The 72,089-nt window shown below is 41.2% G+C and overlaps 2 protein-coding genes across 2 annotated transcripts; both read right to left on the bottom strand.

Moving 5' to 3' along the window:
• Nucleotides 1-16,701: 16,701 nt before the first annotated feature.
• Htatsf1 (HIV-1 Tat specific factor 1) lies at nucleotides 16,702-28,650 on the bottom strand. Its single transcript, XM_041637393.1, has 9 exons — nucleotides 28,353-28,650; nucleotides 26,636-26,816; nucleotides 26,067-26,114; nucleotides 25,499-25,653; nucleotides 23,138-23,301; nucleotides 21,600-21,699; nucleotides 19,439-19,528; nucleotides 18,496-18,633; nucleotides 16,702-18,008 (listed from the first exon to the last, which is right to left on the bottom strand). The coding sequence occupies exons 1-9, from the start codon at nucleotides 28,536-28,538 to the stop codon at nucleotides 16,806-16,808; spliced, it is 2,265 nt and encodes a 754-aa protein (XP_041493327.1). The 5' UTR covers nucleotides 28,539-28,650; the 3' UTR covers nucleotides 16,702-16,805.
• Nucleotides 28,651-34,548: 5,898 nt separating this feature from the next.
• Nucleotides 34,549-38,666, bottom strand: Brs3 (bombesin receptor subtype 3). Its single transcript, XM_041637427.1, has 3 exons — nucleotides 38,233-38,666; nucleotides 36,350-36,701; nucleotides 34,549-35,003 (listed from the first exon to the last, which is right to left on the bottom strand). The coding sequence occupies exons 1-3, from the start codon at nucleotides 38,664-38,666 to the stop codon at nucleotides 34,590-34,592; spliced, it is 1,200 nt and encodes a 399-aa protein (XP_041493361.1). The 3' UTR covers nucleotides 34,549-34,589.
• Between the last annotated feature and the right edge of the window lie 33,423 nt (nucleotides 38,667-72,089).

Below are 72,089 nucleotides of genomic sequence, written 5' to 3' on the forward strand. Positions count from 1 at the left end.
TTACAAGATAAACGGCCAAGAGAAAGAAATTCTTGTGGTACCTGCTCACTTGCTCATAACGGTTGCAAGCACGCACATCTCTCTCTCTCTCTCTCTCTCTCTCTCTCTCTCTCTCTCTCTCTGTGTGTGTGTGTGTGTGTGTGTGTGTGTGTGTGTGTGTATACACAGAACTACAAACCATGAAGAGCAGGCAAACAAATCAATGGAAAACTCAGCCTACAATAAGAGCAGGCAAATCAGAGGAAGAAACGTTGAGTCAACAAACATCTGACTTAACCTAAGTTCACTGATTGTTAGCAAAGTACAAATTAAAATATTTCCAACATTCAGCTTGGCCTAAGTTTGAAAGAACAGAGATTGCTAGTATTAGGAAAAGATAGGACCTGATTATTCTCTTGATTGTTGATGTAAATCAGCTCAGCATGTCCTGGTGGTAACTTGGCAGAACCTAGCGAAGTTTAAAATGTATGATATAGGATGCAGCAAAACACTCTGAAGTCTAGACATTCTACTTCTCTAAATATATTAAGGCATTTAAAAATAAATATGCTTTGAACCAAAACATCTTTCTAATTTATAACGAGATAGCTCCAACTAACTACGAAGTATCAGCATGTTCATCTGTGCAAACTTCCAGGGAGACTGCTGGGCTACCACTGCTGGGCTCTGCTCAATCTAAAAATTCAAGCAAAGAATGTTGGCCAACAGGGAGGCATGCTATGAAGCTTCTTCATCACTTGGGTAGAGTCTGATGCTATTAACTCAGTGACAGTTTCTCAGAGACTACAGAATGGCTATCTTTCTGGAATGTTGATTAATAATCCATCCTATTTAATGGTAGGAAATGAAAACCACCTGTGATCCCCTTTCCTCCGTTGTAAATGATGTAGAAGTCATAGAATCTAAATTCATAGCACAGAAATAACTGTCATTCAAACTTTCCCCATCATGTTTATCTGACAAAACATGGGCATTCCTTAAGATTGTCCTACCAAAAATTGACATTTCTTAGGGATGGTCGGTAAAAGAATGGATGTGTTCCTTATCATTTTGTTAGCAATTAAAGTGGATCATCATATGATCAATTTACCTTCAGATGCCATCTGAAGAAACAGAGAAGGACCTTTTTGAACCTTCCATCGATGGTCTCAGTCACATCCATTTTCTATGAAGGTTTTTTTGGTATCAACTGCCAAGATGGGATTGATTCCTTCCTTCCTTCTGTCAGTAGTTCTCCAAATGTGGTTTCTCACTCAGTATCAATACCTCCTTAGAGAATATGAGAAATGAGGAATTGTGGGCTTTTCTCCAGCCCTCTAAAGTCCACTAAGGGTAGGCGTCTTTTGAGATTTGTAAACTAAATCACAGGAATCCCTGACTTAAGGGCACTTTGCCCAAGCTCCATTAACCTCTGGGCACGAATAAGGTCATCATTATCTGTGTCTAGATACACTAACTCCTTTGGTCACCTACATTTGTAGGACTCCAAATCTTTTCGATGCATATTCTGTAAGTATTTCCAGAAGCACCTAAGTCCCAGAAGGGATGGTCTCCATTTCTTCTGTGTATGATGTCTACTGATATTCAACAGTTGACTTTGAGAGAACAGTTAAAAAGTAAATCTTCCAACTGAACAAAAGAACAGCATATAATGATACGGAAGAGAAGTTGAAAACACTGGGCACAGTGCAAGGCTAGATGATGTTAGCTGCCCTGCAAGATGTCCTGATAAATGTAATTGCTCAGCCAAAGGCTATTTGATTACATCTCTCAATTGAAATAGCTTACTTCGGGGCTTGAACAACCTGGGTGCTCTCTCTCTCTCTCTCTCTCTCTCTCTCTCTCTCTCCTCTCTCCCCTTCCCTCCCTCCCCCTCTGTGTATGGTGGGTGTGTGTGTGTGTGTGTGTGTGTGTGTGTGTGTGTGTGTGTGGAGAGAGAGAGAGAGAGAGAGAGAGAGAGAGAGAGAGGCCTTTTGTAGTTGCTCTCTACCTTATCTCTTTGTGACACCATGTCTTCCTGAACCTTGAGCCCTCCGATTGGGTAGACTTGCCACTCTCCATCCTCCAGTGAGTTCTGGGATTACAAGTGTGTGCCACCATACTTGGCCTTTTCTTTCGGTTCTAGGAATCCAAACTCAAAGATTCATGTTTGCACACGAGGCACTTTACAAACTGGAGCACCTCACAAGGCCATTGTCCTCTCTTCTTGCACACCTGCTTCTTCCATCTACTGTATCCCATTATCATGCAACATAGTTGAATAAATTCTCACATTCTCCTCTAGAATTGACACCAGTCTGTATTCTCCTGCACAACAAAAACCTCCTCAAAACAGTTGCCTATAATTCTTTCCTCTATATTCTTGTCTCCCATTTCCTTCTCAACCTCTCTTTTGGATTTCTTCTCCAGTACTCTATTGAAATGGGTCTTCACAAAGCTCTCCAACAACTTCCTACTTGATAGATAAGTTGACTAACATTCTGCCTCATCTCATCTTCCATCAATGATTTGTACAATTTGCCACTTCTTTCTTTAGGAAATATTTTCTTCTTTAGTTTCCATATTCTTCTCTTTTACCTCCTATACCGCTGATTGGTTCTCACTCACCTTTTCTGGCCTTCCTCCTCTGTCTCACCTTCAAATGCTCAAGAGCCTAAGAGGTAGTCATTCTCTATTCTGTGCATAGCGGTGACTCATTTGGTTCTCAGGTCAAAAACCTAGAGGGTCATTTTAAATCACCTTTTCTTAATCTTTGCCTTCTTCTCATTCCCTTAATCGCCACATCCAATCCTCAGGAAATACTATTGTCTCTACCCACAAAAATGCATCCAGAATGAATCCAATCACAACTCTGATATTAGCACCCTCACGTCTCACTCACTTGAACTATTGCCATGATCCCTTATGACCAGTTGTTTCCACTAACCTTTCCTCTCTTGTCTGTCATCTCTGTCGTCAGAATCATCTCCCTGAAGCATAAATCTTACCACATCACTCCTGTACTGAAAACTCCCAAGTCATCCTTTGACATAGTTGTTTGCTGTAATTTACGTTTGTTGGCTGTTACTTACGCAATGGGAGACTAACATCGGTATAGCAAAGAAGTGCTAGTTGTCATGGAAATATTTTAGGATAACATTTTCAACTTTCCCACCAGAAGCCTTTTTTAATATATGAAGACCCTAAGCCCAAAAGCAAGAAATATACGCATAGACTTTCCTTTGGCCAGTTGAGTGGTTTCAATATCTGTGATGCACTTTTTTTTCCTTTTGTTAAGGCATCTGACAAAGCTGGGGCACAGGCGAAAATGATACCAAAGAGTAAACGTTAAATAATGTCACCATATTTAACATATACCAAATGGAAAAGCTTAACTGGCCCCGTTACAGGGCACAATTGCCCACTGGAGTTTTGGGAAACTCCGCTGTGACTGTCCTTAGAATTGTGTATTGTTCTTCTGAATGTTCTAATTACAAAGTTTGATGAGTTTTGAGTGGTTTGCCCTGACCCCGCCTTTCCCATTAGCTCTCTTACTTTTAGTGGTCTGTAAAGTTTGCCTGAAGATTCATTAAAAACCCAAACTTCTTAATACCTCCTCCCATTTTAGCCATTACCAAAATATGTCCTGAATCCAATCCTAGCCTGTAGCTTCTACCCTAACCCCAAACACCGTCTTTTGCTTGCTTGGGTTATTGAAACAACTTCTTTTCTAACCTTCTAGTTCTTTTTTCACATTGAAGGTTTAAAAAAAAGAAAAAAACTGGAATCTTCTTGGTGGGGAGTGAGAGGACAATGGCATGAAAACAGAAAGGGAAACATTTGAGTAGAGAAGAGGCCAGTGGGAGAAGGGATGGGAGGGTGTGAAAATCCTATAATAAAACCCATTGCTTTATATTTTAATTACAACATAATTTTGATTTTTTAAGATTTATTATATATACATATAAATAAATAATGTTTTGCCTATATGTCTGCCTGCAGACCTAAAGAGGGCACCAGATCTCATTACAGATGGTTGTGAGCCACCATGTGGTTGCTGGGAATTGAACTCAGGACCTCTGAAGATCAGCCAGTGGTCTTTAACCACTGATCCATCTCTCCAGGCCTCAAAACAGTTTTTTTAAAAAGAAAAAAAATCTAAATACACAGACTAAAAATTTTCTCTTTAAGTAAAAATCACACAGCGTTACTAATTGTTTGCTTTAAATTTATTTAGTTGTATTATATGTGCATTGGTGTTTTGCGGTGGGTGTCATGTCCACAGAAACTGGAGTTACAGACAGTTGTGAGATGCCATGTGGTTGCTGGGAATTGAACGCAGGACCTCTGGATGTGCAGTCAGTGCTCTTAACCACTGAGTCATGTCCCCAGCCTCAGCATCACTAATTGTTTAAAAATATCAACTCTCTAGGGATTTTCTGTGGCAAACTAAATATAAACCATTCTTGGAAATTTACAAGCCCCTCCCAGCCAGGCCCCCAGCACCTCCCTGTTGCAAGGGGCTGCTAGTTCATTTCCCTTCTGCCCAGCATTTCAGTCCAGAAATAACCACACAGAAACTATATTATTTAAAACACTGCTTGGCCCATTAGATCTAGCTTCTTATTGGCTAACTCTTACATCTTAATTTAACCCATCTCCATTAATCTGTGTATCACCATAAGGTTGTGACCTACCAGCAAAGTTTCAGCATGTCTGTCTCCAGCAGCAGCTCCGTGGCTTCTCTCTACTCTGCCTTCCTTCTCCCAGTATTCAGTTTAGTTTTCCCCGCCTACCTAAGTTCTGCCCTATCAACAGACCAAGGCAGTTTCTTTATTAACCAATGGTATTCACAGCACACAGAGAGGAATCCCACAGCACCTCCTGATCTCATCTTCTCCCACACTCATCCCTTGCTCACTGCACTTCAACAACACTGACTTTTTTTTAAAAAAATTGTTTCTGTCTTTTTTTTCCCTTCTTCTCTAGGTGGAAGAGTCTTTCCCTAGCTCTTCACCTGGTAGTTGCTTTCTTTTCATGTGGACGTGTGCCTCAAATTGCCTTCTACTGCATCTTTCAATCCTTATTACCCCAGTTAAAACATTGCCTTCTCTGACCAAGTCATGTCTAGCATTTCGCCCTGATTGCATTTGCTCCCAGTAACTATCATCAGAGTGTGTCTTCTTAATATCTTTTAAAACATACAATCCTTCTTTCCTTAATTCTTCTTCATTAACACTTTTATTCTCAGATCAATAACAGTGTCTGGTCCATAGTATATATTCACTGAATGAATGATTTGGTCTAGCTAGCATTATCACTTTGGGTATGGGAGGGTTTTTGTTGTTGTTTTGTTGGTTGATTTGGAAGGGATGGATTTTTTTTTTAATTTTGTTTTGGTTTTACCAGTACCAGAGATTGAACCTGAAACTAAGACCTCATGGGTGCTGGTCAAATTGTTTACCACTGAACAACATCTTTAAGTGGTCTGAAATTATAATAAGTAAACTTCTACACCATGAGATTTGGAGATAAGAAAAGGCTAATGTCTAAGATTTGTCGGCCTATTTTATTTTTGTTGCTCTTGAGACAGGGTGTCTTGAATTACTGTATATCCAAGGATGAACTTAAATGCTTACTGCTTCTGCCCGCCATTGCCAAGAACTGGGATTAGAAGTGTGTGCCACCACACCCAGTGTATAGATCTGTTAATGCAGTCCATAGTTATACTCATTCATTTTTGCTCATTCGTTGTAAGCTTCACCATGATCTCCAATCATTTTTGGTGATTTTAACATAAAGAGGAGCTGAGAACAAAGCTCAGTGCCATGGTTTTGAGAAGACCGGGTTAGGCACAGAAAGATTGGTACCAATATAAATGTAATATAGTTGGGATCCATGCACTGTCCCAGCAATACCAATATCTGCACTTGAGTTGGATTCTCATTTCATTTTAATCAAAGATGGAAATGTTTCTAAGGGTTACAAATACTTTATGTTAAGAAAGCCAAAGAAATTTGTAAATACATAAGAATTTTCTTTTTTAATTATTTTTATTGAGCTCTATATTTTTCTCTGCTCCCCTCCCTACCTCTCCCCTCCCCTTCAACCCTCTCCCAAGGTCCCCATGCTCCCAATTTACTCAGGAGATCTTGTTTTTTTTTTACTACCCATGCAGATTAGATCTATGTAAGTCTCTCTTAGGGTCCTCATTGTTGTCTAGGTTCTCTGGGATTGTGATTTGTGGGCTCATTTTCTTTGCTTTATGTTTAAAAGCCACTTATGGGTAAGTACATGTGATAATTGTCTTTCTGTATCACAGGGTTACCTCACTGAAAATAATGTTTTCTAGCTCCATCTATTTGCCTAGAAAATTCAAGATGTTATTTTTTTCTATTGTGTAGTACTCCATTGTATAAATATACCACATTTTTCTTATCCATTCTTCAGTTGAATTTTCATCCCATTCCTGTCTGCAGAGCAGGTAGAGAGAGGAAAAAAACCTGGCAGTAGGACGCAGGTAATCAGAGAGGAGTCATTTAGAGGCCCAACCAAAGTACTATTCTGCAGCAAAGTTTACAAGTTCCTTTGGAAAGATCTTCCGTATCTAGTAAGATTTCCAGAAATGAGGATTCTCAAAGGTCCCCACCAGAGGCCCTTGAGATGTTTATCAAAAAGCTTAACATATCTCACCAAGACCTCCCTGTAATTGAAATTCCATTCCCATGAAAAAGAAGAGAAAGAATGTAGCAAAATTATAATAATATAATGCTAATGTCCACAAACAATGATAATTTTTACATGAGCTTTGTGTCTTTGAATTTTATCTCACTGTTTTTGTTACAAATAACTTGTTTTCCTTCCCGTGACCTGGTGAAATTTTTTTACAGCCTTCTTAAAACACCAAGTGCCTAACAATGGAACACATTTCTGGTCATTGTGCCCAGTTCTCAAAGATTTTGGTCTCTTTTGGATCAGTGACTGTATAAGTTATCTAGGCGTGAGATATAGGTTACAACGGAAGCGAAGACAAAGCAGTGGCTGGTAGGAAGCATGATGCGACTAGCTGGGGAGGGGAAAGGACAGGGAAGAACAAAGGACAAAGGTAATCAGAAAGTGTGACTTCTCTGAAGAAACTTCATTATTAGTGCCATTTGGGTCGGGAGAAGAGATGGGTTACCATAGAAACGGTAGCCAGGCTCTGTAAGCAGATAATGCTTAAGCGGACTGAAGGCAGAGGCATGTGCAAGGGTCCTGAAGCAGGCAAGAGAAATGCAAATAACGCCTGTATGATTGGACAGTGGTGGCTAATAGCAAGTTCTGAGGCGAATCTGGGCAAGAGTCAAGGATAGGAGCACGAGGGCCTCCTGGGGAAGGCATGTGAGGATTCTGGAACATTTAAATGAAAAGTCCTCAGGGCACGTGAGGAAGTGGTTTTAAGTTTTTCAGGCATGACACATGCAATGTAGCAGAGACCAGAACAAAGCTGAGGTTGGTAGAGAGCTTATATGCTGCTATGCTGACGCAAGGGGGCAGGGGATTGACAAGCATGAGATTCAGAAGGTGTCGTTCACCTTTCTTTATCGGGTGTATGTGGGGGTCAGAAGACAACTTGTTGGAATCGAGTCTCTCCTTGTACCATGTGTGTTCAGAGGTTCTAACTTGGGTTGTCAGGCTTGGTGAAAGGTGTCTTGACCCAATGAGTCATCTCACCCAGCCAAGCTTTTGTTGTTTATTTTAAATTATCATAGCTGTTGTGCAAAAAAATTCCTTGGACAAGGACAAGAACGCAGGTGAGGAGCTAAACATAGTGGTACCAGGCTTGTGAGAGGAGAGATAGTCACATACATCTCGATCCTAGTACAATTCACTTTGGAGTTAGAGCCAACAATACTTTGATGTAAAAGATGAAGGAGAAATAAAAGAGAATCCTTAGATTTTTCTATTGTTTTTAATTGAGCTCTACATTTTTCCCGCTTCCCTCCCTTCCTCGCCTCTCCCCTTCTACCCTCTGCCGTGATTTGAAGTGCTGAGGAAGAACAAGATTATACACTTTGATGTTGACTTCACCAAGAGCAAGAATGAGTTAGTTGTAAAGTAACAAACCACTTAAAGTGAACTAGGGAGTGTGCACGCATGTGCAACAAATAGAATCATCCACTGAACACATAACTACTGAACCCTGACTGTGGGCCAGGCACTGTTCTAGTCTCTAAAAGAGCCGTACTCCATATAGACCCACACCCAACATAACACCTACACCACCCCATCTAACATATTGGGCAGACTCCAGTCCAATACATACTTGCTTTTTGACTCAACCCAAATTGTAGTTCAGATTCTGTAAGGCTGAATACATAGCTCAATGGTAGAGCACTTGCCCAGCGTGTTTGAGGTTGTGGGATCAGCCTACAGTAACCATGGAGGGAAAAAAAAAAGATATATTAGGTGTGACTATATTAAACCAATAGTTTGACATTACTAGTGTCTTATCATAAAAAAAAATCACATATCCCCAGTATAAGATGGTATCAAAAGAGCCAAAATGCAGTGCAAAGTCTGGTGACATCATCTGCAATTTCTTTAGAGTCACCGAAAAAAAAAAAAAACAAATACTATGTTAGTTTAAAAATAGTATAAATCTCTTTGGTAATAAGAAAAAAAAAATCCAAACTTGAACGTCAGAAATTCAGCTGAATTCAGACATTTTCACATTAAGAGGCTGCAGCTTTATTGTTCTTTAAATCTAATCGTCATGGTCAAACTGAAAAGAGTAAATCAATGGACATCTTATTCTTAGACTCGACTCTTCCGAAATCGTTAGTTACTTCGGTAGAATATTTGGAGGTGATGCAAACAGTAAGATGAGGGCAGGTAGCAGTATTTACCCCAACTGGAATAAGAGCTTTACACATGCCCAAGACGGGAAGTTAAGCCCACCTACTCATACTTTCCAAAGGAGGCTGAGGTGTCAGACAGAAGGCGCCCTCACCCATGCTTTCAAAGGGAACGTAGAAGTGACTCAGAGCGCCTAGCACTCAGACCATTTCACACAGTGAGCTGCGCTGCTTTGCCCTTAAGCACACGTTTCTGTGACTGATGGAATCCAGGAGAGGTTGCTTGGATAAGCAATTAGAGATGTAAGGAATGGTTGGGACAAAGAAATGACTCAGAGGTTAAAGAACACTTACTGCTCTTCCAGAGGCCACAGGTTCAACAGCCAGCACCCACCCAAGAGCTCACAACTGCCTGTAACTCTGGTCCCTGGGAATCCAACATCCGCTTCTGGCCTCCTTGGGCAATAAGCATGCATATGTTAAAAGACAGACATGTACACGGGTGAAAAACACAGTAAAATAAATAAATAAATGTTTGTTTTTTAAAGGAAGAAATGGTGTTAATGTTTTTTTGTTTTGTGTGTGTGCATGTGTGTTTGTACCAGGGAAACTTTACTCTAAGATATAAACTAAGCCAAGTCAGGTAATTGAGGTGTGGTGAGGAAAATCATTTGATGCGGGGAGGGGGGGGTAAAAGGAATGGGAAGAGGAGAGGGAGTGGAAACTGGGTTTGGAGTGTTAAATGAAAAAAAATAGTTTTCTTTTTAAAAAAATAAAATAAAAAAGTAATTTTTTCTCTTTAAAATTATGTCTTTTTTCTTTTTTTAAATTTATTTTTCCATTCAAAAAATTTACACTTCCTCCCCTCGCTCCCCCACTCACCCTCCTCCCTCCCCCTCCCTCCTTAAGAGAGGGCAGGGAACCCTGCCCTGTGGGAAGTCCACCCCACCCCCCATCCAGTCCTAGGAAGCTTTGCATCCAAATAGACAAATAGACTAGGGTCCCAAAAAGCCAGTACGTGCAGTAGAAACAAGTCCTAGTGCCTTTATCATTGGCTTCTCAGTCAGACCCCATTTACAGCCACATTCAGAGAGTCTGGTTTGATCACATGTTCATTCAGTCTAGGTCCAGCTGGATTTGGTGAGCTCCCATTAGAACAGTCACACTGTCTCACTGGGTGGACCAACCCCTCGCAGTCCAGATTTCCTTGCTCATCTTCTCCCTCCTTCTGCTCTTCATCTGGACCTTGGGGGCTCAGTCCATTGCTATGATGAGGGACTTCGTCGCTGGACGAAGACTCTATGGTGATATTCAAGATAATCATCAGTGTGATAGTGGGGCAAGGCCAGTTCAAGCACCCTCTACTCTGCTGCCCAAGGACCTAGCTGGGGACATCCCCGTGGACACCTGGGATCCCCTCTAGAGCCAAGTCTCTTGCCAACCCTAAAATGGCTCCCTTAATGTAGATATCTTCTTCCCTGCTCCTATATCTGTCCTTCCTCCATCTCCACCCTCCCACTCCCCCACTCTCCAGTCTTTCCCTTTTCCCTTCTCTTTCCCCCTCTCCCCTTCCCCCACCCAACCTCTACACCCACCCCCATGCTCCCAACTTTTGCCAGGCAATTTTGTTTGCTTCCAATTTCCAAGAGGATCTATATATGTTTTTCTTTGGGTTGGTCTTTTTATTTGGCTTCTCTAGGCTTGTCAACTATAGACTTAATGTCCTTTGTTTATGGCTAGAGTCCACTAATGAATGAGTACATTTCATATTCATCTTTTTGGGCCTGGGTTATCTCACTCAGGATAGTGTTTTCTATTTCCATCCATTTGCATGCAAAATTCAAAATGTCATTGGTTTTTACCGCTGAGTAGTACTCTAATGTGTATATGTTCCACACTTTCTTTATCCATTCTTGTAGTAATAGGAGCGGCGGGCTGTGTCCCGCCACCCTGAAGGCCACCAGGCTAGCTTTACACCCGAAATAATTACACGGAAACTGTATTCATTTAAACACTGCTTGGCCCATTAACTCTAGCCCTTACAGGCTAATTCTCATATTCCGATCAACCCATCTCTAATAAACTGTGTAGCATCAGTCTTACTGGGGAAGATTCAGCATGTCTGACCTGGCAGCTTGCTTCATGGCGTCTGCCTCAGAGAGCAGAGTTATGCGTCTGCCCGGGAGAGGGGAGCATGTCGTCTCTGAGCTCACTTCCTCTTCCTCCCAGCATTCTGTTCTGTTTACTCCTCCCACCTATGTTTTAACCTATGGGGCCAAGAAGTTTCTTTATTACTTAACCAATGACCCTCCTCCATCACATTCTTCCATTGAGGGGCATGTAGGTTGTTTCCAGGATCTGGCAATTATGATTTCTCCCTTCCCCCTCCTTTCTCTAAGATGTCCCATGCACCCCTCCTTGCTCTTTTCCAAATTCAGCACTCCTCTGGTCAGCCTGAAACTAAGCATACAAGTATCATTACACAGACTGCGCACGCTCTACTTAAGTATTTGTACATACACACATATACATATTACATGATGTTCTTTCTTTTCCTTAGGACGTAGTATCTGAAAGAGAGAGAGAGAGTCAGTAGAGGGAAAAGAACCCAAAAGAACACAGAGAAACGTTCACAAAGGGCTAAGGGATCAGATAGGTGTGGTGATTCACACAACCCAGCACGTCAGAGGTAGAGGCAGGAGACTCAGGACTCATACTTACACAGTGAGTTAGAGGTCAAAGCTACATACGAGAACAATGAATGTAATCCAAAGGCCAAACATATGGAGTACTGCTCTCAGAGAGACTAGAACAGCTCCTCAAACCATGCTACTGTTCAAACTAACAAGAATCAGTATTTTGTATTACATGGAAATGTTTGGTTTAGTTTTAAACACTTATTTGTGTGTGTGTGTGTGTGTGTGTGTGTGACTGTGTGTGACTCCATGTGTGACTCCGTGTGTGACTCTGTGTGTGTGTGTGTGTGTGTGTGTGTGTGTGTGTGTGTGTGTGTGTAGACCAGACGACACCTGGGAAGAACTGGTTCTCTCTTTCCACCATGAGTGAACTGAGGCTTGAACTTGGGTCCCTAGGCTTGGCAGCGAGCACCTTTTGGTTCTCTTTCCACCATGTGGGAACTGAGGCTTGAACTTGGGTCACTAGGCTTGGCAGCGGGCACCTTTTCTCACTGAGCCACCTCACCAAGCTTGTTTCCTTTTAAAAGGCAAGATGTTCATTATTTAAGAAAGGCAGAATAAGACTGAGAGCTAATTCTGATTTTCTCTCCAATCTTTGGGAGTTGGCAGGTAATTACGTGAGGAAAATAGATTGCATTAAGGACTGGAAAAGGCAACAGCTTCAAATACACTGGATTTGGTCCTCGGGACTCCAGAAAGACCGATTATTAACTACTTCTTGACAAGGAAGTAAAGGAGAAGAGTACTCAGAACAAATTAACCAAATTTCCCATTATCGGACTTCTCATGTAGACAGCCATGATTTCAGTATTTCATTCAAACTGCCTGTTGTAGAACTCAGTCCTCTGAACACAACAGCTGCCATCTTCAGCAGTGCCACTATAGTTTCTTGCAAGAGATTGTCACTAGCAGGCCTGTTGACCATGCTGAGTCCTCAATGAAGGCAATGCAGCTGCTCACTAGACCCTCAGCGCTGACGCCAGCCACTCCGCCCAGACTTTTGTATTCACTTCTGCCCTAATGCCCTAACTGCATGTGACTTCAGGGGGGGGTGTTAAGGGGATGACTAACTGGGGGGAGGGATTACATATACACGACTATGGAGAAGCTGCCATTCATTTCACGTGAAGACTTTTCAGGCAGCAGCATTGGGAGGTCACTCATGCCATAAGCAAGCCTTCACCCGTGCTCCGTAAGCACACCCAATAAATTTATCACTTCTCCAGGTTAGCTAACTTTGATGGACTTCTACTTGGTTGTAAAGACCTTAAAAGGAGATAGACATTGTTTTCATCTCTCCAGGGAAGATATTCCTGAAATAGTGCCAAAGAAGATACTATCATCTTCTAAAATAGTTTGAGGTTTGTTCTTCTGTGTGTGTGGGGGGGGGTTGTTACATCCATGTATATGTGGATACACATATATGCCAAAGGTCTATGTTGGGGTCTTCCTTTATTGCTCTCCACATTCATTTCTGAGACAAGGTCTCTCATTGAACCTGGAACTCAACCTATTTGGCAAGTCTAACTGTCCAGTGAGCTTCAGGGGTCCTGCTGTTTCCACCTCTCCAGAGAGAGGATCATAGGCGAGCACTGTTCCGGCTCACTTTTTCCATGGGTACTGGGTATCTGAACTCTCACTTCTTACATGGGTACTGGGTATCTGAACTCAAACTCTTATGTTTGTAAGGCAAGTATTTTACTTACTGAGCCATCTCTGTACCACCTGAATTTTTTTAATGGTTTATTCTTTATATCCCTACCAAAGTTTCCCCTTCCTCCTCTCTTCCCAGCCCACTCCACCTTCCCTCTTGATATAATGAGAACAGGAGAATTCTGGGAAGGAGGAAGTTGATTCCTCCCACTCCTGCCCAGACCACTGAAGCAGCAGAATGTGATCTGCCTCACTGAAAAAAGGTACTGAGCCACGTGGCTAACATAGACCAGAAAAATGGGTTAATCAAGATGTGAGAGTTAGCCAGTGAGAGGCTAGAGCTAATGGGCCAATCAGCTGATAATTTATGGAGACCTATGTGTCATTTTCTTTGGTAATAAATAGTTGTGGGGTACTGGGCGGGACAAAAACAACAACAAACAAACAGCCTGGCCCCCTCCATGTTACAGAATGGCGCCCACGTGGATAACTGCACCCACAGAAAGCCTGAGAAAGCTTGGGAAATACTAGAGTAAAGCATTTTGGTTTTCAGCTGTAGCAGGTAAAAAGCTGAGCTGTTTTAAAATGCAGGCTTTCTGGGCCTTCCTGCCAGGGAAAACTCTGACTCTTTCAAGCAGGTGGCCAAGACTATGGAGCTATGGATACAATGTTGCAGTTTGCTTCCTGGCAAGGACCTTGAAATGACATACGAGCTTTTCAGTGTTGTTTATACACTGTTGCAGCTTGTTTCCTGGCAAGGACCTTAAAACGCCAGAGTTGTGGCAAAAACCTTCTCCGTATTCCTTAGCAAATTAAAGACCCATGTGGTCAGAAAAAGAGAGATATACAGTAAAGAGAAATTCAAAGAGTAAGAAAACCTCTAAATGGTTTATAGTGTGTTAAAAAATATATACAGGCTAAAGATTAAAGTTCTAGAAAGAAGAAAGAAAGAAAGAAAGAAAGAAAGAAAGAAAGAAAGCCAGGCGGTGGTGGCGCACGCCTTTAATCCCAGCACTCGGGAGGCAGAGGCAGGCGGATCTCTGTGAGTTCGAGACCAGCCTGGTCTACAAGAGCTAGTTCCAGGACAGGCTCCAAAGCCACAGAGAAACCCTGTCTCGAAAAACCAAAAAAAAAAAAAAAAAAGAAAGAAAGAAAAGAAAAAGAATGAATGAATCCTGAGAGGCAGAGACAGACAGATCTCCATGTTACACCCTCCATGTTACACCCCCCATGTTACACCCTCTGCCCCCTACCCCTCCTCCATTCCTATTCTGAAAAAAGGCAAGAGTCTCCCATGGGTTATTAACCAAATATGGCATATCAAGTTGCAATAAGACTAGGCACCTCTTCTCATATTAATGCTGGACAAGTCAACCAAAAAGGAGGCAAGACTCAGAGGCAGCCCCTGCTCCCACTGTTAGGAGTCCCACATGAACACAAAGCTACACAACCGTGTAAAGTTCTAGGTGAGCCCCTTGCAGGCTCCCTGGTTGTTGATTCAGTCTCTGTGAGCCCCTATGAGCCCAGGTTAGTTGACTCTGTGGGTTTTATTGTGGTGTTCTTGACCCCTCTGGCTCCTACAATCCTTCCTTCCCTCTTCAGCAGGATTCCCTGAGCTTTGCCTAATGTTTGGCTGTGGCTCTCTGCATCTGTCTGATATTTCTTAGTCCAGAGTACACATGGACTAGAGAGCAGGGTGTTCAAGCCATTCAAAAGTATGCCTACAGAAACTTTTTTTCATAAACTATGGGTTGAAATCCATGTGATATATTTGAAAATCTTGTGAGTAGTCCTAAAAAAACTGTTTAAAATTTTCTTGTTGAGTGTTTTGCCTGCATGCATGTACATGCACTATGTGCATGTCTGATGTCTGTGAAGGTCAGAAGAGGGCTTTGGATCCCCGGGGCTGGAGTTACAGGTGCTTGTGAGTCCCCACGTGGCTGTTGGGAATTGAAGCCAGGTCCACTGCAAAACCAACAAGTACTCTTAACTTCTGAGCCAATCCTCCAGCCTTTAAGGAGCATTAAAGGCAGGAACAGAATTATTGAGCAAGTACTGTATGGTTTTAAATAGGTAGTCCCATTATTTGACAATTTCATACATGTATATAATTTATTTTCATTATTTTTACCCATTAGACTTTGCTAATTCATTTATACCACTGCACAAATTATTAACCATTTCATGGCTGTTGTGACTTCTAGTGTTCACATGAAAAAAGTATGAATACTTTTGTTTTTTACCAACTATAAGAACTTAAAAAATTTGAACAGGTTATAAGAACAGCATACCCTAATTGAAACACACACAGTAAGCTGCTGTGGTTGACAAGGCTTTGACAATCAAGTCCAAAACATAGTATTACTGTCATATTTCTCAACTGCAAATGGTAAGGGGTCTTTGCCAAGCAGTGTTAATCCTTCTTAATCCCCCAAACAACTGATCAGATGCACTGTTTAATGGCAGAGTCTGGATTTTCAAATTATGCTTTTCTTCCTGAGACAGGGTTTCACTATGAGGCTGAGGCTGGCCTGAACATGAGGATGGCCTGTCTGCCAAGTACTGTGATTACAGGTGTGTGCTGCCCCTATAGTCAAAATCACACACTTCCCACGAGGACCCCTCTTGTCATAGTTGTAGACCTAATTTATGTTGTCGAACTGCCCATTCCAACCAATGTGTATTGAAGGCAAAGCATTGCTTTCCTTTAGAGATAGTCCGTAATAGGTGGACATTTGAGCACTGATGCAGTTCAATGCTCCCAACAGAAGTTTTCAACACTACATCAGCAAGTTCACCAATACTGAATTGGGAAAGCTCGATCAAGGATGATTCATAATTGTATTAGAGCAACCTGATGTGGCACAATAAAAGAACCATGATTCTAAAACAAAACAAAAATTATATTCCTAAGGAAAAAAGTTCTTAATCTCCAGTGGAATCCATGAACCTCTCAAAACTGTATTCAAGAAGCTGTGAAGTGCTTGTGCGTCCCATCTTTCTGCAGAGAGATCTCGTAACTTTAGTCATCTTCTAAACTGGCACAGTCCAGTCGGATCACCTTTTCTCTGTTTTCAATCACTCAAGCTATGGACCACATGCACATCTTGTTTTTAATAGAAAGGGGGTAAAAAAGAAAGCAGGTAACTTCCAAGGATTGGTGAAGGAGCTTAAAATGTCATTTCTTCTGTCTTTAGGACCAAATTGTAGTGCAGAAGGGGGAAGGTTAACCCAAGTGGTAACACAGCTGGAAGCAAGAGGTGTGGGGGGAATCAAGCAATATTTGATTCCAAACACAAATCAACTCAAGTCCACATTTCAGTTTCTGCATATTATCAATTCACCTTTATTTCTGATTATCACAAACTCCAATTCGGATACTTTAAAAATATTCTCTTGCATGCATTTAATAAATCCAGCAGAAAACAGGTATCAGTTTACCTGCATTGAACTATGAAGTTTTACCTGAAGAGCCAATAAACATATTTAAATGCAATGGTACAGGTGAGAACAGAAACCTTCGAGACATTAGTCTGATGGCATCCTACCCCTATGCACATGTTGATGTAACACTACTACTGACCCTGAAGCACAGGCAAATAGAGACACAGAGCTCTCCCTAAAAAGCAAGTGGAAAGGATTAAATCTCATCATCCTCATCACTACTGAGGGCAAAGCTGCTGTCTGTGGACTGAGACCCGTCTTCCTTCACATCCCCCACAGTCCCTCTCTCATCAGAATCATCAAACAACTTCTCATTAAGACCTTCTTCGTCATCAAAAAACTTCTCATTGGAAGTATCTTCAAACAGCTTGTCATTGGTATCTTCATCTTTCTTTACATCCGTATCTTCTTCCTCTTCCTTTTCATCAGAGTCATCGAAGAGCTTCTCATCTATGTCATCTTCCTCATTGTCATCAGCATCCCCACACTCCTCATCTGCTTCTAAGTAGTCATCATTCTCGTCAGACTCATCCTCAAAAACCCTTTCATATACGACTGCTTCCTCTTCGTCTTCCTCCTCCTTTTCATCCACGTCTTCATCAAACTCTCTCTCAGAGCCTTCATCATCTAACACTCTCTCAGAGCCTTCTTCAAATTCCGATTTGTCACTATCATTTTCTTCTGATTCTTTCTCGACATTTTCAGGAGACTCCTTGTCAGAGGCATCCTGGTCGAAAGCTTTTTTAACACCATTTTCTTCTAAGTCTTTGTCAGAACCATCTTCAGACTGCTTCTCTAAGCAGTCTTCCTCAGATGCTGAGTCATCATCTTCTGACTCTTTCTTGAAGCTGTCTGCCCCTTCAGACTCTCTGCTATGGTCACTGTCTTCAGACCCTTTGGCAAGGCCATTCTTTTCATAATTATCTTTGCCTTTCTTCTTAGATTCTCTTTCAGGACCACACCCTTGAGACTCCTTTTTAGGATTACCCTCTTCAAGCTCACTCTCAGGGAAGCCTTCTTCACTCTCTCTCTTTGGGCATCCCTCTTCATTCTCTCTCTCAGGGTCATCTTCATCAGACTCACTTTCTTTAGCATCTTTTTCAGAAGCATTTCCTTCAAATTCTCCTCCATCTTCTGCCTTTTCAAACTTATTTTCATCTGCCTTTTCAAACTTATTTTCATCAATAGTTTCTCGAAATGCCATTCCAGTTATAGCTTCCTGAGCATCTGTGTTAGACATGCTCAGATGCTCTGAAAAATGCCTTCCTCTGGAAGGCCCTGCCTTTTCTGAAGCACAGACGGAATCCATGCGCTGGAGGCCTCTGTTGGCCTCAGGAGCATTGAGGAATGCCTCCCAGCCTCTCAGCCTTTCCTCTCTTTCTCTTGATGTCTCCTCTACCTGCACACAAACAGGAACTAAGGTTAAGGCTTCTCTGGGCATTTCTAATACTGACACAAGTACCGTGGTTCTGTAAAGCAACTCTTCTAAAGCAATCTAAACACTTCCTTACTCTGCTCTCCAAAACAATATACCTTGATTACACAATCTCATATCTGGGTAACCTTAGAAACGTCATATAAATATATACAAATACCCAAGGGCTGCTGAAATGGTTCATTTCCTAAAACATTACTGTTGGAGTTCTGGCCACTCTGTAATAAGGGAGATAAGGAATACCTTAGTTTATTCTGCTCCTTTCTTATCATTCTGAGTAAACCTCAAAATTTCAGACTGACAAACTGGGAAGTGATAAGTTTTTCTCTATCCTCCAATGTAAAACATTATTTACAAGATGTATTATACAAAACAGATTAAGCAAACCCCAAAGTAGATCTGTAGCTGACAATGCAGCAGTTCCTGCACCCCTGACAGCTGCAGGATTTACCTGGTAATCTGTAGTCCCATCCCAGGCTTGAGCAGTGATTTGACGGCCACCAAACCACCTTCCATCAAGAGTCTGAATACAATAATCAGCCTCCTCTGGTTCCCTGAAGGACACAGAGGCCACACCATCTGGGTGCCTCTAAAAAGACAAGAAGAAGGACTGAATGACAAGATTAAAAATCAGATCCACATTTCATAAGACAGGTAAAGAGTAGTGATCTCCTGACACTCTGAAGTAAAAAATTCTGAAATCTTTCTTCCCTTTTATTCCAGCCAGTGGTCAGCTGCTTCTTTAGCTTCATCTTGTCTAGCAAGAACCAGCAGTGTCTGCAAATGTTTGTTAACAATACTATCCAAGAGGTAAGACCCTGAGATTGTCAAGAGTGTTGTCTCGAAGGTCAGATGTGTCCTGGGATTAAATCCTGCCTGTCAGGAGCTGAACGAGCACTGAGCAAGGGCTGCCACATGAAAAGATGTGGCCTCCTCATCTGTACAGATAGTAGCTACTTACTTCAAAGGGATTCTGAGGATTAAGCAACATGACCTGTAAAGTCCCTTGCAGCACACCAGCAATCCACTGTAAGAAATGGTACTTTTCTTCACATAGGTACTTTTTATCAGTTTCTGAAGTTTAGAGAAAACTAAACATGAGGTTTTCTCCTTGACTATGATCAGGTAAGTAATCCAGAGAAAGGTAAGAACTTTGAGGAAACTGATGTTCCATACATTTTCTTCTAGTTATTCTTTAAGAGTCAGAAGGAAGGGAAATAAGCTCAGCAAATGAAAACAATCCAAGACTTGCTTTGTAAACCATGTTCACTGAACTACCACTGACAGACAGCAGGCCTGAGATACAAAAACACTTATCTAAACTCTAGGGCGATCCAAGTCACTTCCTCAGCCTGGAAGATGTCAGGACTGACTGGTACAAGCCATGAACTTACATCAAACAGAAGGAGCTTCCTAATCTGTCCAAACTTGGAACATTCTACTCGAAGGTCTTCTCTGATCTCATTCAGAACCAATGGATCATCCTGTAAAAACAAAGGATTAAAATGGAGTTTCCTCCTTCTTTATAATTTAAGAACCAAATTTATTACGGTGACAAGTTAACATATGCAAAACAGTACTCTGCTTAATGTTAAGTGCATTTGTCTTCAGACCACAGTAATAAACAAAGAAACTCAAAACAAAATTAAGTTAGATGATTTCACTCAGTGCTACGAGTTTAGTCTACTCAGAGTGAGAGAGAGGAAATGGACAAGCATGGCAGAGAGGAGGACAGTAGCAAAAGAAAACTGGAGATTTATACGTATGTGTATTTCTTAAAATATTCTTGTTGCTTTTCCACATATGTGCTAACAAACAAACACTGAAGTACTGCTGGTACTGGTGGTCTCTAGTTCAGGATTCTCCTCCCAGAACTCTAGAAGGATTCAAGACTCCCAGTAAAGATGAATAGAACTCTAACCTTTAGGGCATGAAAAGGGGCAGAAAGGAACACCTCACCTCTGCTCCACAGTAGCCTAATTCTTCCCTTCTCCAAGAATCTTTAACCTAGTAAGCTACACATGTAACTTTCTGATCTAAACTTTACACTAAGATGGTGAACAATGACCATGCATGGTTCCTGGACAAGTCCTTATTACAGTTAATTTCCCTAGCTACATCTTGTTTTATCTACCAAGGCTATTGAAATAAGAAGCTTACATGTAGCTTCTCACATTGTACACTTCTACTGGACTGTGTTGATGTGCACAAAAAGAAATTTCCCTTCATGTTGGAGTTGTGATTCTTCATTTCTCGATATTCAACCTTTCCTGGCAGAGTATTTTTGGTTAAGGCTTCAAACTCAACACTGAACCCATATAAAGTTACATTACAAAATTATCCTTCATTATTTACCCTAATATCAGAGAGTATTTTTAGGTATATATCTTCTAACATTACTCAAGTATTTGGAATAAAAATATATGCCATCCTTCCAAATAGAAGTTTTTTTCTGATACCTTGGGGTAATCCAACAATGTTTTTTTTTTCTCTAAAGAGCTTAATGTTGGCGTCTTTTCTTTAGGTTCGTAACCAGTCTTCAGTCAAACTAAACAATCCTTAAAATTCCTCTTTAACCCTTCTATCAGGTATTCCATTATACACCAGGATGAATCTTAGTTTTAATAATAATTTGTGGTGGCTTTATTTAGATTGTGCAGATATAGATTGATATGATTTGAGGTCCAGGTTCAGAACCCTGAACAAAAAAGCAAGACAACTGCCATCATTCTTGTCAACAGGCTCTCATCATGAAGTATGGAGATAAGGCTGAACCGTCCATTTTAAGGCCCTTGCTAAGGGCCAAAACTAAAACTATCTTTTTTTTTTGTTTTTTCGAGACAGGGTTTCTCTGTGGCTTTGGAGCCTGTCCTGGATTTTAACACTGTTGACAACGTGAACAAAAAGAAAAAGATTAAACACAGACTGCACCTAAAATGTTTCCAAATCAGAATGTTTACATTAGGAACATTTTCTTCCTTTATGTCCAAAATGTTATCATTAATTCCAGAACCAGGAAAAGAAAACAAAAGTTGTAGTATCCATCCACACTAGCAGACGATATCAGTGGCACAAGGCAGTGTGAGCTATTTTATTTGCTGCTTTGGGGATTTTAATATATTCACTAAAGAACTCGGTGAAAATGTGCTCCTAAAAAACAACCTCCACTATAAATATCAGATTTCTTTAAGGATCAAATTTCTATTATTAACACCAAGTTTTCAGATACAACTGGTATTCTCCATCAAAATCAGCTGGTGCTTACGGAACTGTACTACAAATCCAAGCTGTTCCCATCAATCTTTGAGTTCAGATAGCCAGCAGCTGTGATTTTGGCCACAGTATGAATATAAACTGTCTTATCTAGGATATAATCAAAAGAACACTGGGATAAACACAGGGAGTTCCAAATCCAGCTTCTTTGTTTTATTTTCCTATCCTACCCATGACTATAGGAATGGAATATGCCTTGACAAAGATGGAGTATGGTAGGCTTTGGACCCTCCTGTAAGAAAACATACCAGAATTTGTAGATGTTAAAAAACCACTTCCTACCTCAAAATCTGTGGGGTGAAACATATTTTTGATGATGACAACTCGTTCATGTCGCATCCGGGATGGTCCAGCTCTCCTCTCAGGTCTCCAATCCAACTGCCTAAAGTAACAAAAAAGTAACAGTAAACTAAAACCTGGGTCCAGATTTGTAGGAGAAAATAAAAGGATGAATATAATCCTTTAGTGCAAGCTTAATGATAGTCATTTTCTGGTTCCAACATAGTTCCACAGAACTTTCTGGAGTCATCAGCTGGACACCAAATCCTTGGCCACACAGAACACTACTACAGGACACCACTGTACTGACTTATATCCTACACCTGGCTTTCCCATTTACTTTAAATTATCTCTCGAGTACTATATTTAATACCTTTCACAATGTAAATGCTATGTAAGGAGCTGTCATGCTGCACTGTATAGACACTGATGAGAAGAAAAAATTGGTATGCGTTTGATACAATAAGTTCACAGATAAAGAACCATGTATATGAATGGCTGATAGTACTTTGAAACCAAAAACCATTTTAAATTTGTATGTAATTTTTAACAGAAAAGAACACACTGAAGACTACTGTATATAGTATACTATATATTACACTGAATAGTATACTACTACTGGCTCTTCGCTATAATCTTATATTTTCCTGATACTGTTTGTAAAATCTGACATGTTTATTTTAACTAAACCTGTAAAACACATGGAACCACACAGAAAATTTGATGATCATTTTATCATGAGTTTAAGCATAATGCTAGAATTTCAGTATAATCCACTGGTGAAAGTATTTATCATTTTGACTAATTTCCTAAAACTAGCATATGTCAAAATATGCTTAAAATCAAATTACTAGGAATAGAATGTGACATTTTATATATATATATATATATATACACACACAAATATACACAACTATATAGTAAATGTAGTGATAAAAACCTGTATCACTCCTAACCTTTACTAACAAATTTGTATAAACAAATATAGCTCCTGGCAATTGATTTCAATCCACTCTGAAAGAGAAGTCATGGTTCTGGAATATAAGCTTCAACTCTTCAATCCATGTTCAATACTAAGCTCAATTAAGTTCCCTTTTACATGATAAATTATCACCTCCAAAATTAAGTTCTTCATTTACTGAGGAGGGACTAGAAGCTGCAAGGATGAGGGACAGGAAGTGTGGAAAGAGGTGATGGAGGGAAGATGAAGTTCAATGATGACATTGATCATGAGTCCATCACTCATCACTTTGTTTTTAAATAAAGAAGCCTAGAACCCAGTTAAAAGAAATCATCCTAGAAAAAGTAAACCCTCCTCACCACTGCCAAATCAGTCCATGTGAGAGATTGCTTGGCGATCCCTGACTAGCTAACGAAATTCTTTTAGAATAATCTGTAAACGTGCTTGATGTAACAAAACTAAGTAGCTATTACCAAAAATATACTTTAAAATATGTATATGAAACTTTTCAAAAAAGAAGAAAATATGCTTTTAAAATATGTATATGAAACTTTACAAAAAAGAAGAAAATAATACAAACTTCTGTTGCAGAGACAGTTTCTTCTTATAATCTTTACACTTCTTCTTCTTTTTTGAGGCATCATACTCGCCCTTCAGCTGGAACTTTGCCACCTCCACATGCAACTTGTAGCCTCTAATTTCATCTTCATCCAAAAGTTTTAATGCAAGTTCCACAGATTCTTTCTTTATAATGGCAAATAAAATAGTCAGTAAAGTTGAGCACTAAAACAAAACTTGAGATCTTGAGATAAACAATGCCACTATTTGTTTGGGGATAAAGAATCCTAACCTATAAATCAGGAAAGTTGTGTTCAAAACACAGCTATACTTCCAACACCTGTGTTAACTTAGGCATGTGACTAGTTCTCTGAACACCAACTTCTCAATCTGCAAAAAGCTAAAATAATATCTTCATCACAGAGTTTCCGACAAAATTAGATAAAAGAGTATATTATATTAGGGTACGGCATACAGTAGATGTTCAGTAAGTTATATTATTGGATAATTTTTGTCTCCAGAAGACCAAATTTCCCGTCTGCAGAATGAGAGGAGCTGAATAATTTTTGTGGAATATCCCAGTTTTGAAACTCTGGAACATTTACTTAACAGTAGATGATTCAAGGAATGGAAATAATACAGGTAAACCTTAATGTTCAGTTTCAAGCTAAAATGTAGGTCTGTAATAACATACTGAGTAGAAGATAATTATTTAATGGCTAATATATTAAATGCATTTATGGATTCTAGGTCCTACTCAAACAGAGTCAAAGATTTAAAGGTATAAGGGAAGCGCAAAAGGACCACTGACCTCAGCTGCTCAAATCAAATATGGATACTGGAGTAATAAACTTTATTTTCTAAAGTGCAATTTACTGGCTTAACAATATGTTACTTTTGTTAGCCCTAAGTTTTATATAAAAGTGTTTCACTAAGCAATATATTTCTTTAAAAATCCTATCATGGAGCTGAAGAGATGGCTCAACAGTTAAGTGCCCTTGCTGCTTTTTTTTTTTTTTTTTTTTTTTTTGCAGAGAAGTCAAGTTCAGTTTCCAGGAGCCATAGTGGGTGGCTCACAATGATCTACAATTCCAGTTCCATGGGATACAACATCTTCTGGCCTCTGCAGGCAACAGCACTCATGTGTATATAAATTCATGAACACAACACACATACGCACATTTAAGAAAATAATTTTTTATAAACATTCAATCAACACCCTCCTCTTTGAAAACTTCACAGATTTTTAGTCATCCTTGAACTGGTAAAATTCTCAAATATTACATATCAATACACAAAACTGTCATGGTTGTGTTAGTGTCCACTAACCCATCTTGCTTTAAAAAACAGATTAAAAGCTGATAACCCCAAAGCTTTCCAGCTTAAATCTACTGTCGTCTGACCCCACTGTATACTGTCCACTAACTACACACCTAGGATATCTGTATTATTACATTATCTTTTTTACTTTAATTTGTAGTTATTTTCAGGTTCTATGAAAAATTCCTATGCCATAATTGGGGCCATTTGTTTTATGCCAAGCAACAATGAACAATACACGCTCCTAAGGTGCCCAGTATTCCAGTAATGATAATTTTCTTTCACAATAAGCAACCCCTGTACAAAAGAACACAGAAATTCTGAAAATTTCCATTTGAGTTCTCTTCTGTAGTGTTGAAATCAGTAAGTAAAATTCATTATCTTCTTTCCAGTCTAACTTGAAGTTAGGAAATTCTCTCTGTAAAGAGCCGGTAAGTAAATAGTTTAGGTTTGGAGGGTCAGAGGTTGATGCTACTGAGAAACACAAAAGCAGCCACACATAAAGGCGTTGGTAAGCATACTTGTGTTCTGACAAAATTTTATTTGCAAAAATAGGTGGCAGGTTAGACTTTGGTAACGCCATTCCAATTCATTCTAATGTGCAAATAATGTCACTGGCATTTTTTTCTTCTCAGATTTTTAAACAGCTGATTACATACATCAATAATGAGATCTTTACAGCGAGATTTTTTTGGAGTTAAGAAAAGCCCCTCGATCACATATTGACATAACATTTTGACCCTGAAGCAAACAGTTTCTTAAAACAAGCAAATAACTCTAGTGTTACTGACTTTTGGATTTTACTCTGTCTTACTTAATACTCTTTTGTGTTATGTATTTGCACCCTTAGTCAAATATACTGTATAGAAGCAGTAATTTATATATAGTAAAAATTTGATACGGTACGAGCATCACCTATATACAATCACAGTCTGAAATTTCAGTTTTCTTTCTATTCTGTTTTAGATGGTTCTTGGTTTAGGTTAGCATCTATAAAAGATTCCAGCCCTGGCTCCTGCGTTAAAATTGGGGAGACAAGAGATGTACTGGACCATATACCAACCTTTAGATAGCAGCAAAGCCCATCTCCTTTAAGATTTCCTTCATTATCTTTGTAAAGTTTGACCTTAAATTCTTCTGTCTGAGGATCTCTCATAATAATGCCAAATTTGGACATAAGCTGTATGAATTCATCCACTGTGATGTCTGGAGGCAGACCTGTAATTTCAGAGAATAATTTTCAAGCATGTAATGAAGATAAAAGTTATTTAGCATTTTACCAACAAGAAACCTACAACGAAGGTAAGAGAAACGCTGATTTGTGTAAATGAGTGCAAAAAGTTCCTATCTATAAATCTGAATGTCATTCACATTTTATATATTAAAAATGCATCACAGTTATGTTATGCTATGCTTCACTACATCTCAACAGATAAACTGATGTAAATCATCTAAGGCAGGCATACAGAAGAGCATGGAAAATTACATAATTTCTCTTTGTTCTATACTAGTAAATTCCAAGTTAACATGAACAGCTGAACAAAACACTCTAAAAATTAGAAATCACTTAGCACAAAGTCATGACACTAAGTGTTTCCAGCCTTAAAGCTGCATTAAAAAGGGATAAATACCTGACACATATACATTTGTATTTCTGTCTTCTTCGACATGGAACCATCCTAAAAATCAAAATGAAATAAATAAAATATTTGTAAGAAACAACAAGAATCACATCATGAAATCTTGGCAGTTTCTTAAAACTTTTAGAAGGGTCTCTTTTTTTTTTCACATTGCTTTTTTTTATTTTTTTATTTTTTTTTAATTTAGTTATTTATTAAGGATTTCTGTCTCATCCCCACAACCGCTTCCCATTTCCCTCTCCCTCCCCCGATCAAGTCCCCCCCCTCATCTGCTCGAAGAGCAATCTATATTTAAGAAGACTAAGATTAATTCAAATCACTTCCCACTTTCAAAATATATAAACTTTTTGACTGAGAAAAATATATAAACTTTTTGTTCTAAGGCTCTCTCTGAAAAAAAGACTATCTCAAATCTTAATGACTTTAAGCCTATTTTAAAGTGAAAACTCATATTACCATTCCTTTATTGCTAATGTAATTCTCCAAAATGTAAAATGTATTATTCATGCATTTTCCTATTTCATTTTTAAACGTGGGTTTTGCAAAACAGAACCACTTGCCTGAATCAGCCTTTCTCTTTTCTCCCCTCTTTTTGGAGTCAGTGGCTTCGGGGATTTCTCTTTGTGGAGGCTCTTCTACAGTCTTCATGTTGGTGTCCTGGACATTTGCAGTAGAACTAGATGCGCCATCACTAGAAAAGCCGTAATTAGCCTGATACGTAGCAATGAAATCTTTGCTGATCTAAATGGGTTAAGTCAGCACACATGAAAACATGGTTACTTCACTTGTGTTATACATTCAATAATATAATCTAAGACTTAACTGTTTATGCCATGGTAGCTGTAATAAAATATAATGTGAGAAGTCCCTTATATCAAAACTGTGTAATATGATAAAAAACAGACGAAAGTACTTGGATTGCCAAAACAAAAAGCATGATAGAGAATTTTAAGTGACGCCAGTACCTTTTCTACTTGTTTTATAAATTACTACTTCTCTACGGTATAGTTGACCAACGTGGCCAATACATAAAACAAAAGAAGTATCAAATAGTGAGACAGAGGAAAACCAAAAGTCAACTAGAAATCTAATTATAGAATCCACTTTTGGGTGCACAGATGCACAAAAATACATCCGAACACTAAGATTTTTAAGTTTATGACTGAAGCTGGCAACTGTGCTACAACACAATGTCCATTTTAGTTGGAGCACTAATTCACATTGGGCTTAGTGGCATAACAAAATGAAAGACAAGGCCAGTGCGCACCCATCGTCTTGGCTTTGCAGAGGAAAGCACGATCGGAGAAAGGCTGAATGAAGTTATTTATGAGTTAGGTCTATCACTTCAAACCCAAAGTTTGAAGAACTATGGTTTTCAACTACAAAAGATAGTTATCAAGTAACTGCTTGTTGGACTACTAAAAGCACTCAGAAGGAAGAAGAAACCACATCTACATTCAAGTTGGCACTGTGAGTTCAGAAGCAGGATAGTGAACTTCAACAATCTGGGGAGCTTGAGATATGCACACATAGAAAAGCGGAACGAAGAGCGGATATAACTTTTAAGCTAACAATCTGTCTACGCGATGGAGACAAGTTCTGTTTCGTTGGCTGTCGCGTCGCTTTCATACTGATGGGCTAAGACTAGCAGGGAACGTTCAGCATACAATTTCCCCGCCAGGCTTGCACCAGTTCTTTCATCAGCAATTCCCAAGTACTCAAAAGAAACGTTGAGACCTCTTCCAACCACTTTCTGTGCTTTCCTGGTTATATTCCTGTGGCTACTAGATGCGCTGGAACAAAATTCCGTAGAGAAATAAAGCAAGATGCGAGAAAAGTTTATTCAATGGAATGAGGTAAAAGGCTGCTTTCCCCCAGCCCCCACCCAACCAACAAGCTCCATTCTGTCCACAGCACGTTCACTAAACACCTCACAGAAGTTTGATGATACAGGAAAAAACTGTTACTAAGGTGTTTTCCTTGGTGTTTTTCTCTTTGCAATAAAAAGCAGTCATCAATAGAATAACCAACTGTGACCTTCGCAAAAAAAATTAATAAGGCATAAAAAACCTACTAAGGCACCACCCTAAGAGTTACTTTCCTTTATACTTCGGTACTGCAATAGACTGGACATATAGAAGAGCCATCAACCACCGGTTCGAGGACCTAGTAGTTCAGCAGAGCAAACTAAGAGGGGTGTCCCGCAAGGGTGTCCAGGGAACCCCACAGCCCCGCTCCAGAGTGGCACTCAAGCGCACTCGAGCGACTCTTTTGTACCTTAGGAAACCAAGCCTTCTTATCAAGGTCCCACTCGTAGGGAGTGTCATCGGGCGGCTGTCTCAAAGAATCAGTTTCTCCAGACGGGTCATTCTGGGTGTCACCGTCCTTGGGGTCTCCGTACAATTCTTGCAGTCGCAACTGCTCATCAAACTCGTCGTTCCCGCTTAAGTTGTTGCCACTCATGTTTCTGACCTGGTCCCAGGGACACTGCTCAGAAAAGTGAAGAGGCCAAGACGACTCTGGAGAGGAGCAGAGAATGGGAGGTCGGCAGTGCCCGGAATGTGCGGTGCAGCCCCCTGGCCCGCCTCCCCGCAGCGCCCCAGCAATCCCCAGGAAGCTGGAGTCGCACCGCCCAGGCTCCGCCCTCCCGCCCGCCCCCACGCGCGCGCATGCGCCTTGAGGCTGCAGGCTCAGGCGCGGCCACCCACCTGGTGGGCTCAGCGGGGCCTTGACGCCACCACTAGGGCCAGGACGAGGCGGAAGCGCGCAGGCGTGCCGGCACTGCAGCCGCCAGCTCCGGAGGCACCCCACCTTCCTCCCGCCACAACAGGAAATTACTGGAGCACGAAGTCCCCCCGCTCAGGCTGCTGCAGTCGCCATTATCCGCGCGGTGACATAGTGGGTCGCGCAGGCACGCCCCCTCTGGCGTCAAAGGACCACGACGCCTGCGAGAGCCAGGGGCGGGACTCCGAAGGTGCGCGGCCGCCCCTTGTCCCTATGGGAACGCCCCAGCGATCCGCGACGACACATCCTACAGAAATCCGTGACATCTCAGTAACCCTGGACTCGGTGGGGTCCTCTGCTGTTCGGACGACGCAATAGCCTGAAAAAAGACGCGGGACTCTTCCGGCAGAGCTGGCGCTGATTGGGCTTTGCGGCAGCCGCCATCTTGGGGAGGTGGGTGGGACCGTGGGACAATTTTCTCCTGCTTCGCGAAAGCCATGCGCCTTGCTCAGGCAAATCTCCGCCCCTACGAATGAACCAAGTATTTATTTTTAAATTCTTGTCCCTGGGTCCACATGGCTTTTGCTTATCATAGTAACCCGAACAACGTAACTTGCTGTTTGGGGGTCTGGTGAGTGAATGAGTGAACGAACGAGGGGCAGAAGGTTCCATCACTTCCTAATCTCACCCCCTTTTTATGCAGCTGGTACCACCTTCAGGCTGCAGTTGGTGAGGGTAACACTTGCCTACAACATACTGCAAGGGATCAGAGGTGCTCAAGCCTGGCACTTGAAGCTTGACTGTTAACATCCCCATGTACAGATAAATACCACCTGGACCATGTAGCTCCATTTCTTCGTGTGTTACACAGCCCACTAACTGCTCTAAGCAGAACTTTTCCCCCAAAATATTCTATGCATCTTCAAAAGTGAGAGGTTCCTCACTTTAAAAAGGGGGGGGGGGGGCAGGTATTTCCTGAACTATTAATTGCTAGGTACTGAGGGAGGTTCTGGGACAGGCAGTCAGGAAGACAGGCGCAGATCAAGGGAGAGACCCAATTATGGTTTGGTGAACAATAATAGAAGTACTAGATACTAAGTAGCGATTATTTTGTTTTAAAGCATCCTTTTATACTAAAAAACTAGAAAATTCTAAAGAACTCTTCTTGTATGTGGATTGCAACATTTGTTGCTGTTAACTATGTACAATTTTAATTCATTAGAGGTGGCAATGAACTCTATATTGTGGGGGCCAGCCATGATAAGCTAAGTCTGGGCAGGTCACCCAAAAGAAGTCCTTTACTTCCAACCATTACCACCTGGGATTCTGGCCATCAGTGAGTTTAAATGGAGTCTGGAGTGTCAATAGTTTATCCAGAGACAACGCCTGGTTGCAAGAGGAACCACAGGCCAGGCCAAAGATTGCCCAACCCCCACCCAAAAGCAGACCATTCAAAGGAAATGCCTGGCATTCTGAGAGCTGTAGATAGAGACCACACCTATCTGTTGAGACCAGCGCACCTCAACAGGACACCCCTCGACAAATGTCAACCAATCAGGGGCCCTAAACCTCAGAGCCCCTCACCCCCACCTCTACTACTATAAAAACCCTATTCTAATTGAGCTCGGGGCTCTCCGGATATACCAATACGTTGCATGTGCAGAGAGACCGAGTTTGCAAACTTGATTAAAATAAAGGCTCTTTGTTTTTACATATGGTACTCGGTCTTCTTTGTTGGCTTTTGTGGGGACCCCACAGACTTGGACATAACATATATGTGTAAACATCTATATTATTTTTATTTTTTATTTTATTTTATTTTTTGAGACAGGGTTTCATCTGTAGCTTTGGAGCCTGTCCTGGAACAAGCTCTATGTAGACCAGGCTGGCCTCGAACTCACAGAGATCCACCTGCCTCTGCCTCTCGAGTGCTGGGATTAAAGGCATGCACTGCCACCGCCACCACCCGGCAACATCTGTATTATAACCCAGACTTGACAGTAGGAAAACGCTTTCCAGAAGTTACTTCGATTCCAATCATCTTTGTAAATACACTGGATGAGGTGGGTTCTTGAACACCCTGGCTCCTTACAGACTTCTGTGAATCTGATTTCAGCCTTAATGGTGGTTTTCAAACAGTACTTTTTTGTTTCCAAATATATTTATTTTTATGAGGTTCTTGTTTTGTAGAACTATTGGAGAACTGAATTCATATGCATGGTATGGATTTTGCTAGGTTCATGTAAATATTACTAAGTTTTTGCTTCGATCTGAGATATAAAACAGCTCTTTTGACTAATGTGCTGTTGGGCTTCCATTTCATTCTGGAGTATGTTCACAACACAGGAGCGATCATTACTGCACATGCCACACACTCCTAATGCCTGAAGCGCCCTCACTCCCCTACAGGAAGTTGGGTAAAAGAAAATCGTTATGTCTAGGTTCCAGGTCACCTTTGCCCAGAAGCTTCCCGGAAGCTTTGCATTTTGTACTAGATTTGCCTGCTGCTATAAGCTTATCCCATCAAGTTTGAGTACAAACAGATGCAGCATCCTAGTAGAATGAAAGCAGACACCTATACAAGGTAAAAGGCATGACAAGGGCCTTCTGGGCACAAGTTCCCCTACCTTGCTACAAACTTTCTGAAAAAGTTAAAGAACTATACTAAGATGTGTGTGTGTGTGTGTGTGTGTATGTGTATATGTATATAGATATACTTTAGTGATATTTCATTTGTACTTTAATAAATAAAGCTTGCCTGAAGGTCAGGGCAAAGCAGCCACACTAGTCAGCCATACAAACCAGGCAGTGGTAGCACACACCTTTAATCCCAGTAGCCATACTAGTTAGCCATAGAGGCCCCATACTAGTTAGCCATAGAGGCAAGGTGGTGGTGCACACCTTTAATCCCAGCGCTAGAGAGGAATATAAGGCGAGATGAGACAGGAACTCACTCTCACTTGGTCTGAAGATTTCAAAGAGGTAAGAGCCCTCTAGTGGCTTGACTGTTTTGCTTGACCTTCAAGTTAAACACCAATATCTATCTCTGTGTCTTTATTAATTGTAAATACACACATATATATGTATATGTAATATGTCTAGGCATATTCATATTTATGTATATGAATGGCCTCTTGTTTGAGTGTGTTCTTGTCCCCACATGTTGTAATCTCTAAATTTAGTTTTGTGTGTGGGGGGGTCCTTCTGACAAAAGTGTTGATGAATCTTAAACATAAGATAATATGAACTGCAGAAATTCTTTAAAACTAAATTTGCTACTTCCAGGAGGTGTACATTGTTAGATTGGGACACTTTTCATTTCACTGAGGAAGATGTACCTTCAGGATGTGTTTTGGTTGTGCATGCCTTTGTGACTGTCTCCATACTTCACAGAATACTGTATCCTCAGTCTTAAGCCGGGGAAGACTATGAACAAGTTTAGGACATATTCACAATTTGTTTTGCATGTGTCCATATCTGTCCCAATCTAGAACCATCACTAAAGAGATTCAATTGCTTGCACAACAATAAGCAATATGAATGTAATTGTGGATATTATGGCCACCTGTAAGGTTAGCCACAAGCGGTAAAACCAGTTATTCTCCCCGAGACAGACTGGGCATTTTAACCCTAATTTTCTAGCTATGAAAGGGGAAGGAACTGATAGCTAAGGAAGCTAAGAAGCTGTTTTATCCATACTTCATCACTAACTCATGCAGAGCTGTAGTTTTATGAAACATGAAAACACTCTCTTGGCTTGAGTAGCCTGGTGCTTTTTAAAATTAGGGTACTAATTATTTATTGAGTCTGTGTATGAGTGTACGTTATGTGAAGTATGGATGTGGTGTGTATATGTGGGACACACATGCATGGAGTCTCGAGGAGGGTGTCGTGTATTTTCCTTTATCACTTTCTACCTTATTCCATTAGAGGGAAGGTCCCTTGCTGAACCCAGATCTTATGGTTGGGGGGGTGGTTCTGTTTTGTTTGTTGTTTGTTTTCAGCTGGGCCGGAGCCAGCAAGCACCAGGGATCCCATTGTCTCAGCCCCGACCTGTGCTGGTGTTGTAATTGCACATGTATGCACAGGATCACATCTGGTCTGTGTGTACTGAAATCCAGAATCTGTTCCCCATGCTTGTGCAGGAAGCACCCTTCAGTGCTGGTCTCTCTCTCTCTCTCTCTCTCTCTCTCTCTCTCTCTCCACAATCTGGTACATTTACAAAGTTCTTTCTCAAGTGTTAGGCTCAAGAGAGTAAATGTATAATGTTTTTATAATTAAGGAAAGTAAGGAAATATTGTATGCTTCTATGATTTAAAAAATAGTAAGTCCTGGGATTAAAATGTACGCTTATATTGTCATTATTTTTAGAATATAAAGTTACATGAAACCATTTAAACTTTATTTCATATTTATTTGCTCACCTCAGATGTTTTTACAACAATTTTGCTTACTTTAAAGCAATGTTAATGCGATATTAGCACCCCCAATGTAAGCCAAATTTAAGGATGTTTCAAGCCCAGGGTTAATATATGCCCCACCCACCCCTTTCTGAGCCACATAGTTAGCAGAAGTTCACCACGGCACAAGCCATTTAAAGCTCAAAAATACCAGAAGCACTCTAAAATAAATCAAGTTTTTAAAAATACAATGTAACTATAGTGCCAAAGATAAACTCTAGTTTACATCAAGAATACATTTTCTGAAAGCACAAATTTAAATCTGACAGATCTACTGACTACAAGGGTTTTTTTTCCCCAATTACAGTGAGTGACAAGCTTATTTGTGTTAGCAAGTTAGAGCAGAGGCTAGAAAGTCAGAGCTTACTCTCTGACCTCCAAAAGCAGAGCTGAGCTCTCGGACTCGGCACCCATCAAGTGGAGTAATATCAAGCAGGTAGGATGTGATGATGCTTGCACAGCCAGGTGATGGAGATCCAGAGTGGCAGTTCTGCACGTTTGTAGAGAGAGGGCACTGCTCACCCAGATAAAATGCGTTTCCTCTGAGGATGGAATTTCAGTCAATGACAGCTTAGAAACCTGGACAGGTATCTTCCTCTCGGGCCCATGGTCACACCACACTGACATGGTGGCCCCTGTTCTGCCTATTAGTAAGACAAATCCTTCACAATGTTTGTGAGAAATGGCCCTGCCTCGTTATTAAGCAATGGCAGTACATTATACTAAGCCAGGAAGTGTTGACCCAGTAAGGGAAGCACCCTCCGACTCTCAAACATTTTCATTTCAATTGCAAGAGTTCTTATGATGGAATGGTGACTGGAGGAAGAGAGTGGTAACTCTGTAATATATACATGTATGTGTGTTTCATAAAACACCACAAGAGATGCTTTATCTCTTTTTGATCTCCTCATTTACAGAGTAGAATCTCTAGATTTACGGCACACGGTAAGCACAACCACTAATTTTATGACAACCACACAAGTACAAGAGAGTGAGGAACATCAGGAGGGATCCAATTAGATTTTAAAACATTTATCTTGTTCATTTACCATCCCTCCTATATACAGCGTTCTTCACAGTTGGCTGCCATTTCTAAACCTGCTTTTCTTGACTTGCTGGGCTTCACTGTGTTTAGAAAGCCCCAAATGGCATTACTGTTTGCACCCTGAAGGAAATGATGGTTTGTCGTTTACTCTCAGGGACAAGTCATTCTGAACACTTCAAAACAACTCCTGAACAACAAAAACCCAGGCACCATACTATGCCCAGCTTAAAACTGGGTACACGCAATGAGACTAGGAAACCACCTTTTCTTTCCTTAGTGGAAAAGCTAAACCTTATCCTCTGCCTTCTTCACGCCACAGCCACTGACCAGGGTCACACTAATGTCAGACACATGAGTGCTCCCAGTCCCTGGGACCGGCCCTATCACAGTGAGATCATTAAGAGGGGTGTCACCAAGAGAAGGCTCAGTCTGCTCTTCCTTGAAGCAGCAGAGCTGAGCTTTAAAGTGATCCTGGAAGGTCTTGCTGAGCCAGTAGAGAGCGAAGGGGTTCACACAGGAATTACTGAAAGCCAACACCCGAGAGAAAACGGTGACGATAAAAGGGACGTTCGAGGGCTCATCATAGCTTTTGTAAGTGAACGAGTGGTAGAGATACAGGAGGTGATTCGGCAGCCAGCAGAGAGCGAACAGAGCGACTAGCACCAAAACCGTTCTGGCAATTCTCTTCCGGGATTCGATCTGTATGGGGAGAAAATTGCACACACACAAAAATATCCATTTAGCTGTCGGAGATTAAAAAAAAACCAGCCTCTAGATTGACATAGGAATTTACAGTTAACAAGCCGGCCTCCCTTCGAACACATGCTTATGAGCTAACTGGCTGGGACACATGGGAAGTCTGCCTGTGGAGATAGAATATGACAAGTTAATTGGCATGGTAACCTGTGATCTTGGTCTCATTAACTCTCATTCTGAGGCCTCCCACCATCCTCAGATGTTGAGATACTCTAGTTAACTCAAGCAGTGCTGTGGAATCCCCAGTGGTTTAATTTCACTAAAAGGAGAGAGTGATACTATTCAGAGCAGCTCCGCAGAGGCTGACAGACAGGCGAGAGCAGTCTTCTGCAGTTTAGGAAAGTTGTCAGGTTGGTACCAAAGTTGCTTTTAATCTATAGGGATTAAAATCACGTAGTCAGAGAGGAATAAAAACAAAATGGGCCATCCATCATCTGTGAGAATTCTCCTATTCACATCTGTTAATATACAAGATGCACCCCGGAAAATAGAGGCTCAGACAGAGCAAAGATAACTGATCACATTGACACCAAGCACATCGCTTACATAGCTTCAGCTATTCAACTGATAGCTTACACAAAAGGCACAATTCTTGCCCTCCCTCCTCCCTCCTCCCTCTCTCCCTCTCTCCCTCTCCCCTCTCTGTAAATGGCACTACTTCCCTCTTCTCCAGGATAGTAGCCTCCCTGACCACCAATCTAACAGGATGGTATTTGGTACCATCCTTTCAGTTTGTACAGATTTATGAAAGGAGAGCACACCTCAGTCCTTCAATGGGCTTAATCTAGTGTGTGTGTGAGTCACTGTTCTCTTGCCATGGGCACTTCATTTCACCCACTCCAGACCTCAGGTTGCTCATCTGTAGAGAAGTTGTTTCCAGCGAGTAATGTCAGATGACTCTTGCCAGTTTCAGCATCCTGTGCCTTTCTACTACTCTGTGATACTTGCGAAAGCAAATGATGCTTGGCTTTATAAACTTGCGGTATGTGGATTCCCCTACTGTCCTATAGGATAGGCTTTTACTGCTCCCACACTTCAGCTACCCCGTCTATAATACCTATCGCCTCACCATGAGTACCGTCAGGAACTATGCTGGGAGTTTTATCTCCTGGTGTCACTCAGAGGGGCTCAGAGAGGTCCAATAACTTTCTCAGCACTGCTCAGTGTGTGATAGATACTTTGGGGACTGGATCTCTACCCAGATGGGCTATGTAGCTCACTGAAAGGTGGTGAAGGGGCTAACTTCTAAATTCAGGCTGTATTGGCAGGAGTAACAATTCATAACATACCTGCTTTCGGGCATGTCTTTGTTCCTCAGTTGGTATATTCAAGGTGCTTTTGTAAAGTGTCTTGGCAATCAAAGAGTAATAGACAGAGATAATTGAGAGCGGGATAATATAGAACACTAAGAAACACAACAGAGAATGTATTTCTCGCAAGAGCCTCTCAGACGCAGCATAGGAGTTGCACGATTCAATGGTCACATTTCTTTTAGCATCTCGGACAGGGTACACATCTGAGAATATAGCCTCTGGCAGAGCTAATATCATAGACATGATCCAGATGCCACCAGCTTTCGCATAGGTCTTCAGAACAGCATTGGAGGGCTGCCTCTCTAGAGGCTTCACGACGGCTTTGTATCTAGAAAGACATAATCACAAGCAGAGTTGGAATCACCGACACATGTGACTTTAGCAATCATACAGTTCTTCCTCCTTTCCAGTCATATAGAACCAACTAGGACTGGCTGTGTTTCCAAAGACCCAGGAGATAGCCAGTGATTTATGTATTCTGATCAGCTTGTCCTTTATTCACTCCTATGAGACACTCTAGATCTGTGACTCTGTAATTTTGTGACAGACCCCCTATTTAGAACAAATGTTTTCAACAGGTTTCTCTGTGTGACTTGAGAATAATTCATCACCTATATGATGCCGTAAGTATCCTAAAGAAGTTCTGTATATGTAAGTGACTCATGTTAATCGAATTAACTTGCCTGGATGAGTAAGCAGTCTTCACTCTTCCTAGATAAGATTTCCACCAGTAAGAGGCAGAGAGCTCATGTTTTTCTCATTGATAAGGGCTACTTCCTTCCCTAAGCTAATGAATCAATGGGGGAGATTAGGGTAAAATCAGAAGCTAGAGCCCATGCCATGATGCCCCCCCCCCGCATTCAGACAAAAACACCTTAAAACCTGTAGCCTTTACAGGAGTCTACCATCAAGAATCTAGACCAGTAAAGCAACAACCTCATCAAGATGATTATAATAATAATGATAATAACAATGAGACATCGAGCTTTTGCTCCTGTCAGATTCCAGAATCCAGAGCCTTCCTTTCAGCACTGCTGGGCACTGATGACTTACAGAGTCTTGGAAACATTTGAAAGCATTGTCTTTGATATTTAGAGGCACATTTTTCACATTTTCATGCTTATTCTGCAATAGTTTATTAAACACACAATATCCAAACTGAAAACAACCCTAACATGGAGCCCCTCCCCCACGACAGTGAGACTGTTTCACATGCTCTGGCCACAGGACTCTAAAAGTCCATCAGAATTAATTTATTTCTCTGAGAATGAAAATGCCACCCCATGCTTATAGAGAAAACAGGTAGAACTAAGTAATGACACGACACCCAATTACCAGGGCATGGAAAACCTCACTGTTACCCTCTACTAGCTAATCTGGGTACTTTCAAATAAATTGGATGCATTTTTCTCTCTTTTCCATCCTTCTGGTACATGTTAATGCACGCACAGTCCATTTCACACCTATGCCCGTGTTTTCATGTTGACTCTGTTATACCACTAGGCTGCACTAATGTATAAAGCATGAGTATTTTTCTTTGCACCTGCAACAATTTTCCTGACTTAATAAGCCGGAGGAAAATAAAAACACCGTTTGCTATTCTTTCAAGCAAACAATTACATTTAAAGAAAAGAAAACCCCCCTGCCCAGAGCATATATTTTCAAGCACTCTTCAGATGCTAACAAAGGCATTTTGACATTTTTCTCTAACTTTTATTTTAAAATGCTACTGGATTTTCCAAGCTTACACAGTGTAAGAGAAGCTTGCCGGTAGCCGGTAAACGCTAAGCACAAGCTTTTTCTTTTTTCTTTTTGCCTAATTTCCCATCCCAGCAATAGAACAGAGAAAAGCAACTCACCTGTCAGCGCTGAGAATTGTTAGCGTGAACACTGACACACCGACCGAAGTGAGCCGGATGAAGGAGAGCACTTTACAACCGAGCTTCCCAAACAGCCATCCTCCTGCCAGGTAGTGAGTTGCATCCACGGGCACACAAGTCAGCAGAAGTAGTATATCTCCAAACGCCAGACTGGTGATGAAAATATTTGGAACTGTTTGCATGGATTTAGTCTTGAAAAAGACTTTGATGAGGATGGCATTTCCGAGGATGCCCACTGAAATGATCACAGCATAAGTGATGTAGATGCCACACAGTGCTTCTGTTCCTGGAGAGTTGTCTCCGGTCCATCCTTTATGTGTGGTATCATTGGAGACGACAGAGCTGGAGGTTTCTGTATCATTTGTGATGGAAATTAAAGTCTGATTAGATGACTGAGGCTGCCTTTGAGACATGTCTCCTGCACTCTCTGCCTTCACTACCTCTTCTCTGCTCAGTTCAGATGTAGTTGACTGTCACGTCTAGTGCCTACGTCTAGTAATGAGCTGGTGTCAGGAGAAGAGAAGAGACCGGAGTGGAAAGAAAGCCCAAGACATCCGGTTACTCCTTCCCTTCAGTTCTTCTGCATCTCCCAGCTTGGTTGGCTAAGCGCTTACAGATCTGGCACTAGGAAATGGGAGGTGGAGGATGGAGGAATCTCATTGGCATTCCTATGACATAAGATGAGGAAGGGTGCAAAAGAAATGTCCTGCCTATGCTTTGCCATTTGGGGGTGTATAGTCCCTTGAATAATATTATTAAGGCTTATTAAGCCATCTGATTGTTTATTAGAATCACCTGTGTCTTAATTTTTACCCAGCCTGGTCTAGATATATCTTGGTGATTTTTTTTTGGAAAAAAAAAAGACAAAACAAACAAACAAAGCACCTCACCATCTCCCATCGCATGGTGGTTTAATGCACTCCCTTTTATATGACAAATAAGGATAGATGGCCCCCAAAGTACAAACTTGAACCCAATCCTCAAAATTTAATATCAGAGAGACGATGAAGCAACAAATCACTCACACCTTGACAGAGCTCATGTCACCTCCCAAAAGCAATAATCCAGTGACCTGGGCTTAGCATCTCACTCTGACACATGATAATTCCCAGCCTTCATGTCCCTGGGGCTGAGCTATATCATACCAGAGCAACCTGTAAGTGATGAAAACCCCAGTGGACCAGCAGTCACTTTGTTCCTTAGTGTCTCAATAAAAACAGGGTTTCCATTTGACTGTCTGTCTAAATAGAAATCTTTTCCAAAAAGAGCATTTAAAGGAGTTGTCTCTCTAAAAAAATGACTCAAATGAACCTGCCTTCTAACCAAATAATCCAGAATAATGCCTCTCAAGATCTTGACCCAAGTAGTGTTGGAAGAATGAAAATTATTCTTTTTTTCCAGTGGAAAAAAAAAACCCTGCAGATTATTGCAGAGATAAGGAGCATGTAGAGGAAGTTAGCATCAACTAAAGAAGTTTAAAAAAATTAAGGCAACCACTCCAGTACCAAAAAGAAAGGCCAATTTTTACAGGAAATGTATATAGGGGTGTGTGTGTGTGTGTGTGTGTGTGTGGTGATGTGGTGACTGGGGTGGTGATTGGGCATGGAAGTAGTTTGAAGGCAGCTAGAGACATTCTCTAAAATTATCTAATTCAACGGCCGCGCTCAGGTAGGAGGAACTTAGCATAACAAGGTGTTTAGAAATATAGCCGTGTTAGAAATCGACCTCGAACTGAAACAACCAAGCACTCAGAAAACCGATGAACCAAATAGTAACAATGGTTACTGTTAATCATGACAGAATAGGTACTAGAAATTCTAGGAGAAAGGCCAGTGAATAAGTTACACCAATAACCTGGTTAATTTGAACCCTCTATACCATCCTCACCTCTGTCCCTTATGAAATCATCACCAGTTTGAGTCACTGAGCTAAGTATATGCTTTTCGTAGCAATCATAAGGAAGAGTGTCATAAACACTTGAACCCCTAACCTTTTGTGTGTATATATGCAGTGGGAAGGATTCTGTCCACTGGACTGGGGCTTTAAAATAATCCCAATGGCAAGTCAAAGTATCTTTCCACAGTTCACATTTCAATGAAGAAATGTCTCTGGGATTCCCGCTTATCTTTTAGCAGAGAGTGAATGGGATCTCCCAACTCACACCCCAACTACCTTCTCCACATCACCACTTTATAAGAATAAAATGTAGGCATGTAATTTCCAAAACCATCTAAATTCCTACAGTCTCACGATGCTTTCAGCTGCCTGCGGCCATCAGCATCCTTTCCTTCCCTTTTCTCCCTCTCTCTTCTTTCTGATCCAGAGAAGGCAGGAAAGAGTGACAGAATTGGAGTTGTGCTGGAACAACGTGGGTGTGTTTATGTGTGCATTGTATATCTGTGTGTATGTGCCTGTGCATGTATGTGTATGTGTGTATATGTGTGTGGTGTGTGTGTGCATGTATGTGTGGTGTGTGTATTGTATATATGTGTGTGCATGTGTATATGTTTATGTGTGTTGTGTGTGTGGTGTGTGTATTGCATATATGTGTGTATGTGTGTGCATGTGTATATATTTATGTGTATTGTGTGTGTGGTGTGTGTATTGCATATATGTGTGTATGTGTGTGCATGTGTATTGTGGGGGTGTAAGGGGAAGTAGAAAATCGAATACATGTTACAGGAATGCAGAAAGAGGCTACTAGGACTATAGCACAAAGTACTGGAAGGGTCCAAGGTGGGACAGGGGTTGGGGAGAGGAGTGCTGCTTTTATACCTCTGCACAAAGAAAAAGTGTAAGTTTCTTTACTATTACTTAATGGGATTTGATCAAGAAGATGCAGTTTGGCTTGTGAATGTATTCTGCAATAATAATTCCCATTATTACCAGCCTCTCTGTTTTATTCATAATTGCACGCCCCTAAATTTTATCCGCACAATTTCCTACTTCAAGAAGACACAAATACTCAGAATGGCCTTTGCATAGACCAAGTGAAATAAATACAAAGTGTATTGTAGATTCTAAGACTTGAATTCTTCAATTGAACTTTCTAAGTGGAGTGTTTTGTTAAAGGCAAATTCTCATCCTGATGAAATCTAATGCCTCCCTAAAAGTGGGCATTTCTGGAGGCTATTCCCAGATGTAGCCCCCTGGACCCCACTCACACATGCCAACCTCATATGCTGTGGTCAGTGTGAACTACAATTATTATTGAGAAAAACCTGCGCTGGCTAAAATGCTTAGGCGTTCTGAACACTGAGGTCCAAATTATAAGGCAGGTGAATTTATCTCTATGTGGCTTTGTCTCTCTTCACAGTAATCTTTCTTTTTCGGGAATTTTCTCCCATAGCCCCAGTCACATGTCCCAGCTCCACACAACTTACTTCCAATCTTTTACTTATTAATCCTTGTTTAAGGTACTTCAATTAATGAAGACCAGACGGCCCCACAATTCTAATCTTAGATATCTACCCAAAATAGATGAAAAACATATGTCCACACGGAGACCAACATGCAAACGGTTGTGGAAGAATTTTTCACAAAAATAAATTATAAATAACCTGAAGGCTCTTCAGTGTTAGAACAAAAATAGCAATAATTCTTTAATAGTGGAATACTACACAGCAATGAAAACAACAAACTTTCACTACTTGTTAATGTTAAACATATGTGCAATGAAATACAGCAGACATGATATGATTCCTTAATGTAAAATTCTGGAAGAGTTGAAAAAATGGAAAAGACATATATAGGACATCAGCAGTTGCCTGGGTCTGAAGATTGGAATGGGGGACGATTATTGAGGAGCATAGGAAGCAACTGGGCATGCCGGGGTGTTCTAAATCTATGTCATGTGGTATAATAATAGTTGCCGGTTTGTAGAAATTAATTAAAATGCAGACTGGACACTCTCAACTGGCTGAGTTCATAATACAAAGAGTATATTTCCGTGACATTTGAAAACATGCCAGAAAAGTAAACCTGGGGCTAGATGCCTTAAGAAGATATGGACGAGGAAGGCACTTTTAGCAGTCTCCACAGTGTTCCACCAGGACGAGAGCTCGTGCTTATATGAGACACAGGGGTGAGAAAGACTTAGCACCTAACCTTAACACTTGATGCAAAAGTTAAGGAAACACACGAGCCGTCATGCAATCTGAATTTCTTAGTAACACATGCTTGCTCACATGGGATATTTAGTTTCTTGTCAAGTCTTCTACCTCAAGCACTTTTGAATACCTATAAAGATAGTGAACAGTTCCCAGCTGTTAGGGGCAACTTTGTAATCCTTCTGGGTCTTTCAAATGGTTTTTACTGCACTCATAAGTGGATACTCTACCTGGTATCATTGCTGCTTGGAGGTCCACCAAGTCATACACTCTCCATGTCACGCCTCCAAGCCTACTGTCTTTCTCACAATTTCCCCAAGCAGTGCAGTCCTCTCTAGCGGCCACCTCTGGTATGCTAGACCTCTTTCTTTTCCATTCAGCCTGTGAAGGCATGGAAACTCCTCTTACCCATTTTTTCCCCAGAAGAATCATGCTAACGATGCCCTTATTTAAACAGAGTCAAGACACTCCATAGGGTTACTTTCGTGTTTCTACCTCCCCACCCATCAGCCGCCTTTGTTCGCGCCATCCATTGGATGGCAGGTAGCATAGATCTCACTACTGCTTTCACAGGATTGATTTTGCTGTTTCCGTGTGTATTTGGGAAAGCTGAAGGGCTGGGGAAAGCAAGGCACCAACCTGAACCATGGTTGGAGGTTTCTGACTCTGTGTTCCTAACCACTCCCTTATCACAGAGAGGTAGCTTCAACCAAACCACAAGCTTTGACTAGTTCTGGCAAAGCATACTGCCTGGATCCACTCCCAACAAGATGATTTCTCAAGATGCCATCAGCATTTTGTCGGCCTAGGGTGGAGGCTGTCCTAAACAAAAGTTCCCTGGGTCCTAAAGAATTCTGACTCTTTAGTGGCTTAGATGAAGCGTATACCTCTGAGGAACCTCTACTAGGTGTTTAGGATGACGGTGTATTCTCAACCAGAGCCTTCCTGAACTACCTGAACTCTAACTCTTCCTGCATGGAAAGAAATGTTAGGTCAATGTAGCTAGAGACAGAGATGAAGCCGATTTTGCAAGTTGTCAAGAGAGGGACTTTGCTCCATGTTTAGAAAATGATAGAAAAAGGCAAAGGTGGAATGTTAAACCCAGTGCTGAGAAGAACCACAAAAGTAAGAAAAAGAGCTTGAAACAAAAACCAGAGAGTGTCTTGGAACTCCTTCAGACTCTTTTTCCTTAAAACCATGACTGGGAGTCAGGGGGCGTTGGTGGCGCACGCCTTTAATCCCAGCACTTGGAGGCAGAGACAGGCGGATCTCTGTGAGTTCGTGGCCAGCCTGGTCTACAAGAGCTTGCTTCAGGACAGGCTCCAAAACTACAGAGAAACTTTGTATCAAAAAAAAAAAACAAGCACACAAAAAAAGAAAAAGCATGATTGATTATGTGGACTAAGTGGGGGTGGGGACTGAATAGAAAGGTCTGCACTGTGACTTTCCCAGGCTGTGCAAACCCTTGGCAGTGAGAAATGCTTTCCCTGACCACACTCACACTCTCTCTCTTAGAGGATAGGCTTCCGGGCTGTGGGGCTGTGTCTGTGTATCTTTATTATTGGAATGCTACTTTAGTGTCAAGACAAATCTGTAGTAGAAACTCAGAGGATGTAGAAAATAAAATAGTAAACACAATGACATACAAACTAAATATCACTTCTAGGAAAATAAACATGAGCTGTGACTAATAAAGACACCTAAAGGTCTGAAGATGCAGAAAAGTCCTAGCAGGAAGAGAACTGTGAACTTCCCAGTAAGTACAAGAAATGACCATAGCACTCTGAATCTGTAATTATCCTTCCATTCATATTTCTTTCTTTTGTTACTTCTGGGATGCCTTGGTTTCACATAATCCATTTTCCTTCCAGCAGAGTAAATAGCTCTGTGTGCCACCGAGCTCATATGAAAGCAAGAGGGACAGTCCCTGTCTGTCCTCAGCAGGCAGCAGGTTGCCTTGGCACCAGTTAGAAGGAGTGAAGACTAAATTGGGTGTTTGCTGCACAACCTGCCTTTCGTAGGCAGAGCCATCCTCATGTGGCAGTGGCTTCCCAGAGCAGCACTGCCAGACACACTAAGGTCCATCCTCCATTCCACCTGGACTCGAAGATGCCTGTTCTCCCTCCTATGAGATCCAAGAACCTGGACAGCTATGCTATGGTGCAAGCGACTGTACAAGGCGGGAGAGAATGTGCTGTGTTCTGTTGCCTTCTGTATGGGGTGGAGGCTGTTCGGGCATCTTTGGGTCAGCTAGGGGCTCATATGGGCAGAAGCTTGTGAAATGGACACCCGCACAGTAAGCTGAGGTTGCTTAACAGGAGGGAAGAGAAAAAAAAAGCTGCCAAAATCCTTCCAACCCTAGTCTACTTTTCTTTGTCTCTCAGAGTATATGACACTATTTATAAAAGGACAATAGAATGAACTGTTTTCAAGATCTTTCGAACACAACACATATTTGAGTGCTCATCCATAGGCTACATTATGACCCCCTGGAAGAGCTTGAAAAATTATACCATCACACACACACAGACACACAGAGAGAGAGAGAGGGAGAGAGAGAGGCAGACACAGAGACAGAGATAGACAGAGAGACAGAGACAGACAGAGAGACAGAGACAGAGAGACAGACAGACAGACACACACACACAAACACACACACACAGAGACAGAGATAGAGAGACAGAGACAGACAGACAGACATACACCGAGAGAGAGAGACAGACAGACACACACACACAAACACAGAGAGAGACAGAGACAGACAGACATACACACACAGAGAGAGAGACAGACAGACAGATAGATAGACACACACAAACACAGAGAGAGACAGAGACAGACAGACATACACACACAGAGAGAGAGACAGAGACAGACAGATAGACACACACAAACACAAACAGAGAGAGACAGAGACAGACAGACAGACAGATAGACACACACACACACACACACACACACACACACACACAAAACCATGAGTACCAAAGTGGGTAAGTCAGTAAATCCAGAAAATCAGTTTTCCAATGTTACCACTCTAGAAGCTTCTAGAATCCAACTTTCACTTCTTTGCTCCAGACCCTGTCTGGTTAGCTCTGTTCTTTAGCTTCCTTTTTATGTGGAGGTAGCTATATTTGACTTTTATGGAACTAAGGTATTGGATTTAGCTTATTGTTATTCTTTACAATTTCCCTGGGTTTCAAGATAATGAACCTGGGACAGGCACTTGAACCTTTGGCAGTGACTAAATGGCGCTCGGTGATGAAGACTTGAGGATATATGATCATGACTTGGAGACGTATGAAATCAGAACAAAGAAAACAAGAATTCCAGTTCTCCCCAAAGCAATCCTCCTCTTTATACAAGGATCAGGGCATTCCCCCGCCCCCAATCCTTTATTCTGTTTTCTTCTTTCACCTCCAAGCCTAGACATTCTAACTACCAGACTGTCCTCTTTCTTAGGTAAACTGAGGCAGGGCAGCTGCATGTCTAACTCCGTAGCACTCAGGACTGGAAAGACTGTCTGCCTTGCAGTGTTCCCAGACCCTCTTCTACTTCCCGTGGGAGCAGGTGCACACTGATTATCAGGGGCATGGATCCGAAATCATCCTCCTTGATGATGAGGAGGAGGGACACCTACAGGGAGACTTACTGGGAGTCGGGATTCAGAGAAAGCAGGGAATGGAAGGAGGAGTGTGCTCTGGGAGGTCTCGAGCATGGTCCAGAGGCCTCGACTGCTTTATACCTCTGTACCTTGGTGTTCTTTTCTCTTTTTTAAGGGGCTAGGACTGAGCAGATGCCCCAGACCTTGACAAATGCCAGGGAGCAGAAGTGCTGTTAGAGTCTCAGTTTTTGGAGCCTTGCCTATTCCCTATACAAGCAACTGTGTGCCGACCAAAGGGAGCTTAGATCAGAGCCTCCCAGCCTTGATGGCTGGTTGGGAGAAAGCACAGAGAGGGGATGGGTAGAATTACCCAGGCAGGGTTTTGGCATTGTCAAGGAAACAGTGGTAACAACAGAGACATGGTGCCTGTCACGTCCCTACTTAACTCCCTCTCCTTCACTGATGGTTGCCCAATTAGAGACTTGTAAGTTCACCGAGCACACAGGAAGCTCCTTTATTTGCCACAAATAACAGAGAATGTATTTTGACCCTGAGCATAGGTGCCAGAGATCCATTCTCTGGACTAGAGCAGCTGTGGCCCTGCCTTCCCAGAGGCAGGCGACTGGAATTACTCCCAGCTTTTCTGACATCCTTGATCTCTATCTATGGAGAAGGGATGAGTGTGGGTGGTAATTTGTGGTAGGAAATCTGCATCAATAGTCATCCTTACCTTGTGTGATGGGCTGAAAGACCACTTACAGGCTGATTTGCCAAAAAGGCTGGCCCTGTTAGGGCCTTCTGAAAGTACTCTGGGGACTGGTAAGAACAGTAATGGAAAAGTTGCTGCTTTGTCCCTAATAGCACCTCCTTCTCGGGGCCTTTTCACTATGCCCATAGATCCACTGTTTACCATCATCTCTTTGCTTTTGCCTGCAAAAACAGGAGCCTCAAAGCCCTTTCTCTTTCCCTGATTTATCTTTGTCTAGGGAAGAAGTGTGCTGCTTAAGATGGGAAATGAGTTTGGTAGGACATGGCTTCTAGGGCTCTCAAGCAGGTTCCAAAAAGGAAGCAGCCAGAGAAAACTAAGCATTGCGCTGGAACAGCCACCTGGCATGGGACTGGAGTAGAGACATGTAAAGGAAACACTCGATGATTTGCAGGGCATACAATTCTTTCACGGGTGCTTTAAATTAGACAGCATGCACTATGACTACCTCTGATGCGAGCCACAGTGAAGGGCAGGTTCGCCTCTCTTTTTGACTTCAGCATAACCTCTGTCCCATCTTATAAAAAAAAATGACGACAACAAAAACCAGTCCAAATTGAAGAAGCCAGTGCTCAGAAAGAACATCTCTGCTCTTGGTGCCTAAGTATCCCCACACCTTCTTTTCTTATACTTGCCACTATTCGCTACCCCTGCTCTGATGGGAGAGTGGCCTGCAGTCAAGGCCTCCATTCCTAACATCACACTCCTAACTTCCCCCCATATTAAGATATCAGGAAGAAAATTCCATGGAAGCTGACTTTGGAGACTGGACTTTTGGGGTCCTCTCAGGCCAGGTTGGTGTCATAGTTCCGATGTTTGGGAAACAATGCTGTTGATGACTAAAATCAATCATCTTTTCTCATGGAGTGGTCCCTCACCCACTGTGGCCTATCCTGGATGGAAGAGTTCACATTGGTTCCACACCTCCAGTCTCTCTGCTTCCTAGGCCTCCCCCTTTTCTTCCTCCCCTTACCAGTAGCTCCTTGGAGTTGAAAGACTGTCCTAGCTATGGTAACAGCTTTGTGGGCGTGTGACCTGTATGTTCACATAGAACCGAGTGCTTAGAAGACCCCTGTGCCTACTTTCATTCTCTTAAATTTCTTAGGCATTTGTGAGCACTAAGTCTCATATTTTCATTTTTCCACACCCCTCAAATTCTGGAGCTAGTGCTATGCTGTTGCTGGGGCATGAAGTCAAGTGGGAAACTATACCCACAATACCCCCAGCCAAACTAATCCACATTTTGGGTTTGCAATTCATGATCCCTTATCCATCACCCTTTCTGCCTTTGCAGCACACCAAGCATCCTATCTAAAAGCCACTTTCTGGGGAGATCTCAGCTTAAGCCTTGGCTCCACCTCTTTACAGCTTTCTGTGAGCACCTTCAGGTCAGTTGGTGACTTTTCTGTCACCAAGAAGGATGTGCCAATTCTACAACCAGAGTCCTGTGATCTCCTTTGAAAGGTTCTCCTCCGGCAGGCATGGGGAAGAACTCTGAGCAAGAGGACTTGTGATGGAAGTGGAATTTGATTCTCTAGAGTTTGTGGGCTTGGCATTGTAGTGAGTGTCCCAGCCAGGCTTCTGCGCCTTGAAGGCTGATGGGAACCAGCCCTTCCCTGAAATTCTGACCCCGGAAGGAAGACTCAGAGGCAGGACACATCTCAGCACTGAAGTTATTAAGAAGACTGAGGTGTCTATCTGCAGCCTTTTCTGTTTTCCTTCCTGCCTGCCTTCCTCCCTCCCTCCCTCCCTCCCTTTCTGTCTGTCCTCTCTGCTCCTCCTTTTTCCTCCTTCTGTCCTCCTCTTTTTGCCACTATCATTTATTTCCTCGTTGTTTTTGTCCTATTATTCGATAAGTCTGTGAAGCTGACCTGACTTCTAGAGTACCGGCTTGTAGGTCAGGATGAGGTGCCTTAGCACCTTACCGGAGGACCAGTCGAATGCCCCCAGGAGAGCAACGCACTTTGCCTGCTCAGGTGGCCTATGTAGGCTACATTAGCTCATATTGGCTATGTTTGGTGTTCTGATGCCACCACCAGAGCCCCAAATTCTCTAGGGTGGTGGGACCTCTGTTTGTTTTTTTTAAGAGACATTCCCTGTATTATTTCTCCCAGAATATTCTCCATACCCCATCTTAGTGTTAAAGGAAGAGGGCATTTGGGGAGACTGACGTCTTGGCCCGGATTTAGGTGGTCTGAACTCAGAAAGACAGTGGGAGCAGGTGGCACCAAGCGTAAGTGGGAGCTCGCAATACTTGAGAGCTTTTACTAGAAATACTTCTGCTTTCCTTTAATTCAAACCTGCCTCAAGGTCAGATGAAAAGGCGCGGTGTGTCCACAGCAGGCAATTGTGGGCAGTGGAATATAAACCTCTGCCGAAAGGCTTGGGGGGAGGCTCTCAGGGAGGGAGGGAGGGAGGGAGGGAGGAGGTGCACTGGGGCCAGGAATTCACTAGCGAAATACAAGGAAAACCCAGAGCAGTGGTTGTGAAATGGTTTTGAGTTGGTTGGTTGGTTGGTGTTGGGGGAGGGGTTCATTTATTTATTCGTTTCCTTGCTTGTTTGTGTTAGTAGTCAGGCATCTGTACTGGCCTGCTCTTGGGGTCCTGACAGGACTTGTCCTCAGCTGCAGCCACTAAGAGCACTTCCTATTCACGTTCACTTCGTTCCCTTTTCAAAGAGCCCTGCCTACCTCTCATTCTCTCTCTTTCTCACTGTCTGTTCCTCTCTCTCTCTCTCTCTACTTCTCTGTCCCCCCCCACCCGCCTCCTCTTCTACTGCTCCTGTCCCCAGAGGTTGGTCTCCTCCCTCCCCTTTCCTCTTTTTACGTTTCATTTCCTCCTAATAAAAAACCCTCTACATGAACTCTATTGCATGGCATCTTTCTCTCACGTGCCACTATTTTAAAAATTACAACAATTCATTTATGTTAAGAAAGGCTAGGCTAGCCTTGGCTAGCCTGGAAACTGCTAGGTAAACCAGCCTGACTTTCTGCCTCTGGCTTCTGAGTGTTTGGATTATAGGTTTGTGTCCCATGCCTAGTTTGAACCTCAGGATGGGTATCACACTCTACAAAGCAGATTTTGGTCCCTAACAGAAAAGTCAACTAGTACAAGGCTGGCATGGTGTCACACAAAACAACAAAACCTGTAGACAGGAGCCTGGGCACCCTTTCCTGAACACTCCGAGCTTGCGCCCTCATTTTCTCTGAAATTTTCCCCTGCCCCTTTCTCCATGTGGCTGCTTACAAATGACATGCTTTCTTTTTCTTCCTACAGCAGCTGCTGAAATTTTTGGCGTGCTTCCCTTGCATCTTTTCTTTTAAACTCCAATAAAAAATGTCCTTCAGCTTCAAAAAAATAAATAACAAAATAAAAGGAATAGCTTGGCTATAATACAGTTCTTACTCTTGACTTCTCAGCTGGCTAAGTGCAGTGACCTAAAAGGTTTGGAACAACTCTCCTGGCCACTGATGTACACTTACCCTTTCTTGCATTTCAGGCTGCTACTCACCTTGGGTTTTATCTTGCCTGGGTGGTGGGACCCTAGAATGTGAAAGCTTGGTTCCTCTGGCAGATGAACTGCTAACCATAAAGGAATAGGATGGTCCACATCAGAGCTGTCTCTCCTACAATTTGCTGTGTCTGTGAGGGCCCCTACGACAAACTGCCCAGGGAGGGGACTATGATGACCGAACTAGCCTAAGGTGTGCTTATGGTATATTCATATCTAATTATAAAAGTCACGACAAAAGATGATATGATGCCTTAAGGCAGTGGTTCTCAACCTCCCAAATGCTGTGACCCTTTGACACAGCTCCTCATGTTGTGGTGACCCCCAACCACAAAATTATTTTCAACAGTACTTCATAACTATAATTTTGCTATTATTATGAAACATAAGTAGTTTTAGAGATAGGAGTTTGTCAAATGAGTCACTTAAGATGCTGTTCCAACCCCTTTCATACAAATTCAAATCCTCCTGTGTATAGCGAGACCCATCTTTGATGCCCTGTAGCAGAAGCCTTAATATAATCCTGTTGACTGCATAAGGCCCTCACCCTTATGGAAGTCACAGGACGCCAGTGTACATCAGTCAGTGTTCAATAGGAAACTAACTTCCAAGGAGTCATATTATGGCTCCAGAAACCTAACACTCTGAGACAGTGGTGGAACTGCAGACCAAACTCCTTAGCTTCCACAGCAAAATAAAAGGCTAAGGAAGGCGGGAATGTATCAGGACATGTGAACTAGCATTCCATGGAAGAAGAAGCCTGACACCACAAACAAGGTGGTGGTGGTGCATGCCTTTAATCCCAGCACTCGGGAGGCAGAGGCAGGCAAACCTCTGTGAGTTCGAAGCCAGCCTAGTCTATAAGAGCTAGTTCCAGGGCAGTCAGAACTGTTACACAGAGAAACCCTGTCTCGAAAAAAAAAAAGGAGGAATAATAAGCCACAAAATGGTGATTTGAGGCCAAGAAACAAAAGTACAGCATGAAGCCTAAGATTTTTATCATGTTGGCAATGCAAATTTCAATTTGATTAGTTTACATGCAAGTTTTCATACAAAGAAATTACATACAATTAAAGATTATCTATTACAGCTTTTAACTTCTATTTTAAACTCTGGGTATATGTATGTGAGTGTGTGTGGATATATGCCCATGAGTGCTGGTGCCCACAGATGCCAGAAGTGCCCGATTCCCGTGGGATTGGAGTTATAGGCAGCTGTGAACCACGAAATATGGATGATGGTAACCAAACGGATCTTCTGAAAGAGCAGTACACTCTTAACCACTAAGTCCCTCCAGCCCCTATTACAAATTTTTAATAATAAATCTGAGCTACAACTGTTCCTTTTCAAGCTCCACCAGGTGGTGAGTATCTCACATAATAACCATTAGCTGGTTCCCAATTAACGTTTCTATTGCCCTCTTTTTTTTTAAGTTAGGCTGGCCTTGAACTCAACTGAGATCCACCTGTCTCTGTCTCCCCAGTGCTAGGATTAAAGGCATGTGCCACCACACCATGCTCCTATTGACACCTTTTAAAAGGACCTGTTCACCATACATTCCTTGAAAAGGTCCTCTATTTCCAGCATTGGTGGTGCAAGAGAATTGTCTGTGTTCTGTCAATCATGTTTTAAATAAACGCTGATTGGCCAGGCAGGAAGTATAGGTGGGTAAACCAGATAGGAAGTAAAACAGGAGAATGCTGGGAAGGAGGAAGCCCATTCCTCACAGTCCAGCCCAGACCACCAAAGAAGCAACATGTGAGTTGCCCAGCTAGAAAAGGTACCGAGCCATTTGGCTAGCATAGATAAGAGCAATGGGTTAATATAAGTGATAAGAGGTAATAAGAAGCCTGAGCTAATGGGCCAATCAGTTTATAATCTTATGGAGACCTCTGTGTTATTTTCTTTGGGGCTTGCTGGCTGTGGGGTACTGGGTGGGATGGTAATCCCCACAGCTGGCCCTCATGTTACACATTGGGATTTTGCAACGCAACAGATAGTCCACTTACACCAGAGCGGTACCCAGGACCAGTAATTTCAGTCACCAAACCACTTCAAGAGAAGCAAGACAAGTGCTGAGTGGGATTAGGGTGTTCTAATAAGTCTACCAGTTTGATAGAATGCAGAAGTGCCCCTCTCAGCATCCCCAGAGACCTACCTAGATGCAGATGACTGAGATCTATTTATTAGGAGTATTCGTTTCTGCGAATTGCAAGGCTTCTCTGTTCCTCGTTAATTAGACAAGCAGTCCCTATAAAGAGACTTTGGAGGAATTAGAGTTACTGAGAAGCAATGAGGTTATAGCAATACCAGTCTACCAAATTCTGACAAATAGCAAACCAACCAAACAAAGAAATGCTATCAGGATCCCTGAGATCAAAATCATCAAGCCCTGACCCCCAGAATTTCTTCTTATTGTAGAAACTAAATTTAAGCTTTCTTAGATAACTATATCTATAGAAAAATTGTTCTCAAACTATAGAACATTCGAGCACTGACCAAATAAATAGTTCTCAGATGGAGCATCAAACCATCAAGCTCAAATGCTTACATAAATTGTCCTGAACTCCCAGGAAGCACTTCTACTAGGTGTCTGCTGCAGTTAGGGATAATTGGTGATGCATTTTGTTCCAGAGTCCCTTCTGCCAGCAGATGAATTTTCATATCGAGCTGGGGGTAGTGAAGCAGTACTACCAACATCCAAACATCCTTAGCAGGGTCTTGGTACAATGAAGCAAATGTCAGAGTTGACTTTTGGATAAAACAGAAGTGATTGCCTGAAGTTGCTCCCAAGAAAACAACATTTGATGAAACCATTTACATCTGCTGGTTCAGAAACAATCAGAGGCCCCAGCTATACTTGCTTTACCTAGAAGAGGCAACTTGCTGTGTGTCTTTCGATCTACAGTCATCTGTAGGGGATAATAGCCTGAATTTGGTCACCTCTGGAATTAGTCAATGAGTCAAAAGTCCTGCCTATATCTCACTCTTGCCAGTGGGCATACTGGTGTAACTCTGGCAAAGGGATCTGCAGATAGGTGATGTTCTGAGAGAGAAAGAAACACTCGAGGGCGGGAGGGTGACTTATTTCTGCTGTCTCTGTGTATAAGGACACTAGTCCAGTCAAATTGAAGGCTCACCTTTAGGACTTATTTATTAATTGCTTCCTTATAACCTGTTCTCCAAATGGAATCACATTGTGGGTTATAGTTTCAAACCTAGACGCTTTGGAGGAGCCTATCTAGTTCATTTCTCCAGCTTGCATGAAGCTGGGGAGTTGAAGGGGCTTCCACTCCACTCCTGGCTAGGTGGCCTTGAGGAAGTCATTCAATAACTATTTGGTTTGTTCTTTGTCATCTCTAAAATAAGGACTATAATACTTACATCCCAGAATCATTTTGAGGCACCAGTTGTCCTAGGATCGCCACATAGAAATTAATGCAGTTAGTTGGAAGAAGCAGCCAGTGGTGCAGCTCCCTAAGATTCCAGCATTGTATATCTGTTTATTTGGAATTGCTTTCAAGGATGTTTGGTATGGAGAGGTAGGGAAACCTTCTAATCCCTTAAGATGTCCCTTGATCAAACTACTCACTGAGAATAAAACCAGAACAGTGTTCATAAATTTCTTATACGATCAGTGCCTGGCACAAAGTAGAGTGAATCTCATCAAAATCCAGGCATACCATTGGTCAACATATCTGGACTTCTGCAGTTTTTTTAGGGGGGTTAGTCGATATTTGTAGTGGCTTTTAGTCCTCACAATCTCAGAATCATCTGGAGTCTTTTAAGAGGTGCCTCTGCCTATGGAGGTACCTAGCCTCAGGACTTCTGGATCAATTGCTCTGCTGTGGGTCTTACATTTTGATTTTTTAATCTCTCAAATTTGTTCTTAATGTACAGCAAACACTGAAAACCAGTGTTAGCTGAGGCCTTCAGAAAGGCCTAACTCTGGAGCAAAAGGTTTGAATTAACACTGCCTGGTAAGAAAGCAGGATTGCAGACTCTAAAAATAAGCTAAGGCTGTCAAAGTAGGATTCAGGGATGATACGCATTTGTCTGTTGTTTTCTTTCTCTTTTCCCTGTGAAGTGCGGAGACAGCATTATAGCAATAAGTCTAACCATAGTGTTCCTTTTTGTGTTTTTCCCAGTAGAAATGGCATGTTGTAAGCCACTTTTGGAACTCACTGGTTAATGGAATGAATTATTCAATATTCAAGAAATTAGAGATAACACAAATATCCTTCTTTATATCTATGTTGAACTCAATATGTTCGTTGGCAAATAGATGAGAATTTTTCCATCTTGTTTATTTCTGGGCACACCTACTCTATTCCAGTGTTTCCTGAAGACTAAGTTCTTAGTAATTATTCATTAAATAAATGAAATGAAATGAACATGATTCCCCACTCAAATCGATGGAAGTGATCTTAGAGTATAGGACCTATTCTAGTTTAGGGGTGTGTATATGGAAGGCAAGCTTCCTGTCTTTATATTAATGGCTTGATGGTAACTGAAATATATTGTTGTGACTAAGAATCCTCAGAAGACTAGAGTGAGGGAAGAGGTAGAATTGCAAGTCTGGGCTCATATATCGACAGTATGATATTCGTACTTGAATAAGAATCATTAGACCTCTGGAAGTTTTCAGCTTGATTATTAACAATTATAATGGAAAATACAGTTGGGCGGGCATTTGTACTAGGACATGAAAGGAGGTGGAGTTGCTGATCGAACAAGCATTTGCCTAGCCTCTTTCCTTGGGTTTAGCCAACTCTTTCTTCCTTTTGTGCTTACTTATGTCAGTCTAGTTATAATTTGGAAAGAGCTTTAAAGCATCAGTGAAAATGTTCCCTTAATGGAATCTTAGAGGCAGGCACATAAGCTGGAACCAATCTACAGCCCCTTATCCAAAACCCTTGGGGGCCAGCTGCATTTCAGAATTCAGAAATTTTAGATTTCAGAAAGATAAGATGGTACATATGCTCTATATTTCTTCTCATCTCTAATGGGTTCTGGGGCAATATCCCATAGAAAAAAATGCATTAATATTTCTGCTGTGGAATGGATGTATATGCACATTAAACATGATAGATAAGAAACCATAAATAGCAAAATGTCATTTCAGGACAGATTTTTGTCACCAAATGAGTTTTTAAATTTTAAAATTTACAGATCTTTTTGAATATGTGGACTTGTGGATATGAGATTATGGGCCTTTAATAGGCAATTTCTAATGGAAAATGCCTAGAATAGTATCTGACACTTGGAAAGCATTAGATAACTGTTAGTGTGTTTCTGTCATTATCATAAGCTCCAATGTAGCCATACTGCCACATTAATAAGAAATGCAGCTGAGCTATGGACAAAGTCATCACTCCTTCTGCCCAGTTACAGTGTTTCTTTGCAGATTTAGGAAGACCAACAGTCTACTGGAACACTTGACTTCTGATTCTGACCAAGATGGAAGAGCATATTTCTTCCAAACCTTCTTTCTCACAGTTTAAGAAATTACTAGAGGCTGGAGAGATGGCTCAGAAGTTCAGAGCTCTTGCTGCTCCTGCAGAAGACCAGAGTTCCATTCCCAACACCCTCATGTCAGCTCATAACCATCCGTAAGTCCAGTCCCAGGGGATCCAGCATCCTCTTCTGGCCTCTGCAGGTCCCAAGCATGCACACAGTGCACGCACATACATTCAGGCATACCACTCATACAGATAAAAATAAAAACAAACCCTTAAAAATTATTGGACATAGCACAACAAATAAGGATAGGAAGATTCTGAACGGGGAAATGGGAGACCAAGTGTCTTGTGAGATCAGCACTGGAAAATCTCATGGTGGTAAGTCCTTTAGATTTCCCCCACTGAAGAGTCCAGAAGGGAGGTGCTGTTAACCTAGTGTGCATTCTGATTAGCTGTCTACTGAGAAATCAGCGGGACCTAATGGCAGAGATCAAGTCTCACCTCCATCTAGTATCAACAAGGTGAAATGATAAAGCATGACACAGTGATTCACTTTTGCCACAGAATCATGTGGGGAACTGAACTTTCAGCCCAGTCAGCAACAGTGAGACAGTGAGAATTGTTCCTCACATTTGCCGGGCCCCCTGGATAGTTGTTAAACATCTACTGTCACAAGAACTTACACACCACACCTAAACAGGATGGCCGCCTGCTAACAAGGGTGTGAAATAAGATCCAGACTCCCTTAAAACAAAGTCCTTATGCACGTTTTTACACCTACTATAAATAGATGTTATTCTAAATAATAAGACAACTATACCTGATTTTAGCCAAATGTTCCCGGTGCTTTGTTTATTATTTATTTAGTTTGTGTTACTGTCACTGAAGCTGGGATTTTGCATATGCTAGGTAAATCTCTATCACTAAGCTTCCTCCTCCCCCAAAAGAACAAGGATGCTTTGGTAAGCAATACCTACAAGATGCTGGCTCTTTCCAAACATGGGGTGTGGTAAGGACATTATACACACATGCCTCAAATGGGCATTTATTCCTTCAGTAAACAAATAAGCATTGCATTGCCAGTGCGTGTGGAGCACTGGGAAGAGGATCATACAATAACTTTACCGATCATGAGGAGCTCATATTTGGGCAGACAGGTAGTGAAATGAAGACATTCACAAGTTAATTAAACACATGTGCATTTATTTCTGCTCTCTTAAAAGGAAAAACAGAATGCCTGAAATCATAAGAGCAAAAAGAAGATGGGAGAAAAACTAATAAAAAAGAAAATTTAAATTAAAAAGAGAATAGAAACCTAATGTAACTTATCATACTAGAGAAAAATGATACCAATCCCTCTACAAGCAAACCCAGCAGAGAACTCTGGAGAAGATTGGAACTGTTGGTGTCTTAGGCACTGTTCTGTTGACAACTACAACTTATAAAAGAGAGCACTTATTTGGGGGCTTGCTTACAGTTTGAGAGGGTGAATCCATAATCATCTTGGTAGGCATGGCATTGGAGCAGTAGCAGAGACCTTACATCTGATCCAAAAATTGGAGTCATAGAGAGAATGAGACTGGGCTTTTGAAATTGCAAAGCTCACACCTAGTGACACACCTCCTCCAACAAGGCCATACCTCATAATCCTTCCTGAACAGTCCATTAGCTAGGTTCCAAGCATTCAAATAAATGAGCCTAGGAGGGCCATTCTCATTCAAACCACCACAGTCAGTAACAGGAAACTGTTTCTGGATTGGTTTCCTTCTTGTTGATTTGTAAATGCTTTGTGTATATTATGGAAACAAATCAATCATGAATCTGTTTCCCTAGAGGAAGATTTGTCTTTTCATTTTCTTATCTGTGTCTTTTGAAAAACAGAAGAAAAATTTAATATTTTGTGGCCCAATTTATGTATACTATTTCTTTTCTTTTTTTTTTTTTTTTTGATTTTTCGAGTCAGGGTTTCTCCGTAGCTTTTGGTTCCTGTCCTGGAACTAGCTCTTGTAGACCAGGCTGGCCTCGAACTCACAGAGATCCGCCTGCCTCTGCCTCCCGAGTGCTGGGATTAAAGGCGTGCGCCACCACCGCCCGGCTATGTATACTATTTCTTTGGGGTGGGTCTTTCTATGGATTACTTAAGATGTCTTTCTGTATCTCAAGAATACATAAATCTGATCTTGTTTTCTCTAAAGAAAAAAAAAACATTACCCCAAATGTCTGCAATACAATAGAGAGCCACTCATCATACCAAGAACCAGAGCCGTTGAATGGGGACAGATAAAACACAGATGCCAATATGAAGATGACTTTGACATTGGGGTTATCTAAATTGTTTCACAACAGAAACCATAAAAAGTACTTCAACCAGCAATTACGAATTATCTTGAAACAAAGGAAAAAAGAGAAAGTTTCAGTGAGGGAATAAAACCTCTCAAAAAGGAACAAACTGGAAATTGTAGCACCAAAATCAAATTAAAACATTAGAATTCTCTCCAGACAGCGCAAACATAAGTTGGAGGAATGAATGAATGAAATCAAAGACAAACCTATAGGAATCACCCAATCTGAACTACAGAAAGAAGCAGGGAAAATGAAGACCAAAAGGATTATAAGACACTAATAAAAGCTCTCAATTTTGGATTATTGTATTTCCAGAAAAAGAAGAGAAAGAGTGTAAGATTTTTAAAACTGTTTGAAGTTGAGTGCAATGGCACATGTCTCTAATTACTAGCACTTCGGAGCTAGAGGTAGGGGTAGTGTGAGTTCTAGACCAGCCTGAGCTACGTGACAAGACTGTGTCTCAACACTATTTGAAGAAGTAATGTCTAAAATATGACAAATTTACAAAAAAGATATAGTATTACACATTCAAGAAGTGAATCAAACCCCAAATAGTATAGTCCTAAAGAAATATGTGACAAAAACACATCAAAATAAAACTCCTGAAAACTAAAGACAAGGGAAAAATATTGAAAACACATAGAGAAAATGAGACATTATGTATAGAGAAACAACAATTCAAATTACAGTGTATCTATCATTTGAAACCATGGAAGTTAGAAATAAGTGATTCTGGGGAACATGATTTATTACAGTGATGCCAAGATTAGTCAACCTCTAACAAGACTGATAAAGGAAAAGGGATGATCAATCACCAGCTAGGATATTACTGTAGATCTTCTAGTCATTACGAGGTTAATGAGGGATTGTTACAAACAAGTTCTCATACATAGATTTAGCTGCTAAGATTAAATTGATCAATGCCTTGAAAAGCACAAACTATCAAAACTCACTCAACATGAAAAAGATGATCTGAATTGCCCTATTAGTACTACAAAAATTGAATCCCTACATTTGAAGTACATGAAAAAGAAATCTTCACGTCTATATAATTACATTATCAAATTCCAGCAAATATTTAAATATGTGAGACAAATGCTATACAATCTCTTCCAGAAAAAGTAGAACAAGAGGCAACAGTTCCCAATTTTATATAAGAAATCCTAACATGAAGACTGAAAAAAAAATTGAGGTAAGGAAGAAGAGAGAAAATTACATTTAAGTCTATTGAGTTGACTTCTGAACCTGCTGATTAGAGTCATTCTTCTGCATGTGGATGAACTAGTTTCCCAACATAAATTATTGAAAAGATAATCTTGTCTCCATTGTTTGTTCTTAACACTGTTGTCAAAACTCATTTGTCTGTGAATGCAAGTGTTTACTTCTGTGTCTTGTATTCTTTTCCATACACCCATGTGTCAATTTTATTCGAATCTCATGCTGATTTGATTGCTATGGCTTTGTACAATATTTTAAATTCAAAGACAAGTAGTCACAATGATTTCTGCTTTGTTCTCTTTGTTTGGGATTGTTTTGGCATTTGATGTTTGTTTTTGTGTGTGTGTGTGTTTCCATACAAATCTTAAGATTTTTTTTTTCTGATATTTTGGGAGGGATTGCACTGAATGAGTAGATCCATTGGGTAGTATAGGCAATTTACAGTCTTAATTCTTACAGCCCATGAACATAAGATATCATTCTACTTTTTGAGTTCTCTTAAGTTACTTCTGTTAATGTTTCATAATTTTCATTATAGATTTAGTTTACCTCTATGGAAAAATTACTAGTAGATATTTTTCATAGCTATTATAATAGGGATTGTTTTCCTGACTTCATGGGAGGAGGTCTTGCTCACATACGCATGTATACGGAGGCCGGAGGTCTATGATGAGTGTCTTTTTCAATCACTTTCAATCTCATTTTTGAATTTTTTATTTAAATAACTTCTAAAATTTATTTTACATACCAACCAGGTTCCCCTCCCTACTCTCCTCCCATACTCTTCCTCTTTCCCACTTATCCCCTCCCCATCTGCTGCCCCTCCATCTCCTTTCAGAAAGGGGCAGGCCTCCCCATGGGTTGCGCAAAGCATGGCACATCAAGTTGAGGCAGGACCAAGTTCCTCCCCTTATGTCGAAGCAGAGGGCAGGTAATCCATCATGGGGAACAGATTATCAAAAGTCAGCTAAGTGCCAGGGAGAAGTCCTGCTCTCACTCTTAGAAGTCTTACTGGGAGATCAAGCTACACAACTGTCACACACATGCAGAGGGCCTAGATCTCTCCCATGCAGGCTCCACAACTGTTGGTCCAGAGTCAATGAGCTCTCATGAGCTCAGGTTCTCTGTCTCTGTGGGTTCCCCATCATAACTCCACAGGCTCATACAATCCCTCCTCCCTTTCTTCCACAAGACTCTTCGGAGCTCAGCAGTGCTTATCTGTGGTTAATCTCATTTTTTGAGACAGGGTCTCTCACTGAACATGGAGGTGGCAGATTTGGTTAAAATAAACCCATTGACAAATGGGCAAAGAAAGTGAAGTGCATATATATATAATGGAATACTAGTCTGTCATTAAAAAAAGCAAAACACTTTGATTTGTGACAACATAAATGAAACAGATACAATTATGTTCAGCAAACTTAACCAGGAGCAAAAAGCCAAGTACCACACAATGTCATCCGCATGTGGAATCTACTGTCGAGAAACAAAGAGATGAATGTTTTTGCTCATCTGGCTCTCTCCACTCTACGTAGTCTAGTACCTAATCCTAGAAAATGGTGTTGCCCACTTTTAGGGTAGGTTTTCCCACCTCAGTTAACCTAATTTTAATAATTCTTCTTGGGGAAACCTGTCTCCTGGGTGATTTTAGGTCTTGCCCAATAGACAATATTAAGCTTAACACTGCCAAACGTTGATCTCATGCAAGTTGAGTAAATAACAGTAGCTATCAGTGAGGCTAGGGAGCCTAGTAAAAGAAGTAAAGGAGGGAGTTGTTGGTGAGCGTGGCTTAAGATATATGTAGACTAAGTAAGGTGTTCAGCTCTGCAATAGCAAGGTAGGTTAGATACAGATAAAAATAATCTACTATGTATCCTTAGTATCTAGAAAGAAATACTTCGAATGATTGTTTGTGAAGACATGTTTACATAATGTATAATATGTATCAAAGCATCACATGTTAACCCATAAGTCGCACAATTTTATATATCATTTGAAAATAGTTTAGAACTGGGTCTACAATGTCTACAATGCCAGTATTCTGACTGTTGAGGCAGTAGGGTTCCAGGCCAGCCTAGGCTGTACAGTGAGTTCCAGGCCAGATTGGGCTACACAGTGAGACCTTCTCTCAATGAAAAACTGAATCTGTTGTTTTTTAAGTAGTGAACTATAAGGTTGATATGGTTTGTGGCCTTTGGTATACAACCGTTCAATAAAATACTAACAAATAGAATTCAGCAATGCTGCACAAAGCAGCCAAATGGAGATTATTTTTGGAGCACAAGACTCGTCTAATTCATGAAAATTACTCAATGTACTCTACCATATTAATAGGCTCAAGAAGAAAGCCCACAGGGTTCTATAAATTGATGTACAAATGCATTTGATCTAATACAACATGCATTCATGGTTCAAAAGAAAGAATTCTTATTTTTTCTAATGAAGGGGGAAGAGTGCCTCTCTAAACATAGTACAGGCCATCTATATAACCCATCATCATTCATAATACTGAGGGACTGAATCTTTCTCCTAAAAGTTCAGCAATAAGGCATTAAGAATTACTCTTAACACTCTTATTCCTCGTGGTCCTGGAATTCTAGCCACTTGAATAAATCAAGGGGAAAAAGATAGAAAATTGGGAAGTGTAGTGATGAGCTGTGGGCTGCGTTCCTGCCGCCTGGCTCCCGGCCGCCTGGCTAGCTTATGCCCTGAAATAACAGCACACAAATTGTATTCATTTAAATACTGCCTGTCCCATTAGTTTCAGCCTCTTATTGGCTAATTGTCATATCTTGCTTTAACCCATACCTAATAATCTGTGTAACACCACGAGGTGGTGGTTTACCGGGAAGATTCTAGTGTACGTCCATCTTGGGCTGGAGCTTCATCGCGTCTGGCTCACTTCCCTTCTTCCCAGCATTCTGTTCTGTCTACTCCACCTACCAAATTTTCTGACCTATCAGACCATGCAGTTTTCTTTATTGATTAACCAATGAAACAACAGATTGACAAATGACCTTCCCACATCAGGGAAGGATGAAAGAATAGATGATTTGTATTTTGAAGTCTATGAAGCAGTGAATGAGCTTACAAAAACTTTATAATGTAAGACTAGCACCCTAAATTTTTTCATGATAGACGATTATCTCTGATAATTTGTGTGCCGTCATTCTAATTATTTTTGGCTAATTTTTATTTTTATTTATTAAATAGTTCATTTAGTCTTTGAAATTTTCATGTGCATATAGAATGTCTCTTGATCATATCTACCCTGACTTCTCACCATCTCCCCACTGGACTCCACTGTCACAATGCCCTCCCAATTTGATATTCTCCTTTTTTATTGATTTATTTTTGTCTGTTTATTCTTTTAATTCACTGACTACAGTTTGTGCTGCCCATATTTCCATGGGTACAGCATCATCCACTGGGACATGAGCAACCTACCAGTTGCCATATCCTTGAAGATAAGGGACTCTCCCTCCCCTGGAAACTCCGAGCTGCCAGTAGCTCCTCCACAAGAGGGGAGGCACTGGGAGTCGCTCCCCTATCCATGCTGCAATTTTGCCAGCCTGTTCTTGTGTAGGTAACACAGCTGTTGAGAATTCATATTGCAACAGCAATGCCATGTCCAGAAGAAAGCATTTTGCTGTACTCATCCCCATTCTCTCCTCCTAATGGTCTTTCTGCTTCATGTTCTGTAATATTTCCTGAGCTTTGAGGGTAAGAGATTGATACAGATGAGCCCTATAGCTGAAAACTTGGAGTCACCAATTCTCGGAACACTGAAGAGAGTTTATTTATAAAGCATTCTCTACTGTAACAAGAAACTTCTTTAACTGAAGTTGGGAGCAACATGACTCTTTGGATATAAGCATAAATATTTGAAAGGAAGCTTGGCAGCCTGAATAGGTTCTCCTCTAGGATCTGTGACTTCTTGGGGCATGGATTTTTGACCTGTTTTATAATACCAGCCAAGAAATACCTTCTTTGGAGAAAACCTCAAATCTAATCAAGAGAACAATTGGCTACTCCCACAAACTCTCTTGCCACTATTGATTGAACCAGTAGGCACATCTTGCCTGGCCAGTCAGTATTGTAGCATGCAGGGTCCAGCCCTGGAGAAGACCATTGGTATGTTTTCTCCCCCCACAGCCTGTAGCACCTTCTAGCACTAGCCATCAGGGAGAGAGTTTTCTGGTAAGTTCGAGATTGAATTCTCTGTATCCCACAACCAAAATATGTGGTGTCTTCAGCAATAGTCTTAACATATGTTGCTACATTTTAAATATTTATAGACATTAAAATATATAACATTTATATAACAGACATGATATAGAAATGTGTTTGTAACTGTGCAGGTACAGCACACGAATAGAACTATAAAAATGGGGTGGAACTGGGAATAATGAAAGGCCTAACGTAAAGGGCAAGGAGTTATTAAATAACAGTTTCTGATTTATCTGTTTACTGGAAATTTGAAAATAGTAATGCATTGCTTAAATTTTATTTGCTTTTGAATCTTAAAAAGTAAAATTAGCATACACAGTAACCGGTTTCATTATAGCATGACAGATTCTTTTACATCCCTATACATTAAAATCAAATATGAGGAAATGGGAATTAACAACACAACATTACTTTCAGTTACGTTAGAGAAAATGCAATTCTCAGTACAAATCTAACATGTATGTAGAACTTATCTGCTAGAAATTATAGAAATACTGATACAAAAAAATACAGAACTCGAAGGCATCACATACCTTGTCTATGGATTGGGGAATGCTATCAAGTTGCAGAGTCTCCCACCATAGAAACCTCTGTGTAGTGAAATTTCTGTCGAAATTCTAGGAAGGTATTTTATTGATATAAACAGGACTATTAAAAAATATATTTGAAAAATGAAAAGCTAGGATAGCTTAAAACAGTTCTAAAGAAAGAATAAAACAGAAAGAATTTCTCTACTTAATTTTAAGATTTGTGACTTAACTGCAGTAGCCAAGGTGATGTGGTATCGGCCGACAGGAAGACACACAAATCAATAGAATAGAATGAAAGACTCTGAATAAATATGTTCAACTGACTGGTGACAAAATGTAAAAGCACAGAGATACAGGAAGGACAACTTGTGGTCTAGGGCTAGACAAAGGAGTTCTTCAATGGAAAAAACTCAACTTCATTAAAATTAATTTTTTTCTACAAATGTTTTAAGAGAATGAAAATACCAGAAAGGGACTGGAAGAAAATATTCATTGACTAAATCCTTTTTTTCTAGGGCTATGATAAATGACTACAAACTTGCTTCCTTCAGACGACAGAAATGTATTCTCCTAGAGTCCTGGAAACTCGGTGACCATCGTGCAGCTGCCAGCAGGTCCAAATTCTCTTGAGAAAGTATGGAGGGGCCTTCCTCATTTCTGACTGCTGTTGTTTGCTGGCAAACTGACGATGCGTTTGCAATAGTGCAAACTGTCAGCTTTAGTGTTCTCCTTGTGTAAACATCCCCTAATCTCCCCTTCTAAGGGTACCAGGTCTTGAATCAGAACCCACTGTAATCCCCTATGATCCTAGTTTAGTTTGAATATATCTCCAAAGACTATATTTCTAAATAAATGTCAGAGATTTGATTCCTTTGAGGATAAAACTAATTACGGTAATAACATAAGCTATGTACTCAACAAAGACCTTATACTAATGATATGTAAAGTACAATCAAAACTCAACAGTAAAAAATGGTTACAAAATAGGCAAATGATATCAGAAAGGAGATATGGATATCAAATAAGCACAAAAAAATGTTTGAAGACAATAGCTAGTTGGGAAATACAAATTCAAACCACAATGAGATAGCACAACATACCTATTAAAACAGATTAAATAAAAATATAATAACACACATACTGACAAGTATGTGGGGAAAATGAATCATGCAAACATGGCTGAAGTGCTGGGGACTTTAGAATAGTGCGGGCTCTGCAAACAGTGCCTCAGGTTCCTAAATCCAAACACGCATTTACCATAACGACACAGCAACTGACAGACAGAAATGGGAACATATATTCACATCCAAACTGATCACTGTTACTCATATCAGATTTCCTTATAATACAAAATACTGGGAATCATCTGAATCTCCTTCAATGGGTACCAGTTATGTAATCTCCATTCTAGCCACATAATAGACAGTGAGTCAGCAACAGAAAGGAATGAGCTACTGACAACATGCAATGGCCTGGAAAATTTCACTGGCTAGCTCAGCAGCGTTGCACTTAATAAAAACGTATCTCAATAGGTAGTATACACGTATGTAAAGTGACAAAATTTGACTATGGTCTTTCTCAACAGTATTGTATTAATGCAAATTTTCTGGGTTTTGATATTGTACAACAGCTGTATACAAATATGTCATTGGGGAAAGGAGGGCACACAGGACTTTTTCTACAGTTTGCAACTGTTGATATAATTATTTGTAATTTAAAAGTTATTTAAAATGTGAAGGGTGAGAATGCCATATTTTAATCATCTTCAGCAGGGTTGACAGAGGTATTATTAACCTTATTAAGTAATAATGAAGAGTTACTGGGCCACTGGGATAAACAGTTTACATTGATTGCCTTGTATTCATAAGTAGATAGCATTGTGGCATTCCCATTTTCAGATCAGAAATTTGAAATGAGTACAGATTGGATAGCTTGTCTTAAATTAAAAAACTGTAGGCAGCAGACCAGAGCCTTGAACCTTGGTGTCCACCTGACTGCAAAACTTGAGACTTTATGCAAAAGGCCGTCAGAGACCCATAGATGGGTAGTTGTAAGGCCAAGTAATGCATCACATGTCGGTTGTGGAGCTGTGCTTGGAACACAGCCAGCATGCAACAAATAGCACGCTTTTAATGTTATCATCTTTCTGATGATGATTTGTTAGTGGTGGTCTTGGATTTAGCATTGAAAGACATCTGGTGTCTAAATTTATGACAGTGTCTCAGACCCTTATCTATACAATCCTGAAGCTACCTACCTCAAAGAGTCACTGTGGACATAGGCTAAAATTAAGGGTGATGGTGTATGTGCAAAGCTCTCTGTAAACAGTAAGCTCCCTGCATGGTAGCCACAGTGCAGTTTATTCCATTACTTTGCCTCTAGATTGGCAGCTAAAAAGCTTTGTGCCTCTCAGCCATGCCACGATCCACAAGCTCATCACCCAGCTCGCTCGCTGTGTGTTTCTATGGCATCAATCACCATAGTTTCTAGCTTCTCTGACAGAAATATTAGGTGAAAGGCAGTTTAACAGAAGGAATCCATGAATTTGATTCAAAGGACTCCATCCTCTCCACTTCAAATCAGTGTTTAGCTGAGGAGACAGCAGCAGGTCACAAACTTACCATGGCCCCATTAAGGGTCACTGCTTCCCAATCTCTTTTGCAAAGCTTTAATAAAGCCATGCGTTCTGGGTTAGTCTTCTGGGCTTATCAATAACTGATAGATCTTTCTGAAATCATTTTGTCTTCAGAGATAAATTGTCCCCAGTTGTTTCACCACAGCAGGATTGGCAAGCTTTGACCTGGGGCCCATCTGGTTCTCTATTGCCCATATGCTGTGTTGATTTTTTTACATTTTCGATGCTTGCAAAAAAATTTCCCTAAGAAAATCGTGACAGGTAAACATTACATTAAATTCCAATTTCAGTGTTCGGCAGCCAAGCTTTTCATTGGAACACAGCTACTGTCCTTGTGCGTGAAGAACCAAGTGGTGGTAAAGGTTAAAATGTTAGCTATTTGGCCATGTACAGATAAAACTTGACAAGCCCAGCTCTCCACGATAAAAACATCAGTAATCAGTAACAGGCAGGTCTGCACTCAACCTATAGTTAGCTACGAACCATCCGCCCCACTCAGCCCACATTCCTCTTGGCTTTCTCTAGGTTTTGAAATCACATTGATCTCCCCCAGTGCACAGCAAGGAGAACAAGGTCTAATTTTTATTTCATATTTTTATCCCACAGGGTGCCTAACACAGGATTTTATTCATAATAAAGTAAATAGACAAATAATGAGTGTTTTTAAAAACAACAGAGATACATCAAATTTCCATGGCAACTGTGCTTCAGGATTGAAGGTTCACTGTGCAGCATCTTTTCTTTATATCCAGTCTATTCTGTTCAGGGCTGAGGGTTAAATGTGAAGATGCCACAGGTAAAAATGATCTTTAAACTCAAGAGCAGATAGATCCACAAATCACATTTCTGTGTTAGGCGTCTGTTGTTTTTGCTCTTGGAATAAAGATGTTTCAAAACGAAATCACAAAACCCACAGACCATAAAAGAAAAAAGCCGATAAATTTGATTAGATAATAATAAAGGATCTCTGCATAACAAGGAACTTCCAAACAAAGCAAATGACAACTGGTTGTATGGGTGGGGGAGTGCAAGAGAGGATTAATATTACATAAAGAATTAACTGCCCCCAAAGAATTGTGTTTATAAATCAATAAGAACAAGACCAACACATCGGAGAAAAAATACATAGAGATGAATAGGGAGCTAACAGAAGAACAAATACAAATGGCTGCTGAAATGTTAAAGAGGGGCTCAGCTCCAGGAATAATAAGAAATGCACATTTAAAACCATCATAGTAACCTCTGATGTTGACAAGGTTGAATGACATGCTTTATGGCATAAGTCTGAGGCAGCAAACACTCACACATTGCTGGTAGGAGCACTATAATTTTCTCTGTGTGGCTAAAAACGCACCTGTCTTTTGATCTAACACTACTAGAAATGCATTCTGCAGAGGTGCATGTTCACATGTAAAATGATCATTGAGGCACTTAAATTTTTTTACTATTTATTAATTGTACAAAATAATGAGTTTTCATCATGGCATTTTATACCACTGTATAAGATATTTGGCTCATAATTATCTTTTATTGCCCTCTTTTGTTCTCCTCCAAACCTAGATTCATTGTAGCATTTTTTTTCTGAGACAGGTTTCTCTGTGTTACTTTGGAGCCTGTCCTGGAACTAGCTCTTGTAGACCAGGCTGGCCTCGAACTCACAGAGATCCGCCTACCTATGCCTCCCAAGTGCTGAGATTAAAGGTGTGCACCACCACTGCCTGGCCATTGTAGCATTCTTTGTGCCAGTAAAATATTAGAAAAAATGAAATATAAATCAACAGACATCTGTTAAATCCAATACCAATACTGGGTTATTTTACATTGTAATAAGGAAGTTATTTACATTCTTGAAACAGAAGAAAAGGCTAAAATGTCTGTGTTTATCCTTTTGCACAGTTTTGATTTGTGTCGTGTGATGAGGGTTTGAAGGGAATAAAGGGAAGAGAGAGATTCTAATTGAAAAATGGGGTACTGAACTGAACAGAGAATTCTCAACAGAAGAAGTTCAAATGGCCAAAAGACACTTAAGGTCATGCTCAGCCTCCTTAGCGATCAGGGAAATGCAAATCAAAACAACTTTGAGATACCATCTTACACCTGTCAGAATGGCTAAAATCAAAAACACCAACGATAACCTTTGCTGGAGAGGTTGTGGAGAAAGGGGTACACTCATCCATTGCTGGTGGGAATGCAATCTTGTGCAACCACTTTGGAAATCAATGTGGTGGTTTCTCAGGAAATTTGGGAACAACCTACCCCAGGATCCAGCAATACCACTACCTGGAAAATACCCAAGAGATGCCCTATCATACTACAAAAGCGTTTGTTCAACTATGTTCATAGCAGCATTATTTGAAATAGCCAGAACCTGGAAACAACCTAGATGTCTCTCAATGGAAGAATGGATAAAGAATATATATGCATTAGAGTATTACTCAGCGGTAAAAAAAACAATGACATATTGAATTTTGCATGCAAATGGATAGAAATAGAAAACACTATCCTGAGTGAGATAATCCAGACCCAAAAAGATGAACATGATATGTACTCACTCATAAGTGGATTCTAGCCATAAATAAAGGACATTGAGCCTATAATTCATGGTCCTAGAGAAGCTAAATAAGAAGGTGAACCCAAAGAAAAACATATAGTTATCCTCCTGGATATGGAAATAGACAAGATTGCCAGGCAAAAATTGGAAACTTGGGGGTGGGGGTGGGGTGGGGGTAAGGGGAGATGGGGAGAGAGAAGGGAGAAAGGGAGGATGGGGAGAGCTTTGGGGAATGGGATGGTTGAGATGCAGGAAGGGTGGATATGGGAGCAGGGAAGAAGATATGTTAACTAAGGGAGCCATTTTAGGGTTGGCAAGAGACTTGGCTCTATAGGGGTTCCCAAGTGTCCATGGAGATGTCCCCAGCTTGTTCCTTGGGCAGCTGAGGAGAGGGTGCCTGAACTGGCCCTATCCTATAGCCACATTGATGAATATCTTGCATATCACCATAGAACCTTCATCTGGCGATGGATGGAGATAGAGACAGAGACCCACATTGGAGCACCGGACTGAGCTTCCAAGGTCCAAATGAGGAGCAGAAAGAGGGTGAACAGGAGCAAGGAAATCAGGACCATGAGGAGTGCGCCCACCCACTGAGACGGTGGTTCTGATCTAATGGGAGCTCACCAAGGCCAGCTGGACTGGGACTGATGGAGCATGTGATCAAACCAGACTCTCTGAATGTGGCTGACAATGAGGACTGACTGAGAAGCCGAGGACAATGACACTGGGTTTTGAATCTACTGCATGTACTGACTTGGGGGAGCCTAGTCTGTTTGGATGCTCACCTTCCTAGAACTGAATGGAGGGGGTAGGACCTTGGACTTCCCACAGGGCAGGGAACCCTGACTGCTCTTTGGACTGGAAAGGGAGGGGAGGGGAGGGAGAAGAGAAATGGGAGGAGGGAAATGGGAGGAGAGGAGGAGGTGGAAATTTTCAATAAAGAAAAATAAATTACCATCCCTGACTTTAAACTCTATTACAGAGCTACAGTGATGAAAACAGTGTGGTACTGGCATAAAAACAGAGAAGTCGACCAATGGAATCGTATAGAAGACCCGAATTTTAACCCAAAAACCTATGAACACCTCATTTTTGATAAAGGAGCCAAAAGTATACAATGGAAGAAAGCATCTTCAACAAATGGTGCTGGCATAACTGGATGTCAACCTGTAGAAGAATGAAAATAGACCAATATCTCTCACCGTGCACAAAACTCAAGTCCAAATGGATTAAAGACCTCACTATCAGTCAGAACACATTGAACCTGATAGAAGAGAAAGTGGGAAGTACCCTACAGGAGATGGGCACAGGAGATCACTTCCTATGTGTAACCCCAACAGCACAGACATTAAGGGCAACATTGAATAAATGGGACCTACTAAAACTGAGAAGCTTCTGTAAAGCAAAGGACACTGTCACCAAGACAAAAAGGCAACCTACTGACTGGGAGAAGATCTTCACCAACCCCGCAACAGACAAAGGTCTGATCTCCAAAATATATAGAGAACTCAGGAAACTAGACTTTAAAATGCTAATTAACCCAATTAAAAAATGGGGCACTGAACTGAACAGAGAATTCTCAGCAGAGGAAGATCAAATAGCCAAAAGACACTTAAGTTCATGCTCAACCTCCTTAGCGATCAGGGAAATGCAAATCAAAACAACTTTGATATATCATCTTACACCTGTCAGAATGGCTAAAATAAAAAACTCCAATGATAGCCTTTGCTGGAGAGGCTGTGGAGGAAGGGGTTCCCTCATCCATTGCTGGTGGGAATGCAATCTTGTGCAACCACTTTGGAAATCGGTGTTTCGGTTTCTCAGGAAATTCGGGATCAACCTACCCCTGGATCCAGCAATACCACTACTGGGAATATACCCAAGAGATGCCCTATCATATGACAAGAGCATTTGTTCAACTATGTTCATAGCAGTATTATTTGTAATAGCCAGAACCTGGAAACAACCTAGATGCCCTTCAATGGAAGAATGGATGAAGAAAGTGTGGAATATATACACATTAGAGTACTACGCTGCGGTAAAAAACAATGACTTCTCAAATTTTGCATGCAAATGGATGGAAATAGAAAACACTATCCTGAGTGAGGTAACCCAGACCCAAAAAGATGAATATGGGATGTACTCACTCATAATTGGTTTCTAGCCATAAACAAGGGTCACGGAGTCTACAATTGGTGATCCCAAAGAAGCTAAGTAAGAAGGTGAACCAAAGGAAAAACATATAGTTGTCCTCTTGGCTATGGAAAGTAGACAAAATTGCTAGGGAGAAAATTGAGATCTTGGGGGTGGGGTGGGATGGGGGTAAGGGGAGATGGGGAGAGAAAAAGGAGAAGGGGAGAATGGAGGGAACTTGGGGAAAAGGGAGGATTGGGATAAAGGAAGGTTAGATAGGGGAGCACGGAAGCACAATTCTTAGTTAAGGGAGCCACCTTAGAGTTGACAAGAGACTTGAACCTAGAGTGGCTCCCAGATACCCAAGCCGAGGTCCCCAGTTAGTTCCTTGGGCAGCTGAGGATAGGGAACCTGAAATGACCCTATCCTATAGCAATACTGACGAATATCTTGCATATCATCATAGAACCTTCATCTGGTGATGGATGGAGATAGAGACAGAGACCCACACTGGAGCACTGGACTGAGCTCCCAAGGTCCCAATGAGGAGCAGAAGGAGGGAAAACATGAGCAAAGAAGTCGGGACCACGAGGGATGCACCCACCCACTGAGACAGTGGAGCTGATCTATTGGGAGCTCACCAAGGCCAGCTGGACTGTGACTGAAAAAGCATGGGATAAAACTGGACTCTCTGAGCATGGCGAACAATGAGGGCTGATGAGAAACCAAGGACAATGGCAC

Source organism: Microtus oregoni, unplaced genomic scaffold (assembly GCF_018167655.1).
Source record: "Microtus oregoni isolate MIOR12 unplaced genomic scaffold, Mior012 000052F_ref0000163, whole genome shotgun sequence".
NCBI lineage: Eukaryota > Metazoa > Chordata > Mammalia > Rodentia > Cricetidae > Microtus > Microtus oregoni.

What these genes read in the sequence shown, in the direction of transcription:
- Brs3 (XM_041637427.1), bottom strand. Translation starts at nt 38,666, where the DNA reads ATGTCTCAAAGGCAGCCTCAGTCATCTAATCAGACTTTAATTTCCATC. An exon ending in ACAATTCTCAGCGCTGACAG is followed by an intron (nt 36,702 to 38,232) that starts GTGAGTTGCTTT and finishes ATGTCTTTCTAG; the next exon opens with ATACAAAGCCGTCGTGAAGC. An exon ending in AAAGACATGCCCGAAAGCAG is followed by an intron (nt 35,004 to 36,349) that starts GTATGTTATGAA and finishes CTCCCCATACAG; the next exon opens with ATCGAATCCCGGAAGAGAAT.
- Htatsf1 (XM_041637393.1), bottom strand. Translation starts at nt 28,538, where the DNA reads ATGAGTGGCAACAACTTAAGCGGGAACGACGAGTTTGATGAGCAGTTG. An exon ending in TACAAATGTATATGTGTCAG is followed by an intron (nt 25,654 to 26,066) that starts GTATTTATCCCT and finishes CTGAAATTACAG; the next exon opens with GTCTGCCTCCAGACATCACA. An exon ending in GGCTTTGCTGCTATCTAAAG is followed by an intron (nt 23,302 to 25,498) that starts GTTGGTATATGG and finishes GCCATTATAAAG; the next exon opens with AAAGAATCTGTGGAACTTGC.